General features: G+C 35.9%; 2 protein-coding genes, 1 long non-coding RNA gene and 1 other non-coding gene across 4 annotated transcripts; 3 read left to right on the forward strand and 1 right to left on the reverse strand.

Annotated features, from left to right (window-relative positions):
• The first annotated feature begins 1,499 nt into the window (after nucleotides 1-1,499).
• Nucleotides 1,500-3,028, forward strand: LOC145031212 (putative voltage-gated potassium channel subunit beta). Its single transcript, XM_078979724.1, has 4 exons — nucleotides 1,500-2,145; nucleotides 2,225-2,365; nucleotides 2,451-2,615; nucleotides 2,760-3,028. Exons 1-4 carry the CDS (start codon nucleotides 1,582-1,584, stop codon nucleotides 2,871-2,873), a joined length of 984 nt encoding a protein of 327 aa, XP_078835850.1. The 5' UTR covers nucleotides 1,500-1,581; the 3' UTR covers nucleotides 2,874-3,028.
• Nucleotides 3,029-26,290: 23,262 nt separating this feature from the next.
• LOC145031213 (uncharacterized) lies at nucleotides 26,291-32,037 on the forward strand. Its single transcript, XM_078979725.1, has 9 exons — nucleotides 26,291-26,556; nucleotides 26,868-28,663; nucleotides 29,219-29,305; nucleotides 29,889-30,041; nucleotides 30,490-30,653; nucleotides 30,722-30,869; nucleotides 30,970-31,092; nucleotides 31,171-31,258; nucleotides 31,574-32,037. The coding sequence occupies exons 2-9, from the start codon at nucleotides 27,020-27,022 to the stop codon at nucleotides 31,762-31,764; spliced, it is 2,598 nt and encodes an 865-aa protein (XP_078835851.1). The 5' UTR covers nucleotides 26,291-26,556; nucleotides 26,868-27,019; the 3' UTR covers nucleotides 31,765-32,037.
• Nucleotides 32,038-39,943: 7,906 nt separating this feature from the next.
• Nucleotides 39,944-43,400, forward strand: LOC145031214 (uncharacterized). The gene is made up of 2 exons (XR_013676892.1): nucleotides 39,944-42,184; nucleotides 42,265-43,400. It is a non-coding gene; the product is annotated as an uncharacterized LOC145031214 (long non-coding RNA).
• A 6,864-nt stretch (nucleotides 43,401-50,264) lies between these two features.
• Nucleotides 50,265-50,372, reverse strand: LOC145033093 (U6 spliceosomal RNA). The gene has a single exon (XR_013677335.1). It is a non-coding gene; the product is annotated as a U6 spliceosomal RNA (small nuclear RNA).
• Between the last annotated feature and the right edge of the window lie 21,717 nt (nucleotides 50,373-72,089).

The raw sequence follows: 72,089 nt of genomic DNA on the forward strand, positions 1-72,089 counted from the left end.
TGCACTAACAAACATATAATCAGTTATAAGATATAGATAAGCTATGCAAGATTGATCTAAATAAACACAATTATGGTCATAATATATGTTCTCCAGCACAACTAAATTAGTTACTTTTATCACTTATCTAAGATTGGATCGATCCTAGCTCTAGCAATTTAATAGTCACTAAACTACTATGTAACAAGTTCATATAATTTAATGGTCACTAAGCTACACAGAACCTGATTTCAAGCAATCAAAGTATCAATTATTAACATGCTAGGTAAAGATAATCAAACACAAGCTCAAAACCAAATATTAAAATCCATAGTTTAGTATACTAAACCATAAAGCTAAAGTTTATCTAGCTAAAAGAAAGCAACTAAATTTAGCTACTTATGACTGAAAACACAAACACAAATCCAATTAAAAATGACATGATCAAAGTGTACCAAACCAATGTATGAATGTGTTCTTCAATCTCTTGATCTTCAAGCTTAGAATGCTTTGAATTCGGTTTCTCTGACTAATTCTCCTCCAGAAATCTCTCTAAAAACCCTCTTAGTCTCCTCAAATCGTAAAAATGAAGGATAAATTATATTTTTGAGGAAATACGAGATTCACAACGTGAATAGAGATTTCATGTCGTGACTCGGGTACAGATCCTTATCGGGTAAAGATTCTGACTTCCCGCGCACTTATCTTCTGAAATACTCACTCCATGTCGTGGGCCTAAGCTCACGTCCTGATTTGAATTTTTCTCTTGAATTTTCTCCTTTTAATTTTCTATCCTCCAATGTTCGAACCCTTGTCAATTTTGGTACTTTATTTTCAAGAATGTTCCTTTTGGTTTCAAAATTCAATTTAATCTCATAAGTATCATATATCTTTGCATTTAACTAAAATATTAATAAAAATGTAATAAAATATTGCCTAAAAATACGTATAAATATGACAATATCAGTGTCAGAATGGTCTGATTTTTTTCAGGATCGAGTCTTGGAACAGTCCCATCGTTTTTTGATTGGTCTCAGACAGTTTCAGACCAATCTTTTTTCGAACATGTCCTTTTTAACAGTTTCAGACCAATCTTTTTTCGAACATGTCCTTTTTAGACCGGTTCGTTTTCGGTCTTTTTCTCGAGACTAGTCTTTTTACGCATCCCTAAGTTATGACATTGTTTGAAGTCTAAATTATCATTCTATGTTGTGGCATGCTGTTTGAGTATCATTTCCGTGTCTTTAACATCTATAGATAACTATGACACATTCAACTCAAATTCTTGTTTTTACCTTTTTCTTGTCGATCTCGCTTCCCTTTGTTCGATTCACATTCTCAAGCACCCTCTTTGGAAGTTAAATGAAACACTATATTAAAAAGGCACGTTAGCATAAGCCAAATGACAAATTTGTAAATGATGAGGGATGACATTAAGGATAATATATAGTTGAGGGATGATTTATGTAATACCCTAAAGTTTGATGGACTCGTCGATGTCGAGTCCAAATAGAATCAACTGCGTCACTTCCTCTGAACTCCATTTTCAACGTCACGCACCTGAAACGCGATTTGAAGAAGTGAACGAGATCAACACGAAAAATGCAATACAAGAATTTAGGTCGATCTGGTTTGAAGGTATCACAGTTATCATATGGAGCATGGATCAGTTTTGGCAACCAAATAGATGTGAAAGAAGCCAAAACCCTACTCCAATGTTGCCGTGACAACGGTGTCAACTTCTTTGACAATGCGGAGGTCTACGCTAATGGCCGAGCTGAAGAAATCATGGGCCAAGCCATCCGTGAGCTTGGCTGGAAACGCTCCGACATCGTCGTCTCCACGAAGATCTTCTGGGGTGGACCCGGACCTAACGATAAGGGTTTATCCAGAAAACACATCGTTGAAGGAACGAAAGCGTCATTGAAAAGACTTGATATGGAGTATGTTGATTTGATATACTGTCACAGGCCGGATTTGTGCACACCGATTGAGGAAACAGTTAGGGCTATGAATTTTGTGATTAATCAAGGTTGGGCGTTTTATTGGGGGACAAGTGAGTGGTCTGCTCAACAGATCACAGAAGCTTGTGAGATCGCAAAGCGATTGGATCTTGTTGCACCGATTGTCGAACAGCCTGAGTATAATATGTTTTCTAGACATAAGGTACAGACCCAAATCGTGAATTCGTGATCCGTTTTGGATCGATTCTTTTCTGTATGATTCATAGATGTTCATCTTTTAGGTTGAAAACGAATATCTTCCTCTGTATAACAACTATGGAATTGGGCTTACGACATGGAGTCCTCTCGCATCTGGAGTTTTGACCGGAAAATACAACGCCGGAGTTCCTGCTGATAGTCGCTTTGCATTGGAGAACTACAAGGTGAATCTCTTTTGCACACTTTCGAATTCGTAGTTTTGAAAGAGGGATTAAACTTGTATCAACAAATTCCGATGTTTCTTTGCAGAATCTGGCAAGTAGATCATTAGTGGATGATGTGTTGAAGAAAGTTAAGAACTTGAAGCCAATTGCAGATGAACTAGATGTGCCATTGTCTCAGCTTGCAATTGCGTGGTGTGCTGCAAACCCTAATGTTTCATCTGTTATCACTGGCGCTACAAAGGAGTATCAGGTCAGATCACATTGCTTTCGTTTCTTCAATTAAACTGTTGTATTTTCAGTAATCTAACTGATTATAGATCATTTATTCTGTTACACTGTAATCACGACTTTTATTGAAGTTATTTATGGGTTTGCATCAAAATTTTACATGCAGATTAAAGAGAATATGAAGGCAATTGATGTTATTCCTAAGCTTACACCTGATGTAATGGAGAAGATTGAAGCAATCATTAAGAGCAAACCAAAGAGACCTGAATCATATACGTGAAGAGAGCATATAAATCTGTTATTTGTTGCCAAAACTAAACATTCAAATTCCTTTATATAGTTTCTTTTTAATGTTTCGTTGAGTTGTTTGTTTGAAATAATGTTGTATTTATGTTTTGATCATTATAATTAATGATTATCCATGTGTTGGTTGCATTTTTTTTCCAATAATAGCAATATGTAACCACAACTTATTTATGTTTTCTTTACACATAACATTGTACTTAGGTACTTACAATTCCTTGCTATTTATAGCAACATAATTACATCACTTTATAGATAACTGTAATATGTAACAAATAAAGTATAATAAGATGTTGCTATTATAGATAAACAAATATAGTACATTGCTATATGACCAATAGTGTAACCAAATAGTATTCTATATGTAAAAATTCTGGATTTGCAAATTTGAAGTATATTGATTCGAGTTATTAAGATTTTATTGAGATCCTCATAGGAACAAAACTAAATTTCTAATCGTCAATATATACAACATGTTTGCATCAACTACCATTTAGCTCATGGGATTTGATTGTGAGATTGCAACAAATATATTTCCCATAATCATATGTATCATGAATTGTTTTGCCATATTTTGACAAATTAGATGTAAGGAACCATGAAGTGCCTTAAGTTAATGAATAAATTAATGAAATGCCATCGAAAGATCATGGGTTTGTGATCCCATATAGCACTCAATCTTGCTAATGTAATCCTATAGCATTAGATGTCTTATATATCTATCCAGAATTTTGAATTGTAAACAATCAAATATTAAAAGTAAAATTGAAAGATGTAATTAATGTTTGAATCGGGGAGTAATGAAAAAATAAAGCAAATCATAAAACCATAGAATATTGAATGATTATTTAGATACGTGTTATAATATCTTCAAAAACTTTTATTAAAATGTTGATTTTGGAAAATCATTGAAAATATCATGTCTCATTTTGCAAAGAAAATTTGTTGTAAGATAGTGAGGAATATCCACATAACACTAAATTAGCATGCTACTATACATATCCCTCTCCTATGCACATAAATTGTCAAATCATAGGGGTATAGAAGCACTAATCCAATCACAAAGAGGTACACTAAACACTTTTAGGGGTACCGTATAGAACTTTTCTTAAATTACATTAAATAAAGATATAATTACAAAAATGGTCCATTTGGTTTTTAAAAATATGTGGTTTTGTCCAAAAATATTTGGTGGTGTATAAGTAGTCCCATTTTAGGTACTTTGTGCGGTTTTGGTTCCTATATCATTAACAGCTTGACAATTAACTTCTAAAATGACAAATTTACATTTGGCGGCCATCTATGCAATTGTGTCTTTTTACCAAATCACATGAACCATTTCTACATCTCTTCTTTTTAATTTTATTGAATTATTATATAATAATTCTTTTAATTTCTTTTTATTGGATTAATTCTTTTTATTGTATTATTTGTAACGATCCTAATTTCCCTACTAATAATGAGAATAATATTTTGCCAAGTTTCTTTATTAAACTAACAATTTCCTTGGTTTAAATTTGAAATTTGAGGACGAAAGCTTAATATAATGATTCTTGAACATTTACATGGGCTTAGAAGCCATTTTGTGATACTTTGAGTGCCAACTATGGAAGGTATGGAGGTATTTAAGAGACGCTAACCCTAGAATATGAGTTTATCGTCTATTTGCAGCCATCATATTCTTGTTAAAGTGTGTGGAAGTGAGGGTTTCCATTTGTGAAGTCAGTGTGTGATCTAAGTAAAGGAGAGGCGTACATTTGAATCAAGGGTGAGAAATTGGTATTAGATTTCTCTCATTTGATCTCTCATTGGGAGGTAATGAGGAATTTTTCATTTCATATTTATGTTTTGAATCATTAGAAACATAAATGGTTGAGTTTATGCATAAATGTGGCGATTTTTATAAATGTTGAAATTTTACACAATAATGTCTCCCCGACTTGCAAGGGTTGTAGCGATTAAACGGAGCAGATTTGCATTGTGCATCATTGGAATTGTTAGGGAAAATCGAGTCTAGTTTCCAGGGACTATGATAGCAAATCAATATGAGTTGTAAATCTTGAGATATACTCGAAATACTGAATAATGGTTGGGGTGGGAAATGAAAATTATCATGTACTAAAGTGGTGTATATGGAATATTGTCTTGTTCTTTGGGTTGTTCATGACTTCCAAGAGGTTAGTACTAAATTTATAACCTCGTTTTCTATATTTAGGTCATGATAATTGGTAGTAATAACTATTTGTCGATTAAAGTACAAAAAATAATGTTATATGAGGTATATAATGTAATTGTGCTTCCATCTTATGCTTAATTGGTTTAGACCGTTTAGGACTAATCCCAGAGGCTGAAAGGCATCCCAAAGTGGTTTGGAACTGATCTAAAATGAAGAAGGTTGGAAATACTGAAGGTTTGTAATTGTTAGGTTTCCCACAGCATCACACACAGGTGAACGTGGAGCGGTGACGGGGTTCATGTTTTTTTTTTTTTTTTTTCTAATCGTGACTAGATGACAAAACCCCGAAACAACACTTCTCTTTCGGTGGCTTGTTTTCTGGATAGAGTAGTCATTTTCTATTTTGTAGTCTTTATTTGATAGAGATTTTGTGCAATCTTTTAGGGTACTTGTAACATTCAAGTTTGGGTAAGTTCCTCTTTTAGTCCCTTATGTTAAATTGTTTTCAATATGGTCCTTTGCTAGTACGTGGGGCGTACTAGGCTCCTGATGATCGTGTACTCCATTTACATATGTTGGACGCACGTGGAGTATGCATGGCGTACGTAGGCCTGGGATAAACCCTAATTTTTAGGGTTTGTTCCCTATTTATGCATCTTAAAATCACCTCCTGAACATTTTAGACCAACCTCCATATCTTCTAAACCCTAGTCTCCCCCTAAGCCTTTGTTAAGTGCTTTTTGAGCTTTTTTGAAGAATTTTGGTGTATTCTTGTGTATTTTGAAGTGGTCGAAGGATCCTGAAGACTCATTCCTTGGAGTAGAGTTTAGAGATCCAGAGTTATCATCTTCAATTTGAGCCATTTGAGGTATAAAGATCTTAGCTTGACAAATCCTTGTGTAGATCTTGTTTGGGTTTGTTTATGGCTTATTTTGGTCCCTTTTAGTTGGTCCTTGTGAGTAAAGGTTTTTTAAGAAGCTTAACCCTTAGGTCTGGACGTTTTAAGGGTCCCTTATGCATAAAAATGCAAGCTTTATGGTGTATCTTGACCCATGCATGTGTTAAGACCTTTGTTAAGATCTTTTTGAGCTCTTGAGCCCCATTAAGTCATGCATGCACGTAAAGTTGCCAACTTTACGTGATAAGTCATCTTTAGGGACAAGATTTGAGAGTTTGGATGAAGGACTTTGCGGGTTAAGTTCTTAATGGAGTGAATTGGCACACTGGGGAGTACGTAGGGTGTACCCAGCTGGTACGTTGAGCGTACTAGGCCCAGATGGAGTATGCTAAGCGTACGAGCTGAGTACACCCCGTATACTTAGCAGATAGGCCTTTGGGCTTAGTATCCTCGGTATTGGGCCATAGTGTGGATGTGGAAGTTTGGGCCTAGTTGGACCATTAGACCTCTGTTTTGGGCTTTGGGCTAGCATTTTAGGTTTCCTTGGATTTTAGGCCAATGATAGATTCGTACCCAAATTTGAAGATTGGGCCATATTTATTGGGCTTTAGGATTTGGGCCTTTGTATGATTGAGTTGGGCCTTGGTTTTGGGCCTAGTTAGATAAAGGGTAAATTGGTCTTTTACCCTGGTTATGGGCCAAATAGCTTAGATTTTTGGTTATGAGTTAGAATGAAATTAATAATTGGATGTTATTGATTTTGATAGCATGGGGATTTTCTGGGCTAGCAGTCAGAGAATCATTCTAGTGATTCAGCAGCTTGTTGTGAGTTTCCTCACTATGTTTAGCGGGTCGAAGGCACTAATTTCGGCCCATGGTTTGATATGTTAGTATGCTAGTTGTCTGTGTGACTATTGCATGTGTTATGTGTATATGTTTGCCGAGCAGGGTCGATGGTGGGGGAGGGGGTCAATGACTATTTTGTATGCTATTATCTTTGTGATTATCACATGTGTTGTCTGATTATATGTTATATGTTATATGTATACCGGGTGGGGCCCGATGACTAACAAATTTGTATACTAAGAGGGGCTCGATGTTAGGTGGGACCTGATGTTAGGCGAGGCCCCATGAAGGGCGGGGGGGGGGGGGGGGGGGGATATGTGTTTATCATGTATCAGTAGTGGTAGTTTGGGGAACTCACTAAGCTATATGCTTACAAAGTTTATGTTTTAGGTACTTTTGGTTCGAAAGGGAAGGGTTCGAGATCATTGCAGAGCACACACCACGTTATTCCGCATTTTGTAATATACTCTGATATTTTATGATGTATTGATACACTTTGTTTTACCTTGGTTTCATGATGATGTTTTGGTTTACAATTTTATTAATTTAAAAATGAAATTTTTGGGATGTTATAGTACTTAGTTGTGACATCCCCATTTTCACGCTCAGAAAAGATCTTTTTTATTTATGCTTATTTTAAAACAGAGTTTATTTATAATTTCATAATTTGTCCCAAAAAAGTATTTCCGAAGAAATCTTTTTCATTGATTATAAAAACTTGAGATGTCATAATCGATACAAGAAACATAAGCATAAATGTAATCATTACTAGCCTTACAACATCTATGGCCTATATTTCCTCGAATCTTTCATTGGATCCAAACATCATTATCTTGGTACTGCTACCTGTTATAGAAGAAACTAGGTGGTTCAGGTTGGGAAACCTGGTGAGTACATAGGGTTTTCAATCCACAATATTATAATCTTTAATTATATATATTTCATCAAACAAATAACCTAGTTACCCATTTTCATTATCCTCACCTACTAATCCTTAAATGCTCTTGAGGGATCTTTCCTAAAGGATCTTTATTAGCAACAATTGTCATCTATTCTTCCTTAAACGTCTAGGCACAACAGTACAACAGTACTTTGGGCACAACACAATAGTATGATAGTATTATGGGTAAACACAAAAGTATGATGGTACTTGGTCACAACACATCATGTCACAACTTATAAATTTCGCATGACCTTTTACTAACTAATATTTTCCTAGATGAATAGGCACAACAATACAATAGTACTTTGGGTGAGTAGGCCCGACCCTCCTTTTTGTCAAACTAATCAAGGGCCTAGGGCCCCCAATGCTAAAGGGCCCCAAATTTGAAAGCAATTGTAGTCCGGAAAATTAAGAATCGATCATCAGATTGTCACACACATCGTACACCTGATGCCGCAATAAAAAATCATCGATTCAATTTCCACAAAAACACATCTTTTCTAGTGTGCTTCCTTCTCGCCGACTTCTCCTGTCCTCTGATCTCTACTCTAGTCTAAAACACAGAAACACAGCCAATGACAGCGGCCAGCAACAATTCGATTCCGTGATTTTGGATCAGTCGATTTTAAATGAAGGGCAAGATTGCAAGACCTCAACTGATGAACCAAAAGTTTAAAACGATATGTTTTTCCAATTTCCATGATCTAATAAAGCATATGAAATGCTAGAAATCCTTTTAATGATTTATCAGTTAGTATAATCTTTTTCTTAATTACATCAGTCATAAAGTAGATATTTTTTATGAATTTAACATAATTTTATTAATTTTTCTCAAATAGTTCACATAAGCAAGTTGGCTCCTAGAGATGTTGGCGGTGGGTGCTTTCTCGTGGGTGCGTCTGGTCGTTGGAGGAACATAATAAAGGTTGTAGCTTTGGTAGGAACTTTCAGGCACTTTCTATTTATTATTTCAAGCATTACAATGTCGATGATAAATGGAGGTATCAATGATAAGATATGTTTTCCTTGACAAGGTGATTTGGTGAATTGATTTGCTTTCATTGACAGGCACCTTATCAGAAAAATCGAACACAGTCGTGAGTAACTACAAGTATTGAATGATCCTTTGTACTAACTTTCGAATGGTAGTTTTTATGTTATGACACAACAAAAACATAACGAATGATCATTTATGACTTCATTGAGATCTACTAACGTCTCAATCAATAAATAAAGAAGCATATGTTACTGATCGGATTAAGGTGTGACATAGTAGTATTGTCTTTTATCAGGTAACCAAATAATTATTGCAAAAACTTTATTATTGAACCAAATGATGTGTCTAAAAGACTTGTTTGAAGTGCATAACAGATTCATTTTTATTCCATCTTAAATAGTTCGAATTTTTTTTTTCAATTAATTTTTCTTATTGTAACAAGTGGGAAGAGACATGTTTAACACTACATATGTTGTTATCCCTATCTAAAAGTTATGTTTGACCCTACATAGGTTGTTGGCTTTGGGTTACAACGTTGTAGATCTAATGGAAGTTGTTATTGTTCTTAATTTGTATAGATCAAATCCATGGCTTTGGTTAGTATAAAATTTTGACCAACTTCTTATGAATGTTGTTTATATTCATTCAATAATAAATATATTTTTAGGTTGCTAAACTTTTTCTTTTTTAAATAACAAACAAAAATCCATTATCTATTTATCTCCTTGTTTGTGATTGTAGATTTGTGTTAGATTAAGAATTTGATAAGTGTTACCGACTTATTTTTTGATTCTAGTATTGACTGATCTCATTATCTACTTATTTCAGAGACTCAAGGTAAATTAAGAATCTTAAGTTTTTTGTTATCTTCTATTCTCAAACAAAAGGTATTTCTAATCCATACTCAATTAATTTACTTCAAGTTTATTGTTTGTTCATTTGTAGTTGTCTTGGTGATTGTTATTATTAATCAAATAATCAATAATCATGACTAAGAGGAAACCCCAAGGGGCTCAAAATTTTTGGTTCACTTATAGCCCCTAAAGTGGTTGAGCCGCCCCTGTGGGTGAGCACAACAGTACTTCGGTTATAGAACATCAGTACACAACTTGTTATTTCGCACAACCCTTTACTAACTTACCCCACCTCTAATTTAATATTTTACTCAACCCTTTACTAACCTATCACAACATCTCATTTATTATTTTACACATCCATTTATTATATATATATATATATATATATATATATATATATATATATATATATATATATATATATATATATAGTGTCACACCCCAAAACCTGAATGGCGAAATGTTTCGCGGCGGAGGACGTCATGTACAATATCACAACAAAGCATAATACTAAACAAGCAACAACATCATCCATTGCATTAATAATATAATTTAATACAAGTGTGTTTTGGATAGTTATAAGACACCAAAAATATAAATCAAAATAAGAGATGAGTCTTGAATGTGCTCCATCTTCTCAAAACTTGGCATCAGTACCTGTCTATTGATGACCTGAGAATACAAGTTATTTTGAAAGAGTTTATCAGCTTTAAAGTTGGTAAGTTCATAAGCATTTTAGTGTCATTGTTTGTATGAAATTTTTTGAAAGTGTCTGATGTATAAGTTTGTGAAAGTTTGTAGTAAATGTTTGTATCTCCTAGAAAATCCTATATTTTCTACTAAAAGTAGCCTTCTACCAAGGCATCAAATGTTCTGTATGTTTGTTTCTTGTAAAAGTGTATTTTTCCCAAGTGTGACTATCATTAACAAAATATAGTTTTTACATTACCGTTTATGTGAGAAGATCACAATGTGAATGCAATGGGGAAAATAACAAAGTATTGTAGTGTTGTATTATAGTAACTACTACTATACTAACTACCTTAAGCCAATTGTTAATTAAGGTATAATGTGATATAATTGTAACCATACTTGATCTACTTAGTAAAACATGATGCTTAAAGACGTCGAAATGATATGACATTCATCACCCGTAGACCTGCAGGTCCCACTCTAGCTAGCAACAAGGTGTAGGACGGTCAGTCCCGTATAGATCTATACACAAATTCACACTCTCCCTCCAGGAGACTCTGGTAACAAAACGAGCCATAGCAGTGATGCCATACCCCGAAGTAGTGACTCACATTTATGTTATAGTATTCTCGTATATGTATTGTATGTACTAGTTTAATGTATGTTCTCTCTGTCTAGTATGTAGTGTGTTCTCTTTGTTTCTTATCATAGTATGTTCTCTTGTATAGTGTAGTGTATGTATTGTTTCTAGTTATAGTATTCTCTATATGTGTCTCTTTATAGTAAGTATTGTTTCACATAAAGGTATGTATTGACTCATGTATGAACTGACTCTTTGTATGTTTCATTGTACTAGAAATAGTGAGTAGTGACTTCCTAAACTATACCTATTATAGTTTACTAGTAGAGTTGTTTATATAAATGGACATGTTTGTACACTTTTGCTACCCAAAGGTATTGAACTGAGATAACAGCTTTTATGTCTATACATATATACATAATATATAACTAAGGATCAAACGACACTCAGACAAACAACAGGGTACTCTAAGTCCACAACCAAATAAGGAACATGAAATAAAGTGAGTTATTAGTCCTAAGTCCTTCAAACCCTACTTATATAACTATATGTGCATTAGACATGGTTTTGACAATATATAAGTTTTAAAGGGTTAAAAGGATAGGTTTGGCATATAAGAACAAGTTTGATAAATATTTTAGTATGTAAAAGAATTTGATAAACATGTTGAAGTAGTCTGTGTGATAAAACAGTCAAAAGTATAGTAAATCCATTTGTTTGATAGTTATTAATTACATGTGATTTATATAACAACTATAATGTTTCAACTTGTATTCCCCCCCCCCCCCATCAAAGCATTTAAAATCATTTAAAAGGTATATTAAGGGGTATGAACTCACTTGTAGTGAGTAACTCGAATGAAAGATTGATATAGGATTCTTGGGTGTCAATTGGAGTCTTGAGCACAGATGAATCCTATTTGACATATAATTACACATATATGAATACATTTAATGTATATAACCACTAATGGTGATAGGGGCACGCCTTAGGGACATAAAAACACTTAGAATTAAGAGTTACAACCACATATGGTTGTACATATGGTATATATGGCCCTATATTGGAGTGTAAGGCCACAAAATCATGGGTTTTATGTGTGTGTAGCCAAGTGTGTGTACGGCCACACACTCACAATGAAGTGTGTCAAAAACTTGTTTCCAAGCCTTAGGAATATTCTAGGGAAGGCGTTTTGACCATTGCTTAGCCGGAATGGAATTTTAATGCTAATTTGGGCCTTTAAAAGGGTATTTACGGCTACACATGGTGTGTGCGTCCGTACACACTTGAAGTTCATATGAAATGGTGTTTTTCATGCATAAATTCAATGGATCTTAGCTTATATCAAGCTATTCAAAGTGTATACCCGATTTAGAGGCTTAAAAGTGTAGTTAAAGTCCAAAAAGTAGTGGGTGTTCTTGGTGTTTTTGAAGATCTAACACCAAATAGGTGTTTTCATGGATCAAATCAAGGGTAAAGGCTAGTTAAAGCCTTGCATTAACGATTCAAGGAAGCAACACTTACTTGATTTGAAGATTTGAAGAGAAAGATGGTTGATACTTGAGATAAAACGAGTTTTAGACTTGAAGAAGTGGAACAAATGTTCAAAAATGACAAAGGGCCATATATATACATGGGAGTGTACGGTTGTATTGAGTGTGAGGTTGGGTGTGCGGCTGGGATGGGTGTGTGGCCGCACACACCTTGTGTTGGTGTGTTTGGCTCATTTGCAAGGTGTTACACTCACAAATACCCATCCCAAGACCCATACCTAGACTATACTAGGCTTAGAACACTCAAATAGACCATAAACCACGCTAAAAGATAACAAAACGAGTCTAATTTTGATAGATTTAAATAAGTGTACAAGATAGAAACTTCGGGTTGTCACATATAGTTTATTCGACCATGTTGTGCAAATATAGTAAACATAGCTAAATAGCTCATATATCATTTAAGCATTTAGAATACTTGTATTTATGTGTAAGCAAAAAGTAACTATACGCGCACTTGATACAAGTGGACGACTGGTGATTTCGGCAGCACTTTGCCTAACACCTCAACTTTTCTTTTGACGAGACTTAAGTATGATTAATATTGAGTCTTAATCTTATATTCCCGGAGACTAATGATAGTCTAGATTCCTCACTAATCCTAATATCTATATCAAGATCTATGAAGTAAGAAAAAACCAGGTAGGATCATATTGGATGTAGGGTCCGTTTGGTATACAAAATATAATATTTAGAAATCTCACTTTAAACACCTCACTAAATCCAGTCTAGACATCATTCCCATAAGTAGACAAAATAATGACTTGGAATCATGGATAAATCATATTTATAGGTTCATAATAACGACTATGAACATAAATATAAGTTACACTTGAAATAAAATAAGTCATGCTTAACTTATATGAATTTTAGCGAAAACTGGGAAATTACGTGGGCATAATCTCCACCCGAACACTTCTTTTCGTCGGGCTCCTAAAACTCCTGGGATTTTACTAAAATGTCCTAAAACTAAAATAAACCAGATCTTAAAATATGGAAGTCATTTGAGAGGAAATCGAAGGGTTTTTTAGAAAATAGTGCTGAAAAACGAGGTTTAATTATAGTTTCGGGGGGGGGGGGGGGGGTGTGACGTGGTTGTCCCTCCTTCTGCTACATGTCGCCTTGTGCTTTGTCCACATCTTTAGCTTCTAGAACATGCAATGTGTCACCATTTTGTGGTGCCACATGTCGTGTTTTCCATGGGCCATGTTGGCTTCTCTCTTAGAGGAGTGGGCAACCGACCATCCCACGTGGCGCACTCCGGTGTTGCCACATCATCAGCGCATCTATTTTCTTGCATATATTTGGACGACCATAAATTAATAAATTTTACATACGAGTTTCATTTTCGACATTCTTTATATCACCAAAATTCTCTCGAAGAGCTCTACAACTTTCATTAAGGTCTCAACCACTAATTCTTACTATAACTAAAACTCATATATAGATCGGTTTAGACTGTTAAAGCCTGTGCGAAATTCATATCTCTTTCATACGAACTTCATTCTCAACTGTATTTATATCGATGGGCTCATAATCACAAGATCTTCAATTTGCATTTAGATTATTTCAGCTAACAACCAACCTATTTGAATTTCAATTTATGTGTCCACACTGATGCGATGAAACTTCAAAAAATCATAACTTTCTCAAATAAAGTCAGATTTGGACGTTATACGCACACTATCTTTTTTAAGATTACTACAACTTAATTTATATTTCTTAGGCTAATTAGCAATCTATCTAAAATTCACTTTTTATGGCATGTATAGCCGTGTCAGTTAATCGTGAAACCTAGAAGAATCATAACTTCTTCATACAAAGTCGGATTTCAAAGTTATATATATGTACGGAATCATTGTCATATATTATAACTTTGGTTAAAATTATTTATCCTAAATAACGGTTTATCAAAATGATGTTTTATTGATTTAATTGACTATGTAACATCCCAAAAATTCAAGAAATTTAAGCCTTTCAAAACAACACATTTACTATTAAAACTATTTATAAAATCATTGTTTCCAAAATATTATTTAAAATCAAAATCTCCCAAGATTCAATCAGTCGTAAGATCAATGATGTGTACGGTTACGCCTTCACCTTGCCACGGTCCTCCGAAGAACCTCAAACCATAAACCAAAGCTTTAAGCACGAAGCTTAGTGAGTTCCCCCAAAATACCATCACACAAACAAATCACATGCACAAAAACTCATGCCTAGCCTAATCAGCCTCAGACTGGAATACCATGCATGTCTACGATGGGCCTAGTCATCCTTGTACGAAATACCCTCATATCATAAGCATGTTGGGTCCAATCAACCATCGGGTTGGAATACCAAAACATGTCGGGTCCAATAAACCATCGAGTTGGAATACCCTCGGCATGTTGACTGATGCACAAAGCAGTCCAATTAACTTTTTCTTGTTTTTAGATTAATCTTTAGTAATTAGATTAGTTAACTAAATCCGTTCCCTGTGTTCGATACCCCCAGGCCCAATCAACCTCTGAGTCCAGTCACACTTCAAGATGGATTACCCGAGGTTGGAATACCAATATATAATGGGTCCAATCATCCTCAGGATGGAATACCCTCGAGCCAAATCAACCATCAGGTTGGAATACCCTCGGTTTGTTGGCTCACGCACATAACAGTAAAGCCTCAACCACTAATAAATATGTGCCTATATAACATATAAACATATAAACAATCTACAGACAGTCAGGTATATCACTAAGCATAGAAATATCCTATATACTATGATACCAATCTAGCAAATCACTACAACACTATAGCATACATAACAAGATATCAAATCCAAAGCGCCGAACTTGGTGCCTTCGACCTGCACGTATAGTGAGGAAAACTCACCTTTACATCTGAACAATAGCTAATGAGGCCCTGAATCCAAATCTCAGCTCTAGTCATCTCCTATTCAAACCAAATGACCAATCCTAGTCAAAGTCCCAAAATACCCTTAGGGTCAAACTTAGTCAAACGGTCAGAAAGGTCGAGAAAAGTCAACTCAACTGACCGCCACCTCATGGTACCCTTGTACCACATCGTGGTGTCGAATACGACAAAATAGTCGTGAACCGCCATGGCCTCACCACGTTGTAGTAACTGGATTTCTAGCAACATAATGTATTTAGCCATTTCCTTCGATCCTAAAAGGGTCTCCAACTTAGATCTTGTCCAAAATAAGGTTTAGATGGATAAAATTTCAACTTTAAGATCCAAAACATCACATAACTTAAGCAATATCCACTCAATCCTTAAGATTACTTGCTTAAAAGCACCATAAGAGTTTCCAACACCAAACACATCATTAAAATCAGTGCTTTCCAGACATGCATGTCCAATGCATGTCTTGAACTCTTATTTGGTTAAATTAGGTCAAAAGGCCCAAGATTCCATGCATGGCCTTAAAACTCAAATCTAAATCAGATCCAAAGAGCAAAATGCTACAAATGGCCTGGAGATTCATAATGACTTGGAATCATGGATAAATCATATTTATAGGTTCATAATAACGACTATGAACATAAAAATAAGTTACACTTGAAATAAAATAAGTCATGCTTAACTTATATGAATTTTACCGAAAACTGGGAAATTACGTGGGCATAATCTCCACCCGAACACTTCTTTTCGTCGGGCTCCTAAAACTCCTGGGATTTTACTAAAATGTCCTAAAACTAAAATAAACCAGATCTTAAAATATGGAAGTCATTTGAGAGGAAATCGAAGGGTTTTTTAGAAAATAGTGCTGAAAAACGAGGTTTAATTATAGTTTCGGGGGGGGGGGGGTGTGACGTGGTCGTCCCTCCTTCTGCTACATGTCGCCTTGTGCTTTGTCCACATCATTAGCTTCTAGAACATGCAATGTGTCACCATTTTGTGGTGCCACATGTCGTGTTTTCCATGGGCCATGTTGGCTTCTCTCTTAGAGGAGTGGGCAACCGACCATCCCACGTGGCGCACTCCGGTGTTGCCACATCATCAGCGCATCTATTTTCTTGCATATATTCGGACGACCATAAATTAATAAATTTTACATACGAGTTTCATTTTCGACATTCTTTATATCACCAAAATTCTCTCGAAGAGCTCTACAACTTTCATTAAGGTCTCAACCACTAATTCTTACTATAACTAAAACTCATATATAGATCGGTTTAGACTGTTAAAGCCTGTGCGAAATTCATATCTCTTTCATACGAACTTCATTCTCAACTGTATTTATATCGATGGGCTCATAATCACGAGATCTTCAATTTGCATTTAGATTATTTCAGCTAACAACCAACCTATTTGAATTTCAATTTATGTGTCCACACTGATGCGATGAAACTTCAAAAAATCATAACTTTCTCAAATAAAGTCAGATTTGGACGTTATACGCATACTATCTTTTTTAAGATTACTACAACTTAATTTATATTTCTTAGGCTAATTAGCAATCTATCTAAAATTCACTTTTTATGGCATGTATAGCCGTGTCAGTTAATCGTGAAACCTAGAAGAATCATAACTTCTTCATACAAAGTCGGATTTCAAAGTTATATATATGTACGGAATCATTGTTATATATTATAACTTTGGTTAAAATTATTTATCCTAAATAACGGTTTATCAAAATGATGTTTTATTGATTTAATTGACTATGTAACATCCCAAAAATTCAAGAAATTTAAGCCTTTCAAAACAACACATTTACTATTAAAACTATTTATAAAATCATTGTTTCCAAAATATTATTTAAAATCAAAATCTCCCAAGATTCAATCAGTCGTAAGATCAATGATGTGTACGGTTACGCCTTCACCTTGCCACGGTCCTCCGAAGAACCTCAAACCATAAACCAAAGCTTTAAGCACGAAGCTTAGTGAGTTCCCCCAAAATACCATCACACAAACAAATCACATGCACAAAAACTCATGCCTAGCCTAATCAGCCTCAGACTGGAATACCATGCATGTCTACGATGGGCCTAGTCATCCTTGTACGAAATACCCTCATATCATAAGCATGTTGGGTCCAATCAACCATCGGGTTGGAATACCAAAACATGTCGGGTCCAATAAACCATCGAGTTGGAATACCCTCGGCATGTTGACTGATGCACAAAGCAGTCCAATTAACTTTTTCTTGTTTTTAGATTAATCTTTAGTAGTTAGATTAGTTAACTAAATCCGTTCCCTGTGTTCGATACCCCCAGGCCCAATCAACCTCTGAGTCCAGTCACACTTCAAGATGGATTACCCGAGGTTGGAATACCAATATATAATGGGTCCAATCATCCTCAGGATGGAATACCCTCGAGCCAAATCAACCATCAGGTTGGAATACCCTCGGTTTGTTGGCTCACGCACATAACAGTAAAGCCTCAACCACTAATAAATATGTGCCTATATAACATATAAACATATAAACAATCTACAGACAGTTAGGTATATCACTAAGCATAGAAATATCCTATATACTATGATACCAATCTAGCAAATCACTACAACACTATAGCATACATAACAAGATATCAAATCCAAAGCGCCGACCTTGGTGCCTTCGACCTGCACGTATAGTGAGGAAAACTCACCTTTACATCTGAACAATAGCTAATGAGGCCCTGAATCCAAATCTCAGCTCTAGTCATCTCCTATTCAAACCAAATGACCAATCCTAGTCAAAGTCCCAAAATACCCTTAGGGTCAAACTTAGTCAAACGGTCAGAAAGGTCGAGAAAAGTCAACTCAACTGACCGCCACCTCGTGGTACCCTTGTACCACATCGTGGTGTCGAATACGACAAAATAGTCGTGAACCGCCATGGCCTCACCACGTTGTAGTAACTGGATTTCTAGCAACATAATGTATTTAGCCATTTCCTTCGATCCTAAAAGGGTCTCCAACTCAGATCTTGTCCAAAATAAGGTTTAGATGGATAAAATTTCAACTTTAAGATCCAAAACATCACATAACTTAAGCAATATCCACTCAATCCTTAAGATTACTTGCTTAAAAGCACCATAAGAGTTTCCAACACCAAACACATCATTAAAATCAGTGCTTTCCAGACATGCATGTCCAATGCATGTCTTGAACTCTTATTTGGTTAAATTAGGTCAAAAGGCCCAAGATTCCATGCATGGCCTTAAAACTCAAATCTAAATCAGATCCAAAGAGCAAAATGCTACAAATGGCCTGGAGATTCATAAAGTTGCAACCTTTATGAGATTCAACCTTCCAAAACAACAAGGCATAGAGAAAAGTGGACAAAATCCATAGATCTATCAACTAACACATTAAGGTGAAGACTTTATACCTTCTTGATATGCTTGAGGAAGATAAACTTCTGGACCTAAGTTGCTTTGGAATCTTAATATGATCTTCCACCACCTTCTTCCTTCACAAACACAAAACACACACACACTTAGAGGCAAAAAACTCACACAAGGGATCTAGGGTTTTCAATGGTCGATTTGGAGAGATGGAGGCTGATAAAAGAGAGGCTATGAGAGGTTAAGGAGTTTAATTAGGGATTAGCCCCTAAACTTTAGGGTTTTATCCAACAATCGCCACCACATCGTGGCAAAATCACCACGTCGTGGTGGGTCATTATACTCCTGTGGCCCAAAAGCCTATCGCCAAGTCGTGGTGAGGCTTCACCACGTCGTGGCCGAAAAGAAATCCAAACTTTTGATCCTTTGAAACCCTAATTCGATTCATTCAAGAAAATGGATGTTATAGTCTAGCCTGAATCTAAGGATGTTACATTAGTGGCCTTCCTGGAGAGTGTCTTCCTCATCTCATTACTTCCCCTAACTTGGATTTGAGGTGAGTCACTATTTTTGGCTAATTAATATATAAGATGAAGATTTACATGTAGACCCTTTTCGATCAACCAAGGCCACCAGTGTACCCTTGCTTTCGGCAAAATCATGATACATCGGACACCACCATCGTTGTTGTTTCTGCTGCCGACGAAGGCGAGATCAACAAGCTGACATAGTGTTAGTCGGGGATACTGGGAATACAAATTTGTGGCCGTCACTGTTGCTGTTAAAGAAAGCGAAGATTGACATGTGGATGCCATATCTATGGGCAGTCGGAAGATCATGACTACGACCGTTGTTGTCTCTCTTCGGTAATAGCACAACCCGCTTCCCTTCCTCCCTCTTTGTTTCTGTTGTTGCTACTTCGCACCCGTCGTTGTCGGCACTCCAACGTATGTCCCATCGCCAACATTCTTATGGCAGTCGCATGCCACTGTGAGTGGGTGGTTGCATTGTGTGTGATTCTGCATGTGGGTGTACGTGTTTCTGTATACATCAGCGTGTGTGTTTTGCTTGGTTGGAAAACCAAAGAAAACCCCCACCACCACCGTAAGATGATGGTTGCCACCTCATACTGCCATTTGCCACCATCCCAGTAGATGTATTGGACATTTTGTATTCTTTTGGTTCTAGTGTGTGTGTAAATGATGTAGGAACTTTTATGTGTGCTTGGTTGTTGAATTTATCACTCGAAAACCACCACCATGTATGGGTGGCTACCGCCTTGGACCACCACTTACCACCACTGCTTGGGGTGATAGTGGGTGGTGCCAAAATTATTAAACATTAAATTGCCTAAATATCTAACTTTAGTCCGAGTGGCATGAGTTTGGGGTTGGAAACCCTAATTAGGGTTTAGAAAACCCTAATGTCAAGAATACTTTAGTTTTGGAGTTTTTTCAGGACCTGCGTTAAATTGTTAATTAAACTTGAAATAATACTTAATAATGCCCTACAATTAACTTAATTCAATATTGAACTTAATGAATTAAGTCTTTAAGGGGTTTAGTGTAGAACACTAACCCTAGTTATGATTTCTGGTGTAAAACCGTAGAATTAGGGAGCTCTATTTTGGAAAATGATCGGGCGCGTATTTAGGCTATTGATTGGATTGTTATTTCACCCGATAATAAATAATTCAAATGTTAATCAGTCCTACCCTTAGGTGATTAAGTTTTGGATGGGTTGAGTGTCCTTACTTAACCCTAATCGTCACTTCATGTGAGGTAGTCATTGTTGCAAGTGACTATGACCTGTGATCGGGTATTGACTCGAGTATCTTCTTATAGGTGATTGGAAGTGACTTGAAGCTGGTAGAGTTCTTCATTGCTATAGTGGTTACCTATGCACATATCGAGGTAAGTTTCACCTCATTGTACATGTGGGTCGAAGGCACTAATGTCGGCCCACTAGTTTTAGTTATATGTTAGTAAAGAGATACCTTAGAGACTGTATATATTCATGTAGGATAGACTGAGTGCTCTTGATCCAACCTCTCTTACATGTTCCTTGATTGGTTGTGGTTCTAGAGTATGATCATATGTCCAAGTAACTGTTTGTGGTCAAATATGTCTCCTGGAATTGAGTATGTTGCTTTATGGTAATAATCTATAGAGTGCCCTTAGGGACTATATGTGGTCATGTAGGATTTCCTGAGAAGTCTTAATCTATGATCTCTTGCTTGTTCCTTGTTTGGTTATGGCTTTAGAGCATGATCATCTGTTCAGGTGGCTATCTCACCTCTGATTACACATTTTATAAGGATTAGCTGGTAGCAGGGCTGTATGCTGCGAGAGGACTAGTAGGTGTTAATGAGTTGTATGACTGTTGTTTGCATGTATTATGTGCCTACTTGATCCTGATTGTTTATATGTCGATATGTTGTGTTTGGTTTGGGTTGAGGCAGTCCTGCTTTGTGTTGTAGGCCAAGATACATGTTGCAGGCTAGTTATAAGCCGTAGGCACGGAGGCTCGGGAGGAGCGGTTGGATTGAGGTGGTAGGCCGACGAACCCTAGTATTCCAGCCTGGATAGACTGAAGGCCTGCGAGGGGGTCCAGTTAGGGTGAAGGCCCAAATAACGGTAGTTATGCATGCTTATATGTTTATCATATGGGGTGGTTTGGGGGAAACTCACTAACCTTTGTGCTTACCCAACTGTTTATTATTTCAGTTATCATCGGTGGATATGGGAAGGCGAAGGCGGAATAGTACACACTCATCAACAACATTGAGGATTTAACATTTTCTATGATACTTTGGTTCTTAATAAATGTAATTTAGAATAAATGGTTTTCTTAATTACGGATTTATAAATTGGGAAGTTTTACCTAAATAAAAAAGAAAAAAAGTTGGTTGTGAAAATGGGACATTACAAATACATGTAGCGGGGGTAAAGGGTAGTCACCTAAACTTAGGTTCCTACCCTATCCGGATTTAGCAGTGGCCTATTAGGTTGAAACAATACCGATGAGAAAAGAGCTTAAGTCAGACGGTGTCGAGTTGCTTTCTAGGTAATCATTTCGAAACATGATCCCAACGTGCAGGGGCTGGAGTGATGTTGGCTACACGGAGACGTCGAATCAAGCATCACATTTTGGTGGGGTATATAAGGTGAAAATACCAAGTCGTATCACTCAAGAACGAAAATGAATTGTACTCATGCATGCAACGTCAGGGTAGTGAACGTGGAGAACCAGAGACAATGTTGTGGGTGAGAGTCGAGCCTCACTTTGTGTATTGCTTCGTTAGGTCACATTCCTTGGGGGTTAGAGGTGTTATAGACCCTTATTAGCAGTTAACATTATAAGTAATTATTGCGAAGGTAAGAATTTAATAACTACTTTGGTGAAATGTCAAAATTAATATATAGATTATATATTGATAATAATAGGCAACGTAAGATGAACAGTTTGATGTTACAGATTGAATTGTAAAAAATATACATGTTTCCATACCTACTTAAGATTAACTTATTGTGCTGTGTGATGTTGCTAACACTTGATCTTGTTGCGTTTCATCATGCTTGCCTTGCGATGGTACATGTAGCTAATGAGTAAGGCTTAGTCAGTTTGGGCTGCACTTTTTGGGTAGTTATTACTTTTTGTATCAATACCACTTGGACATTTCATGTTGGTTTTCTTGGATTTTGAACTACTTGTTTCCTAAATGTTTTGGATATGGTTATTTTTAGGTAACTTTGGTGATTATTCAACATTTTAATAAAGTCTTCCGTTGTATTTTAACATTAAATGATGTTTTAAAAAAACAGTAGTAAAAATCACGATATTACATTATTATATATTAATAAATATTATTTTTAGATAATATATATATATATATATATTAATAAATAAATATTGTTTTTTTTGGATTATTAATTTCTTTTAGTTAATTTTAAAATTTTTTTTATTGGATTATTATATTCATAAATATTATTTTTAATATACAATATTTATATATTAATAAATATTAATTTATTGGATTATTAATATTTTTAGTTAATTTTGTTTTTTTAAAGGGTTAGTTCATTTTGATCACTTAACTTTTGGTTTTGTGCTCATTTGATCATTTAATTCATTTTAAGTTTTAAAAGGTCACCAAACTTTTGATTTTGTGCTTATTTAATCACCTAACTTTTGAAGTTGTGCTAATTTTTATAACTTTATTTTAAAAGTATAGTGACCAGATGGGCATGATTTTAAAAGTTAGGTGATTACATGAGCATAAAACCAAAAATTAAGTTACAAAATCAAAAGTTAGGTGACTAAATGAGCACAAAGCCAAAAGTTCGGTGACCTTTTTAAAGCTTAAAATGAGTTAAGTGATCAACTGACCACAAAGCCAAAAGTTAAACCCGTTTTTAAATTTCATTTTACATAAAATAATAAAAAAAAAATGTTTTTTTTTTGTCATTCGAGAAATGAAGAACATGTAGTTTCCGAGGCCATGAACCCTTCTTTATATATAAACCACAAGGCCAAAGGGTATATTTCCCACACCCAGTAGCATGGAGAGCTTCCAGGTGAACAAAAGACACCACCACAAATTACCAATGTGGTCGTTAGTATACTCACAATGTAACCACGAAGAAAGAGAAGGATAAGAGGTATGGCCTCACATGGTGCATACCACACCAACCAACAACCAACGCTCATGCCATTAGGGAAGCACAACGTCACGATAAGGTTGTGTGCACGGTCGTGGTGAGATACCAACATGGCCACGAACGCCTCTCATGACCGGTCACGAACGCTCGTGCTCGTGCCATGTTAGTATCTCACCACGACCGTTCAAGAACGCTCGCCTCACAATACCAACACTAATATTGAACAAAAACACTTTGTTAAGTAATTGATTGTGTAATAGTTTATCTAATTTTGATTATTTTTCAGCTTTTATAAAAGAAATCCAAATTTTATTATTCAGGTACTTTCGCAATATTATCTATGATTGTCTTTTTGTTCTATTATAAAAGGTATTTGTAACCTAAAAAAATAGGTCTAGTGGTCTTAAGGATGACTACAGAAGAAAATATATATATAAAAAAAAGAAGGTATAGTCGGCTAAATCACCATAAATCAAGCTAGGAGATGATTTTCAAGCATGCTTTAGTGGGTTTTTGGAAACAAAAATTAATATTTATATATCTCTCTCCTTTATATTCCCTAACTAGGTATAAGACCTATGTATTATATGACATAATTAATATATATATATATATATATATATATATATATATGTATATATATATATATATATATATATATATATATGTATATAAAGGTCTAAATAATTAAGAATTTTGGATTTATAAGAAAATAAAAAAATATTGAATTATTAAAATTGATTTTTTTATCTTTTAAATTTAAATAAATAAACAAAATAAACTAATGAGCTTTAATTTGGTTATTTGGAAATAATAATGTAAATCCATTAATAAAATTGATATTCATTTATTACTACATTTATTGTAATTATTATATTAAAGTGTTATGTGAAATTTATTAAAATAGAAAACCAATAAAATGACATGTGAAAAAAAAAATTATTCAAATAACCACAAAATGATATTTGACAAATTCAATGAGAGTGTGACATGTGACAAAAAAAACATTCACTTATTAGAGTAGATTAAGCGGGGGTATAATTGTCTGTTACTTGTTTTTTTTAGTGTTATAATCAAAAGCTTTTTTAGAAAAATCATCTCTCATTCAGCATCCCTCCAGTAAAATCGTCATACATACAAAAAAAACCTCAATTTTTTTCCATTCATTTTTCCTTGAGCAAACTTAACTCCTCAATTATTTCCACTTTCTTTTGTGTCTCCCTGTCGGTACAAATTAAACAAATTGATATTGAGAGATCCAAAACTAGTTATAAGAATGTTGCATCAGAGCTTGACTATAATGGTGTTGATATTGTGAGTATTGAAGGTAATTTAGGATTTGGGTTTCAGGAATGGAAAATGAAAAATCTTGCAAATCGCTACCACTTTAAGCTTCCACGTTTTCGTCTTTGGCATGAACCTATTTTTTTGGATTTGCCATGCTTACAGTAACTTTAGGTCATGATGCATAATCTCATGTTCACACAAGATATTAGTTGCAGTGCACGTAAGTTGACCCGAACATCCTTGTTGAAAGAGATCATTCTTTCCAAAAAAAAATGGAATGGAATAAAAATGTTGAATGAAATTATAGAAAGTTAGAATAAAAAGTTGCACCTAAATACATTATGTTCGCAATGTTCACAACATGATGAAGATGTTGAGCATATTATGATTCGACGCCCTTTGGCGATCACAATATGGGAATGGATCTTTAAATGGTGTGATATCCTTCTCCCACAGTTTATCACCATTGGAGATCTTATCAATTTCGCAAAGAACCGGAGAAGGCGTTCAAAAAGGAGAAACAATCTCATGAGTGTCTGCTATGGTCAATGTTTTAAAAACAGGTTTTTTAGTTAAACAGGTACAGTTACCGGTTTCCGGTTCAACCGGTTCGACTGCTGAGTAAACCGATTTCTATAATTTTCATTTTTTTTTTGTATTTTCCTACACATACATACATACACAAATCAATAATTTGATGTCCACAAGTTCAAACATTAAAATACATATGAAAACAATTTGTAGATCAATCTAAATACATTAAAATAACTTATAATCATACGTTTTACATCAATCCACATGCATTAAAAAGAAAATAAAACCTTAGATGGATATAAACGCATCAAAAAACTTCATAACATTTATCATGTGCTTTTATTCAGAAATTTTTTAATAAATGTGAGAAAACTACCAAAGTTTATGATGCAAAATGTTTCAATTTCATGTGTTTTTATTTAATTTAACCGGTTTAGTTGATTTGATTGAACTGGTTCAACCAGATTTTTGTAAAAACCAGCCGGTTCGATCACGTTCAGAAACAGACATAAAACCGGTGATAGTTGAACCACCCACTTCCCCGATTCCCAGTCCAACCGGTGTTCAAAAACATTCACTCGACTCCTAACATAGCCAAATATGGTTGTTATGAAAGTCAAGATGTGATCGGGTGTTCATAAACACTCACTCAAATCCTACTTCGATACTCGACAAAGTCAAGCCCCTGGTATATTCTTGGTTGATACGTAGGAGAACCAAATGTCACTATAAGTGGGCGGAATGGAGTATATGCCCACTTCGATGTCCGTAAAACAAAAAACATGGTATTCTAATCCTTTCTCCTTGTTTCTCTTCTTGTCCCGCTTAACATCTTGCTAGGTAGTCTTTTTCGCTTTTAATAATATTTGCCGGTTCTAAAAAAAATTTATCTTGACTATGAGAACTAACATTTGAGTATATGTCAAGGGACAAAAATGTAAATATGGCTTTGATTTAAAAATTAAAAAAATAAATAAAATAAAAAAATAAAAAATTGGTAAGACACGAAGGGAAGGGTTTGGTAGCGCAAATCGGTTAAAAGTAGGTACCCACGTGCCGTCCCCTCTGGTCAGTTGATGGCGCGTTATTCCGAGAATTTCGAAACATTCAAATCCCTCTGTTTCTCTCTCTCTCTTTCTCATCCACCTCAAGAACGAAGAAACCCCCGGATTCCAGATTGAGGTTCCCCTCTTTTCTTAATCCAAACAACGAACCTCCTACACCTGAAAAATGATGGAAACCCGGCAAACTCTAATCCATTAGGTAAAAAAACGGCAGCTACCCTTCAATTTCGTTGAGAATCATCGCTAGTTAAACTATTACGTCCATGGAAAAAGATTAAAAAATTTCAGGTACCCTTTTCCCTCTGTTCTGTATATGCTTTTGTGAGTTATTCCTGCTTCCCAATTTTTGTTTCTTTTGTCTGCTGTCGGTATTCATATAACGTGATTAATTTCCTCGCCTGTGAATTCATGATATGTGTAAACAAAATATGCAGCTAACGTGTTCGATGAAATGCCTCAACAATGATATATAACTTTTTGATTGCCTGATTCTAAGTTATTGCAGCCAGACATAGAGATACATTAATTCTTTCTACATAATGTTGATAAGTTGAGGGGTCTTCATCAACAAAAGTTAACAAATTACATTTATGATACAGGGAGTGGAGGATTTCTGTTCATAGCCCTATTGGATTAAGTTTTGGCTTTCTTTGGCTGGATTATAATTTATAAATCCCTTGAAGTAAGATAACAATGTCAATACACAGCTAAGAAATCATCATAATTCATCACTACATTCTAATTTGAGACAATGAAAAGTGATGTTTCACGAACTTCAGGAGAACAAATTCTAGAGAATATTACAAGGGATGAAATTGATGTAGACTATTATATACGTAATGTATCTGTACAAACAGGTGAAGAGTTTTCACCACATTTTCTTCAAAACCTCAGTCATAGAAGAAGAATGAACAATGGTGAATCATCTTCCCAAGAGTATCATCGACAAGATAGTATCACATTAGGAAGAACTCAAGATTGTTCTCAAGGATTCCATGGCACAATTACTAGAATACCCTCAGGAAATGTAATAGATCAGAAGAGAGTTGGAGTTGGAATCCAATTCAATCAAAATGAAAGATATGAGTATCAAATGGAAGCAGAAAAAACTACATATTGTGACTCAACAGGAGGATACTATCATAAAGATTATGATATTAGAGGATACAATCAACACCCACAACAACAATCATCAACTTATACGAATGAAATCCGAATTCATAAAGAGAAAATGAAATTTTTGTGTAGTTTTGGTGGAAGAATATTGACAAGGGCAAATGATGGGAAGCTTAGGTATGTAGGAGGAGAGACACGAATTATATCTATTAAAAAAAATCTTAATTATCAAGAACTTGTGAAGAAAACCTACACCATTTGCAAACATCCACATGTGATAAAGTATCAGCTTCCTGGAGAAGATCTTGATGCACTTATATCCGTTTGTTCTGATGAGGATTTTCATCATATGATAGATGAATATCATGAGCTGGAAAAAGGGTCTAAAAGACTCCGAATATTTCTTGAATCTTTAAACTCTGAGAGTCCATATTCTTCTGAGAACTCCTATAAATATGTGGCTTCTATGAATGATGTTACAATTCAAAGTCCTTTAAAGAGTTCAATAGATTCCATCACAAGTCTTGAAAACGAGACTCCAAGTTCTTCAAATGTGGCAAAAATGCTCCTAAATCCCACTCAACTTATGAAATCTCCTTCGTTTCAGTATAGAGATCCAATAAATTCTCAATTGAAAGTCAATAGAGATCAAATCGAACAACCATTATATGAGAACAACCCTTTTCTTATCCAAGAATCTAAAATCCAATCTGAAAAATCTGTTCTATGTCATCAACAAAATCATAATGTGAGAAATAATTCGTCTTCATTACTTAACAAACTTGAAGATTTTGCTTCGTTTGTGCAACAAGAGGATATGATAAAGGAGAAAACACAAATATATAAATGTGAGAATCAAGAAACAATCAAGTGGATGGAGAAGAACAACATAAACTTAGGATATGATATTGAAGAATATCATCACAATTTATCTCCAGCTACTCCTTTAGAAAGACAACTTTCTATGGCTACAACAGTCAGTAGTGATGGATTGCAACATAATACTGAACACCCTCGAATTGGTCACTTGGATTTTAATGAGAATGACCATTTTACCCATGATTTGTTAGTTCCAAATTCAACCGGTTTTGCTTCCATTAGTAGTGATGTTTCTCTTGGTGAGAGCTTTGTAGATAATGTAGGTAACAGTAGTCGATCACAAACCTCAGAAGACATAATCGATAATCTTCCACTTGACATAATTTTATCAACAAAAGAGTTGTTGTGTATGCAAGATATTCACAAAGAAAACGAGAGTGTTTCTCAATTTGAAAAAAAGGTAACGTGTCATGATTACTGATATGCATTTTATCAAGGGTTAATCTCATAAAAGGCCTCATTTATTGTGTTTTTTTCTGGATTAAACTTCAACTTTATTTTATTTTTTTTACTGAAAAAGACCTTGTATTTTTTCATTTTTTCTCAAAAAAACCCCTCAACTTTGTCTTTTTTCCGAAAAAAATCGTCAACCTTCTAACTGCTTCCAAATAAACCCTCAACTATTTTACTTTTTCTCAAAAAAAACCATCACATTTTACAAATTTTGTTGGAAAAAAATGACTAAAAGGGTCAGATTGGAGAAAATGAAAAAAATACAAGGTCTTTTTCAGGCAAAAAATAAATTTGAGGTTTAATCCGGAAAAAACACAGAATATAAGGTCAAGGTTTTTTGTTTCGGAAAAACTGAAAAAATACAAGGTTTTTCTTTTCAGAAAAAAAATATAAGTTGAGGTTTAATCTGGAAAAAAACCTAATATATAAAGTCTTTTATGAGCTTAACCCTTTTATCAAGTAATAAATATTTCATAGTTTTGATTTGTTACCTTTTTTTTAGAGTGTTAAAGATGATAAGAGAATGACAGATCGATCCATTAGTGATGCAACAATGGCTGAAATTCAAGCCGGAATACACGGTTTACAGGTATTGTACATTATTTAACAACTATTCTCAATTTGAGATTTAAAACTGAGGAAATCTTCGATAAAGTCCTAATATTTTTGGTCAGTTTACGGTTTAATCCCAACTTTTATTTTTTGAACAAAAAAGTCCTGATTATTTTATATTTTCCCCAAATTAACGAAACAGTCATTATTTTTTTCAACCGAAAACGATAAATTATCATATAAAATTAGATAATCGGGGGGAAATCTATAGAAAAGTTTCAAAAAAGTCCTAATTTTTTTTAACAGAAAAGTCCCGTTATTTGAGAAAATAGTATAATCTATCATTTGTTATTCAAATATAAAAAAAGACTTTTTCGTTCATTTGGGCAAAATGTTAAATAATCGCGACTTTTCTGCTAAAAAAAAAACTTTTAGGACTTTATTGAAACTTTTCACAAAAGTTTGGGACTTTTTTGTAGATTTCCCATAATCGGGACTTTTCTGTTCAAAAAATAAATATTGGGATTAAATCGTAAACTGATCCAAAATATTGAGACTTTATCAGAGATTTCCCTTTAAAAACTGTGACTCATTTTTTTTTACTCATATGAGTTATGCAGACTATAAAAAATGGTGATCTTGAGGAACTAAGTGAATTAGGACGTGGCACTTTTGGAACTGTTTATCATGGGAAGTGGAGAGGAACAGACGTTGCTATCAAGAGAATTAAAGAAAGTTGTTTCTCAGGCAAACCATCTGAGCGAGATAGATTGGTAGGTCATAAATATATTATTATTATAGCATCCTACTTTCGTTTTCTCTATTGAACATTCTACTTTTATAGCATTCTACTTTGAAAGCTTTCCATATTAGAATATTTCCCAATATGGCAATAGAAATTGCTATAACTAGATAGATTTTTTTGTTTTCAAATGTCTAATTTTGCATTATGAATAATAAACAAATGGGATAATGACATAAAAACCCCTAAGTTTGCAAGTTTTTATTGGTTTTACCCTTTTGAGAATTTTCAAGTTTACCGGATAAATTTGCAAAAAGGGTAAAACTGAAAACAAAAAGTTGAAAATTTGAGGCATTGATGAACCTAAAATACAAGTTTGGGTAAAATTGACAAAAACTTGCAAACTTAAGGGTTTTTATGGCATTTGCCTTAAACAAATTAATGAAAGTACGTTGCTATTTCCTACATATAACTTTCAGACAAAAGACTTCTGGAGAGAAGCTCAGATTTTGTCACAATTACATCATCCAAATGTGGTGGCATTATATGGCGTTGTACGTGATGGACCAGGGGGAACATTATCTACTGTTACTGAATATATGGCTAATGGCTCACTAAGACATGTTCTTTCAAAAAGAAATAGGTAAGAAATTTACAATTTAAAAATAAAATAAAATAAGATGAATATGTAATAAGAAAACGTTATTGTAGGGCACTTGACTATCGGAAAAGAGTTATAATTGCACAAGATGCTGCAATTGGCATGGAGTATTTGCATTTGAAAAACATTGTTCATTTTGATTTGAAATGTGATAACTTGCTTGTCAATTTGGGAGATCCTGATCGACCTATATGTAAGGTAAAATTCCATACTATGTATGTATGTATGTATGTATGTATGTATGTATGTATGTAGTTTGTGATTAAATTTAAGTTATTTTTATTTTTATTTTTTTAAGGTTGGTGACTTTGGTTTATCAAGAATGAAACGTAACTCACTTGTTTCGGGTGGTGCACGAGGAACACTTCCATGGATTGCCCCAGAGCTTCTAGACGGTAGCAGTACTCGGGTTTCTGAGAAAGTAAGGACAATTTGGTCATTTACTATCATTTACTTTGTTTTGTTTTTTTATTTGATTATGGTGTACGGCATTTGTTAGGTGGATGTGTTCTCATTTGGTATTGCAATGTGGGAGATATTGACCGGGGAGGAGCCTTATGCAGATATGCATTGTGGTGCTATCATTGGTAAGACCATGTTGCTATTCTTTATGGTTGTGTTTTTTTTTTTTGGTAAGGGCATTTACGTCTTTTCACAAGGTAAAGATCGAGAAAAACTCCATGTCCCACGTTTTTCTAGTGGGACAAGTTTTTTAACGTCTTTTCGACGTACAAAAGATCAAGAGCGAGTCCACGTTCCACCTTTCCAAGAGGATGAAATTACAATTTTGTCCCATTGACAACATCAGTACGAGTCGAATGCATGTCAAACACAGTACAATACTATTAGCTTTCATATTTTGCGATTAATTTAATCGATGATGTTTTTAAAATGGTATGAAGGTGGGATCGTTACAAATACCCTTCGACCTCCAATCCCAAGACATTGTGATCATGGATGGAGGGCATTAATGGAAAAGTGTTGGTCAAATAATCCGACAGACAGACCATCCTTCACTCAAATAGCAAACCATCTTCAAGCCATGTCCCATGCATTGCAATCGAAAACACAAAAACGGGCAACAAGAAAATGATTACAACAACCACAACCACCAACACCACCACTTTATAGATTGAAATGACATTGAATAGAAAACAAAAAAATAAAAAATAAAAAAGAACAATTGTAGATTTGGTTGTCAATGAAAGTATACTTCCTTATGTAGCATTTCTTGTATGATACTTAAATTGATGCTACTAATTTAATCATACATTAAAAGAAACATAAAAACATATGTCAGGAGGATCATCAAGGTGTCGGAGTTTTAAGGGAAAATTGTGTACTCTATATTTTACATATAATAGTAACATGCTTACATTTCGCTACAAATATGAGCATTGTGCTTTATTTGTTACATGTTGTTATTAGTCATTATAAGGATGTAAGTATGGTGCTTTTATGGGTAAAAAATAAATATATGACTATATTGGTAAAAGAAAGACAAGACAATATATCCATATATGAATCACCTAGGTGTATACTAGAGTTGTTGGAAGGATTATATATACATTTTTTTTAATAGAAAACAGAAAGCAAAGCCATGTGATTGCAAGTTAGAAAAAAATCGATATGCTTAGAAAATGCAAGCAACAAACATTCAATCGTTAATCATAGCGAGCAAACACATAAATACAATATTGTTCTCATCAATCAACTCTTATAAAAGTTGAAGGAAACTATAGAAAAGGAAGGCGAATTTGAATGTTTAGTTTTGAACACAATAACCATCATTTATATGCTTTCTTCACCTAAATGATTATAGTTGCTTTGGTTTCCTCTAAACAACAAATTCAATCTTCTCTATGGTATCATTTGCAAACTTAGAAATAACATCAATAGCCTTTATGTTTTCTTGAATATGCATTTGGCAGATAGAGATTGTAATAACTCGTCTCACATGGATAAAAAATAAGAATTTCAAAACCCTTGTAGCGTTATGTTGGGGGATACCAATGATTTATAAGTGGATAGATTTTTAAAGTACAACAATGAAAGGTCACTGCTTTTTCATGCATTTAACCTGATAAAAAAAAAATTAAGCAATGCGAAGTGTGATGTGATCTAACTATTAACCAAAATATATACCTTCTGTATATTCCCGATCTTATATTTAGTGTGTAATTAATGTAGATTACTTCTTCCTTATTTAGCCTAGATTTTCCCCAATTTCCTCTTGTAATCACTTTGTAGAGTGGGTATTTAATCCCCTCCTTTATCAATTAAAGGCATCGATTCTTTTGTAATTATATACCTTCTGTATATTCCCGATCTTATATTTACTGTGTAATTAATGTAGATTACTTCTTCCTCATTTAGCCTAGATTTTCCCCAATTTCCTCCTATGATCACTTTATACAGTGAGTATTTAATCCCCTTCTTTATCAATGAAAGGCATCGATTCTTTTGTAATTATACCAACATGATACATTATCTGTATGGATCATCAAATGGGTCTTGAGCGTCTTGAAACACGTCATTTTTTTATAGTTCATTTAGAAGGAGAGCCTTCCTAATCTAGGAGGAGATTTGCATATATCTTGTAGTAAATTTTGAATTTTTTCTTGAGACAATCCATCAGCACCAAGGATTCTAGCTACTAAATCAGCTTCTAGAATAAGAATTAATCAACTAATTTATTGTTCAAAAATCAAAACCTAAATAAAACTATCTAATCTAAGAGAAATTGAGAAAATCATCATTTCACTGTGTCTAAAATAAAAACTGTAAAATTCGTATACAATACATTCAAAGTGGAATCCTACAAATCATAAATTGTTAATTATATATATATATATATATATATATATATATATATATATATATATATATATATATATATATATATATATATATATAAACACTATCATTGAATATTGGCTTTTTATTTTTACACTCCATACTACTTGTAATAAATGCTCACTCCAATCTAAAATTAGACTGTTAAAACTATAAAACTGAATATCCAATTAATAGTATCTACGTGTTCTCCTCACCCCACTTTTCACCTATTCCACATGGGGCATTTTTCTTCTAATTAAAGTTGTTCATTTTTTTTTTGTTTCATTTTTATACAAAAACTTATTTGTCACGGATAAAAGTAATTTAATTTTTTTTTTACAATTGTTTTAAAAGTAAGTATCTTACTGTTTAGTTTTATTTAGGTTGAATGTTGATTTTTTTTAATCGGAATAACAAAACTATTTATTAATTTTATTAAATTGTAATATATATTATTAATAAATATGATTTGTTTACTTTTGTTAATTTATATAAAGATATATCATATTTGTTTTTAATTTGGAATAATAGTATAAGATAAATTTCATAAATAATTTTGTTTTTCTTTTTTCTTTTTGGTTTTCCTTTTAGCTTAGCGACTTTTTCTTTTCGTATAAAACTTTGATTATTATAAAATTTATTAGAGTAGGGTGCATGAATAATCGAGACCCAAAAGAAGTTAGGAATTGAGAGAAATCTTCACACCCACTTAAAAAGGAGATCCCGGTATAAAGCAAATAAACTGCTCACACCCAAACTGCCAAGAGACTTGTCAGAAACAACTTTTTTTCAACTAACCAAAGAAAGTTCCCTTTCATCCATCTCAGCCCCTAAGAACAATTTATTATGAAATGCCTCTAGCGTTGATAAAATTCCCATGGGGGATTTATACAAGGACATAAAATAAATCGGAATTGCACCCAAAACTAACTTAATAAAAGTCAGTTTCCCGCCTATGGACAAAGATTTAACTTTCCAATTTGAAAGTTTAGACATAACCTTTTGCACCACTTCCCACCACGACTCCAGTCTATGCATATTACCACCCACAGGAATGTCAAGGTAAGAAAAAGGAGTTTTCATAACCGAACATCCTATATGCTCGGCCACTTCTTCCACCCGCTCCATAGGAACACCAATACCAAGTAACTTGCTTTTATGAAGGTTAATCTTCAAACCAGAAGCAAGATGAAAATAATGCAACATTCTAACAATATTACGGATATTGCCATCAGTCCATTCTCCCATAAAAACCATATCATCCACATAAAATAAATGAGAAACATTAATGTAAGGATCTGAGCCAAGTTCAATACCAGAGAAAAGATACAATCGAGAATTCCGTGGAAAGAAACATGCAATCTTTTCATATACAAGCTTTCCAGCACCAGAATAAATAAAAAAAGAGAAAGAGGATCCCCTTTCCTAAGACCTTAAGAAAGAAAATTCTTTAGTAGCTGACCCATTGACAAGAATGGAACCTCTGGAAGAGCAAAGACAAGCACAAATCCACACCCTCCATTTATCACCAAAACCCATTCTTCTCATGACATCATTGAGGAAGTCCCATCTAACGGAGTCGTCAACCTTTTCAAAATCAACTTTGAAGACCATAATAGCTTTCCTCTTGGATTTCCACCAAACTAAGACTTCATTCATAATAAAAGGACCATCAAGAATCTGCCTGCCTTTGATACAGGCAGTTTGCTCCTTACTAACAAGAGAATCAATCACCAAAGCCAATCTATTAGCTAAAATTTTACCAATAATTTTATATTGGCATCTAATAAGACTTATAGGCAGGTAATCTTTGACAACTAAGGATGGAAAAAAGCCCTATACCTAATGGAGAACCCGAAACACACACCCGATTTGACTGGGAATCCCAGGTTGACCGGGGATGGGGACGGGGAGGGGGAATACCCGAATATAAAAGTGGGGATGGGGATTCCCTTTGGTTGATCTATTTTACCTTAAATATCAATATGATAATTTTTTTCTACTTGATTTTTCATATATGTATTTAAATTTGGTAGAAAATTTATTTATATTTTTTATGCAATTTATGGGTACTTATATATTTTATAAAATCCTTAAACTTATGCTGGTAAAATTGAAATATAGAGTTTTTTCTTACGTAAAAGTTTACATGTTAAAAGAGATAAAGAAATCTCCGTTTCCCCGTTGGGATCCCCGGTCCCCGTTGGGGGTGGGGATGAGGGTTTATTTATATTCCCCGATGGGGATGAGGATGGGGATTGGGGTCCCCTATGTTCCTCGCCCTCGTTGCCATCTCTATTGACAACTTTAGCATCAAGCACCTTTGGAATAAGAGCAATGAAAGATGGATTACAACCAGCCGAAAAGTGACTAGAGTTAAAGAACTTAATAATAGTACCAACCACGTCATCCTCCATCAAATACCAAAATTTTCTAATGAAGTCAAAAGAAAATCCATCCGGACTTGGGGACTTATCAGCACCACAATCCCACACAACCCTTTTAATTTCATCTGGAGTGATCGGGCCCTCTAAAGTCTCAGAGTGCTGGTTCAGAATTTTCTTTTCGGACACCTAAGAAATAAAAGGCTGAGAAGAGGCGAGAAAGGAAAATCGAGACCAGAAGTTATCGACAAAGTCAGCTCTAACATGATTAGGCCCATCAACCCATTCACCATCAATAAGAATACCCCGAATAGCCAAATGTTTACATTTTTTTATTAAGAACTCATGAAAAAACGTTGAATTTTCGTCACCCTCAATATCCCACTTAATTTTATCCTTTTGCGCCAAATCTTCATTCTCAATTCGACGAATATCACGAAGTTTTTTCATAATAGAATCCCTTTCAGCAACCACAAAAGGATTACCTTCAACCCTATCAATAGCCGAATCCAAATTAGCCAAGGAATTAAGCAACTTAGATTTGCTACCATCCCGATTCCCCCTCAAGAGCTTAATGCAACCCTTGATATTAGCTTTAAGACATTGGAGTTTCTTTTTAAGTTTCACCATCATATTAGCCACAACAACCCCATCATTTTTCCAAGAATCTCCCATAGTTTTAGAAAAGCCTTCTAAAGAGAACCAAGAGTGAAACACTCTAAAAAAAGAGAGACAATAATCAACAATCACTTCTTTAAGCAAAATGGGGGGATGATAAGATAAATGCTTGTCAAGAATCAAGCCAGAAAGATGAGGAAATAAATTTAGAAGACCCTCAGAGATTAAAAATTTGTCAAGTTTACTCATCTTAGGAGTCGATTTATGGGTCCAAGTAAAAGAGTAGCCACCAAGAGGAATATCAAAGAGACTCGCACTCACAATAAACTCGTTAAACAAGAAAGCTTGATTATGATAAAAACAAAGCCATATCTTTCATATTCACTTCTCACCTCATTAAAATCGCCCATTAAGATCACTTCACCATGCTAACGATCAATAGAACCACCAAGGCGAGCCCAAAGAGATTTTTTCTCATTCACATCCTGTGGAGCATAGACCGAAGCAACAAGAAGGTTTGTATTCATAGGATAATCTAAGATAGAATTAGATTTACAGGAAAGATTATTATCCCAAACACAAATAATCCCTCCCGAAAGACCTTTTGATAAAGAAATCTGAAAATCAAATTGCAAATTGCCCCAAACCAAAACGAACAAATTTTAAGTCCAATCGCCTCATCTTCGTCTCTTGAAGAGCTAAAAAAGTGGCATGATGTTTAATACACAAATTCTTCACCCAAGATTGTTTCCATTCCTTGAATATTCAAAGAAAGACAGTTCATGAGAACCCAATCATACCTCCATGACTATTAATTATTTCTTGAATATTTTGTGTACATCCCTCCATAGAATACGCCATTGCATTACCAAATTCAATGAAAGTAGTTAATTCCTCAATCAAAGAGAAATCTTGAGTGTTTTTTTTTTTTTTTTTTTTTAATAGCATCAACAAAAGAGGATTGAGATTCACCATACCCTTCTTTAACTTGTTTAGAAAATGAAGAATTTTCATTATTTGCTGCATCTTCCAATGGAGTAGAATGTGGGCTGAAAGAATTCCGGCCTTGTGAAACAACCTCGGACTGCAGATGAGGAGCACCATCTGATTTCCTAGGCTGCAAAAAATCAGCCTCTTGCTATTGGGTGGTCTGCTACCGAGAACAAGAAGGTTGCTGAAAAAACACAGCTTCCTGGTGAGCATCAGGATGGGATAAAAAGGCAGAAGCAATCTGCGAATTTGCAAGTGTAAAACCAGGAGGATGAGAAAGGTCCTCATAACTCGCGTTGTGAGAACCATGCTTCACCTTTTCTAAGAGGTTATAAATATCAAATGGATCTTCTAATTTTTGGTTATTGTCACTTACTTCAAATCTACAACCTCCTTTTTTGTTAACAAAGTCCTTTCCATCTTGAGAACCAACATCTTCATCCCATGATTCCATATTGACCGAATTAACAAACTCTCCATTTTCTTCATTGACGAGTTTAGATTCATCCTCAATAAAAATTGGGGATCCAACTTGTGATTCTTTAGCTCTCACATGATAGACCTTCCCCAGAATGATAATTTTAAAGTTCTCCATAATTATCTCTTAAATGAAGTAGAGATACATAACCTCTTACTATAAAGTTTATCTTGAAAAGATTTCTTCATGTACAAATTAAATAGTTCCCCATTTCATTGCAATCTTGGAATAAGTGTTGTAGTTACATGCAATTACCGAAACACCTTCAACATCAACCCAAACCACCCTCTCACTCAATATGAAATTATTAGACCAATTAAGGCTGTAACTTAGAGAACCACGAATGTGCTCCAACATGATTATGAAATTGCTCCAAGGCTTTGACTGATTTATATTCCAGGGATACCCATTTGCCTCCCACGTAAGCAAATTTGATATCTCTGAAACCTTTATTATTTTAGATAACTTGTCACTTCCACGAAGAAGTGAAGCATAGGAAGAAACCAATGGATCTCTTTGTTTGTGCATGGGAATATAACGTGTATCACTTGATACTCCATCCTTACTAGTTTTATGATTTCGTCTTTGAAACCTTGCAATGTTTGCAACAAGTTTCAATTTACCAATCCAAAACGAGCAGAGATTCTTGACCACTGAATCAACATCAGATGTTCAAGCAAACCTAACAAAGGCAAAGTGTTCACCCATTTTCAACAATATAGAAGCAATAAACACATCCAAAACTGTTCCAAATCATTCACATGTCTTCCAAAGTTCCCGTTTGGGGAAGTTAGATGGGAAGTGTTGAAAGTCAATGTCTCAGTCTACAGAGCAATCTATTTATGCACATTTATTTTACCGTTATTTATCCAATTGAATAAGTCTAGGTATTGATTTGGTCTTCCTAGTTTTCTGGTTTGTTAGCTGGAATCATGGTAGCAATGCATGTGCATGTGGTCTTTGTTTCTCTAGTACTTATGTATGTCATTTTTTCTATTAATGAACCTATCCAGAAAATTTGCTGCAACTTTGTTTTTCCTATCAATTGCTTATTCTTAATCACCTGTTAATTTCAACCTTGTGCCTTACCTGTTCAACAATTGGTATCAGAGCCCACAGGTTGGGTCTAGTTATCTATGGCTAAACTCTAATTAGTCGGTGGTGTGAAGAAGTTGAACAATGGAAACTACAACACCTGGTCTACATGCCTGAAGTCGTATTTGCAGGGCCAAGACCTATGGAAGATTGTAAGTGGTACAGATACCATACCACCGCTACGAGAAGATGCTAATGGAATTATGAGGAAATGGAAGGTGAAGGTTGGTAAAGCTCTTTTTATTATGAAGACCACAGTAGAAGATGAAGTGTTGGAACACATACGGGACTCTGTGACACCCAAGGAGGCGTGGGATACCTTAATTACTTTGTTCTCTAAGAAAAATGATTCGAAGCTACAACTCTTAGAGAATGAACTGTTGTCGGTATCTCAACGGGATTTAACAATCCCTCAATACTTTCATAAGATCAAAACGCTGTGCAGGGAGATACGAGAGCTCGATCCACAATCCATGATTGGTGAGGCACGAATGAAACGAATCATAATACACGGGCTAAAACAAGATTACATAAGTTTTGTAGCAGTTGTTCAAGGATGGCCTACACAGCCAACCCTAGCTGAATTCGAGAATTTATTGGCTTCCCAAGAAACTCTCGCTAAGCAGCTTGGAGATATGTCCATCAATTCAACGCCAAAGACAGATGCGGAAGCCCTTCATGCTAACAATAAGCACAAAAGTAAAAACTGGAATAAAGGCTCGTCTAGTAACTCAAATCGGCCCAACAAATCAGAAGCCCAGCCCAAGAGAGGGAATGAGTCTGAAAAAGGTGAAGCAAGTGGAAATAGAAAACCTAAAAAGTATGGAAAACGTTTTCCATACAATTGCCATTCATGTGGTCCGAGGGGCCATATGGCCAAGGATTGTCGCACACCTCAACCAGAACAAGGAAACGCAACAACTGTAAGAGAAGAGGAAGAGTGGCATGTACAAGCCCTAACAACATATACAGTTGACGAAGTCAAGAAAAAAGAAGACTCCGTGTTGACAGTAACAACTAACCAATCTGAAAATCGTCTCAATGATTGGATTGTTGATTCAGGTTGTTCAAACCATCTCACTGGTGATAAGGAGAAGCTAAGCAATCCAGTCAAGTACAATGGTAGCAGGGTTGTTGTCATAGCTGACAACTCACGTCACACGATTTCTCACATCGGGAATGTTGTCTTTCCCTCTGAAGACCAGCGATATAAACTAAAACTTTCAGATGTCTATCACCTTCCGGGAATGAAGAAAAACCTTCTTTCAGTCCCTCAACTAACTCCAGAAGGGAAGTATGTTCTCTTTGGTCCATAAGAAGTATATGTGTTCAAGGAATTTCAAACCTCTTCAGTTCCAATCCTTAAGGGTCATAAAAATGAATCGGTGTATGTTTTGTCTGCTGAACATGCTTTTCTTGAGAAGACAAAGGACACTCAAAATGCTGATTTGTGGCACCATCGGTTAGGGCACGTGGGATACGACAAGCTGGAATTAATGATGAAACAGAGGTTGGTTACAGGGTTACCAAGACTCGAAGTAAGGAAGGGCATAGTATGTGCTGGCTGTCAGTATGGAAAATCCCACCAACAGTCGTTTCACTCTTCTAGCTATCGAGCTGAAGCACCACTCGTTCTAGTCCATTCAGATGTATGGGGACCTACTAAACATGCATCAATAAAAGGATTACGGTATGCAGTAACGTTTATTGATGACTATTCCCGTTTTACCTGGATTTACTTTATGAATGAAAAATCTAAAGTATTTGCAAAGTTCAAGGAGTTTGAGGCAGAAGCTGAGCATGAACCAGGTCACAAGGTGGGATGTTTAAGGTCAGATAATGGAGGTGAGTATTTATCAGCTGAGATTGATCAATACTTGAAGCAACATCGAATTAGGCGCCAGCTTACTTGCTCAAACACACCCCATAAAAACGGTGTGTCCGAACGTAAGAACATGCATCTAGCTGAAGTTTTGAGAAGTATGATGCATGACAAGAATCTTCCAGGGCGTTTTTGGGCTGAAGCAATGAAAACGGCGTACGGCGTGTTATGTAATCAACTGGACACCTTCACAAAACCTACAATAGACATCTCCATTTGAAAGGTTACTCCAAACCAAACCTAATGTCCATTACTTTCGAGTATTTGGGTGTGTGTGCTATGTGTTTGTACCTAATCATTTGCGCCACAAGCTGGAGAAGAAGGCCACTTGCTGCATCTTCGTAGGTTATGATCCGGAAAGAAAAGGATGGCGGTGCATAGAACCAAGTTCAGGCAAAGTTCACATTTCAAGAAATGTAGTCTTTGATGAGATGTCTTCATGGTGGGGACCTGAGAATGAACCACTACAAGATTCACAAAAGTTGACCAATAATGTTGGTTTATCTTTAGCAAAGCTGAACTTGACAGATGAAGTGACAAATGAGGGTGTCTCAACTGAAGAAGAAGAACAAGTGATCTCTACTCAACCTGAACAACAACCTCCTAATTCAGAACCCACTTTTGAACCAGCGCTAAGGAAGTCACAAAGAGAACGAAAACCCACCTCAAAGTATGCATACATGTATGCTCGGGTTGCTAAAGTTGAAGATGCTTTTCGAGAACCAGAAACATACAATGAAGCAAGTGAACATGAATAGTGGAGAAGAGCGATGAAAGCTGAAATGGATGTTCTTATATCAAACCAAACTTGGGAGTTACTTCCAAAACCTCACGATGTTAAACACATGTGTTGTAAGTGGGTTTACAAGGTGAAGAAGAAAGTTGATGGAACTGTTGACAGGTTCAAAGCTCGTTTGGTGGCTAAAGGTTTCTCTCAACAACCCGGGTTAGATTACGAAGATACATTCAGCCCAGTTGCAAAGATTACAACCATTCGAGTACTTCTATCCCTAGCAGCCTCTAAGGGTTGGAAGTTGTGGCAAATGGATGTTTACAACGCATTTTTATATGGAGAGCTCGATCATGTTAACTACATGATGCAACCAATGGGGTTTGAAAGTCAAGAACATCCGGAATACGTATGTAAACTGAAGAAATCAATTTACGGTTTGAAGCAATCACCAAGGGCTTGGTTTGGTAAAATCGCAGAATTCCTAGAACAAAACAGGTACCAACTCACTTTAGCCGACGCAAGTCTATTTTTCAAGAAACTCAGTGAGAAAAACATGTTTATACTTGTATATGTAGATGATCTAATTATTTCAGGAGATGAAGAAGGAGAAGTTGAGTTGTTAAAGTCTAACTTGTCCACTCGGTTTAAGATGAAAGACCTAGGAAGGCTAAAGCAATTTATGGGTCTAGAAATAGATTACACTGAAGATGGGATGGTATTACATCAAAGGAAGTACACCAATGATCTGTTGCCTCATGCAAGTCGGCAACAACTCCTATGGACTGGAACGCTAAGCTATATGCCACTGAAGGGAAGAAATTGGATGACCCAACAAGATACAGGAAGATGGTTGGAAGCTTGATTTATCTCACACTAACCCGACCTGACATTGCATTTGTAGTTGGAGTACTTAGTCGGTTCATGCAAGACCCAATAAAACCACACATGGTAGCTATGAAAGAAGTTCTTAAGTACATTAAAGCTACGGTAGGAAAGGGTATACAATTTAAGAGGGAAATCGAGCCTAAGTTGTTCGGTTATTGTGATGCCGACTATGCTGGTGATGTCAATAAAAGAAGATCTACAACCGGGTATGTTTTTATGTTTGGATTAAGTCACGTTTCCTGGTGTAGCAAGCGACAACCAACTGTTCCTTATCTACAACGGAAGCCGAGTATCGGGCTGCTGCTATGGCAGCCCAAGAGTGTGTATGTCTTGTTGAATTGTTGAGAAACCTGAATAAGAGGGTGGAGTATCCGGTGCAACTATGGTGTGATAACATTTCAGCAATTAAACTAGCTCAAAATCCGGTGTTTAATCAGATTGAAGTTCATTACCACTTTATTAGAGAACAGGTATTAAGTGGTGAAATCAATTTGGAAGTGATCAGCTCCGAAGAGCAAGTAGCAGATGCTTTAACAAAAAGTTTAACCGGAGTAAAATTGAAGTAGCACAGTACAAGCATGGGAATGGTGGACTATGACATTGAGAGGGTGTGTTGAAAGTCAATGTCTCAGACTACAATGCAATCTATTTTTGCACATTTATTTTATCGTTATTTATCCAATTAAATAAGTCTAGGTATTGATTTGGTCTTCCTAGTTTTCTGGTTTGTTAGTTGGTATCATGGTAGCAGTGCATGTGCACGTGGTCTTTGTTTCTCTAGTACTTATGTATGTCATTTTTTCTGTTAATGACCCTATCCTGAAAATTTGTTGCAACTTTGTTTTTCCTATCAATTTCTTATTCTTAATCACCTGTTAGTTTCAACCTTGTGCCTTACCTGTTCAATAGTTTGTTACATAGATTTAGTAAGAAATCCTAGCAAGGTTTCGTTGGAGTGTTGCTTAGTATTGTCAACCCTAGTTGAGAATACCATCTTGATAGAAAATGGTAGAAAGACTTACCAAAAGGTAACGTTTTCCACCCTGCCGGTGTCTGATCCCACCAGAGAAGAAGGGGGGAAAAGACGTCATAGACCCAATAATTCTATTTAATGGGGGTCTCGACCATTTGGGTAATAAACCAAATGTGTTGAGTTTATGGATTCCTTTGGTCAAGCTCTATCGATTGATGCATGATAGGAACATTGTTTCTCTTTTCTTTCCTAAGGAAGCCATTGGAAATGGTACATGGACTCGTTTTTTGGGATAATAATTGGTTGGGAGATGGCCTTATTAAAGATTACATTTCCTCATGTTTTAATCATTCAAATTATTAAGAAAAAAAGAGCAAATAGAATTTTTTTTTCTCCGATGATTTCGGGAATTCCAAACCATTGAATATTCTAATAACTTTTGCGCACACCGAATTCAGATAGTTATGTAATCTCCATCTCCATTTAAGTTTTTTGGAAACTGCAAATATATTAAAAGAGGGTACCCCCAACTAGCAAGGAACTAGAAGAGGGAACGGAAAAACAACCATCTCCATTTAAGTAACAAAGCAATATTAAAAGCTTTCAGAATTCCAATTCGAAAAACATCATAAATAGTCCCTGTAGTTACCCAAAATCTTAAGTTTAATCCCCATGATTTAAAAACCTCATAGATGGTCCCTGTGTTTTCAAAACTTTTGACAATTGGTCCTTATTGCTAACTCCGTTAACTTTTGTCCGTTAATTGAGGGGTATTTTCGTCATTTCACACCACAGGGACCGTTTATGATCTTTTCAGTTATTTAAAAAAAAAAAACTAAATATAATTATTTAATATATAAAATCTCTCTCTCTCTCTCTCTTTGGAAAACACACTTGAATCTTCATCAGATGGTGGTGTTACCGGTGTTAACGGGTGGTGGTGGTATAAAGATTCAAACAAAATTCAGTACAAGTGCACCTCCTATCTCTTTTCCAGATTCATACACATCCATACAAAGATAATTTTTTTTTTATAAAGATTCAAACCAAATTCAAAACAAATGCACACCCTCTCTCTTACGGATTCAAAAGCCAGAAATCAGGCGAAAGAAATCTCAGCACAAATCAACATATTTGCGTTAAGCAGATTAGGAGTAGAAACAAATGAATCAAAAATCAATTGGTTATCATATCTTTTGGAAGGCCTCATCGTAGTTATTCGAGAAAGGGATGATCTTAGAAAGGTTTAACCCCACATCAACCCTCACTACCATTTTCTCTCTGTTCATCTCGTATCTTTCTCGTCTTGCAGGTCCAAATCTAGGTAAATAGCCCTCTCCACCCCTACTCCCCTCTTTGCTTCGGTAATCCCCATCTCCATTTTGATTTGCCCCCATTATGAACAACCCTTTTCAAACCTCAAAAATGTATGGAACCTGGATGGGGAGACAGACACGAGGTTGTAAGAAGAAACCACAAAACGGGCCAGAGCATCTTCATATTTAATAATAAAAAATGAACCTGATCGTTATTGATCGAGATCAGACTCGAAAGGGGGTGATGGACTTATGCAACAGACGAGATTTCTATTTCGATCTTCAATGGTTGAGTTCCTTCGATGGCAGAAATGATCTTCGATAAATGAGAATTAGGGGCGATCTATCGACTATCATTCTTCAGATTTAGATGAGATCCATTGTTTTTATGCATCGCCTGAAGTTGTCAGAACCCTAGCCTTCATCCTCACCGTCACTACTGACATCGTTTTCAACTAAAATCCCTAACAAGCGCTTAACACCTACAACAATACAAGCTCCTAGAAGGCAAAGGGATGGAATTCAAGTTTGACAATAGAGGAGTGAAGCATAAGATTGGAAATAAGGATGAACGATGGAATTAGCTGAAACTGATTGAACCAGTGGAGAGAGAGAGAGAGAGAGCGAGAGAGATTATATATTAAATAATTATATTTAGTTTTTTCTTTTTTAAAAAAATAACTGAAAAGATCATAAATGGTCCCTATGGTGTGAAATGACAAAAATGCCCCTCAATTAATGGAGTTAGTAATAAGGACCAATCATCAAAAGTTTTGAAAACACAGGGACCATCTATGAGGTTTTTAAACCACGAGGACTAAACTTCAGATTTTGGGTGACCACGGGGACCATATATGATTTTTCTTCCAATTCCAAGACCACCTTTTTCTTTAGAGTTAAACACCTTATCACACTTGACCCAAGCAATCTTTCGATCATTGTCTTTAGCACCCAAAAAAAAAAAAAACTGAGCCCTTAATCTCTCGTTAATCACAGTCAAAGGCAACTTGAAAACCGAAAAGAAATAAATACCCAAACTGAGCCCTTACGCCTCGTTCCCGAGTTTAACAAAAGAAAAGAAGATAAGAGAAAAGAAAGTCATGAAAGAAAAGAAGAGAACGGAAAGGAAAACAAAATTTTCTTTTGTGTTCCCGAGTTAGAGAGAAGCGGAAGGAAAATCAGTCATTTTGTTATTTCTTTCCAAATCCTTCCAATTCGGAGGGAAAGTGATCCTCCAATTTCCCTCAACTTCCTTCCAATTCTCTCCTTTAATGAAAATCGGGAACACCAGTTTCTTTTATTTTCTTCTTATTTACACCCATTTTCTTTCCTTTCTCTCGTTAAGTTGAAGTCGGGAAAGGGCTGTTAATCTCTGGTTTTCCTTGAAGGAGGGCTTCAGGTTCTATTCCAGGATTCAAGTTATTTTTATAAATAAACTTCATACTAGTAAATTTCCAGCATTGCAGTTAATTTTCCCTTATAAATTAATGTTATTAGCCAAAAAAAGAGGCCATGCCGCCATGGCCCTCCAGCCCTACTAGTGTTCCGCCACTATTTGAGGCGTACCGTTGAGGTTAATGGAGTTATTGTTAGGGACCATATTTATTTACTAAGTGATATGATATAAAACTAAGATCTAATGTGATATTTATTATTATTATTATTTACAGTTGAGGGCACCTCCCTCCCCCTTAAACTGATGATATCAAAAATAGTATGCATATTGTTTCAAGTTTGTATTTTAAAATTAACCATAATTTAAAATTTTAAATAATAATCATAAGTGTTGATAAATGATCTGATCGTATGAATTGAATTCTTAGATGATATTTTTAGGGATAATGACTTAAAAGAGTAATATATTTTTCGATTTGTACACATTTGGTCATTGAGTTTTTTTTCGTCCACATTTACCCCTCCAACTTGTTAAACTATACACATTCAATCCTTATGATCGGTTACTCCAGGTTAGTTGGTAAAAATGACTTAATAGGGTAATACAATTCTCATTTTGTACACATTTAGACCTTAATAGTTTTGTACACATTTAGTCCTTAATATATTTGTACACATTTAGTCCTTAATATTTTTTTTGTTTCAAAATAAGTTATTTTTGTTTTTATACTCATTCAGTACTTATGAATGATTTCTTTAGGTTTTTTTCACGACATCTTATGTGGGACAATCATTGATGAAGTGTGTGGGGTTGTTAATGTTTATGTGTATCGTCTCATTTTCACAACAAAATTTTTTCATTTTTTAAATAAGGCAAAACTCCCTAGTTATAAATCCATTATTAAGAAAAAACATTTATTCCAAAATACATTTATCGAAAATCAGAGTAATATATGAAACGTGGAATCTTCAATATTGTTTATGAGTGTGTACTTTCATATCTTCGCCTTCCCACGATCAACGATAGAATCTAAAAACATAAACAACTGAGTAAACATAAAGTTTAGTGAGTTTCCCCCAAAATACGTGATACAACAAACGTATTATCATGTATAACGACCCCACATCCATCAGACTGGAAAACCTTGGCCCAAGCAGTCATTGAATTGGAATGCCAATATGCAACAGGTCTAATTAGTCATCGGACTAGAATACCCAGGGTTGCCGGCATACCGCCTTAACCCAACCGCTCTTCTTGAGCATCCGTGCCTATGGCTTACATCTGGCCCGCACTACAACATATAGCAGGTCCACCTCAACCTATCCCACCACCATATGGCTATCTACGTAAGATGTTGTGAGAAAAACCTAAAGAAATTATTTATAACTACTGAGTGAGTACAAAAACAAAAATGACTTATTTTGAAAAAAAAATATATTAAGGACTAAATGTGTACAAACATATTAAGGACTAAATCTATATATAGTGAGAAATATATTACCATATTAAGTCCTTTTTACCGGCTAACTTGGAGTAGCCGGTCATAAGGACTAAATGTGTACAGTTTAACAAGTTGAAGGAGTAAATGTGGACGAAAAAAAATCAGTGACTAAATATGTACAAATCAGAAAATATATTATCTTTTTAAATCATTATCTCATATTTTTAAGATATATAATCTACTATTCAGAAATTAAAAACTTCAAGAGATAAATTTGAGAGTAATTGATTTCACAAATTTTCATTATGCTTTATTTCATGGAATCAATGATCCATATATAGATAGTATTTTACAAACAACAATCTTACAAACGACAACATAATGGACTAACTATAGTTAGTCATAAGATATAAAGTAACTATTGTTAATCATAAGCAAGGTTCTAAAAGGCGTAAGGCGTGGTGTAGCGGTAAGGTCAAACCTCAAGCTTAACGAGTTATGGCGAGCTATGACGTTTTTCAAGGCGTGATGTAAGGCGACGATTTTGTATTAATTTATAATTATATTACCTCATAAATATAAATTTATATCAAATATACCTAGTTTTTAGAAGTGTTATATCAACAACTAATAACAAAAAGTTAATAAAAAACATAATATTTGTATGTCCGATTAGAAAATGTATAAAAAAAGAGAAAAAAACGTGTCTCAAACGAAAAAACACGTGCCATAATGCGCCATGGCACACCATATCACACCTTGCCACGCGTCACGCCTAACAGTAACGTTATGAAGCTTTTCGTAACGGCAACGCCGCGCCTCACGCCATGGCGCGCCTTGAGGCCCGCCATGGCGCGCCTTTTAAAACACTGATCATAAGAGATATCTATGCTAGACATATACATACTTTGACATTATTACATATAGGATGGGACACATTTATTAAATGCTACTATACACATAATACATTAGTATTATATATTTATGAATTGATATATCATTATTGTTATAGGTATTGTGCTTGTTCTTCTCTCTTCCCCTAAATTTGTGTATTTCATCTATATATATATATATATATATATATATATATATATATATATATATATATATATATATATATATATATATATATATATATATATATTTCATCTTTTACATATTCTTTCGACATCTGTTCCCAAAATTTTAATGTTAAGTTTGATGTTCATATATATATATATATATATATATATATATATATATATATATATATATATATATATATATATATATATATATATTTTGTCTATCGTAACATATATCAATCAATAAAATTTATTTAAATGATATGAACCTATCATACATAGGTGGTATGGTATCTACGGGGTTCTTTTTTCATTTTCTTCAGTAAGTTTTATGTATGTAAAATGGTTTAATGAATAAGAATGTTAGTCTTTATAAAATGATTTATACGTAAAATCTGTTTTTTTTTTTCCATCTAAAATTAAATAAACTGTTTAAATGAAACCAAAAACGACATTATTGTCGGAAAAAAAAAAAAGCAAACTATTCAACAATTTTAACAATATTGATGTAGGCATAACATTTTTTTTTTTTTTTCTAGATGAGACTAAAATATCATTTCACTTTGCATTCCAAAAATGGATAATGACTTAGGAGGGTAATAAGGTTTTTAGTTTATCCGTATTAGGTCACTAAGGTTTTTTTTGTGCGTATTAGATCGATATGGTTGTTATTACCGTTTAAAAATAGCCCTTTTACCGGTTTTAACAGGCAAAAATGACTATTTCTAAACGGTAATAACAACCATATTAGTCTAATACGCACAAAAAAAAAAACCTTAGTGATCTAATACGGACAAACTGGAAACCTTATTACCCTCCTAAGTCATTAACTCTAATTATTTAGAAAACATGCTTACTAATCAATGTGACTGATTTGTTTGATAGTTGTTTCCATTTTAACTTAATTCACAACCCTGCAGAATTTCTAAGTCCAGAAACTCGTATGATTGATGATCTTCATTACATAAATATTCAACCTTTTATCAATAACTTCTTTTTTGTCATTTAAATGTTTACATGAACACATCCATATGTACAAAAACAAAATCTCACTTTGATACCTCCCATCAATGTCTACATTTGATAACGAATGGAAATGTAAGACCAACAGGGACTTGTAGAGGATGTCTATTATCAATTATTTTATAAAAAGCAAAACCGTAACCTGAACTAAGAAACTGAAGTTGCAAAATGAATAAAAAAATCAGCACATAAACAAATACATACATACTATATATAACACCTAAACGGAAGTTTATAAAACATGAAACTTAATGACAGAAAAAGTAAAAAACTTAAAGGAGACTTTATAGAAAGAAAGATCACCCTTACTTGCCACAAATGGTTGAAGATATCAACAAGAAGATCAATCTGACCATAGAATCCACATGTTGTCTGATCATGACTTTAGTAGGTGAACTACTGAAACGTAAGAATTGCAATTGAACTTTATTAACATTTGAAAAGGGAATTAGGGTTCCAGAGAAGACGACGAAGGGTTAAAATTTTTTTTGGACCATTTCTCGATTTGTGTGTGTCATCCTTGCGCAGGGGCCATGCTAATCTTCTCTGTATTGTTCCAATTTTATCGGATATCCCCAAAGGGACGGCTATAGATGAAGTGCTTCGCCATATAGAGGAGTAGCATGTTATATGGGACGACGCGAGTTCTAAACGAAGTAGTTTACTGTTGATGGTCATATATTCTCAATGTCTTTAAAATTAGGGTTAACGACTTAGGAGGATAATAAGGTTTCTAGTTTGTCCGTATTAGGTCACTAAGGTTTTTTTTGTGCGTATTAGACCAATATGGTTGTTATTATCGTTTAGAAATAGTCTTTTTTACCCGTTAAAACCGGTAAAAGGATTATTTCTAAACGGTAATAACAACCATATTGGTCTAATACGTCCAAAAAAAATCTTAGTGATCTAATACGGATAAACTGAAAACTTTATTACCCTCCTAAATCATTATCCCTTCCAAAAAAAATCACAATAGCTTTTTATCAAAGTTTAAGGAACTAGAAGAGGGAAAATGGCAAAAAGTAAATAGTAAATTATCAAATGTATTGATATATTAAAGTATCTATTCAGCTTTAACCTATCATGTCATTCTATCCCCACACACATACATTAAAAAAAAAAAAAACCATATCTAGTCGTTCCAAAATAACTATATATACTATATATAACTATTAAATGCTTAATTCACTAAGCCGATTAAATAAAAAGAAAACCCCTAAATAAAATATTTAGAAACACCAACACATCAATTAGCAACTGTTGCCATCTTGCTGAATATATATATATATATATATATATATATATATATATATATATATATATATATATATATATATATATATATATATATATATATATATATATATAGGTTCAGGTTCATTTGAGACATTCTAATTTTGTGAGACCGTGAGACTAAATCTAAAAATAATTTTAAAATGCAAAATAAATAGAAAAATCCAAAAATTATTTTTTTAAATATTATTTTCGGAACTTGAATTAACTAAAAAAAAATTTTTAAAAAATAAAAAAAATTAAAAAAAAATCCCGATTTTTTTTTTGAAAAATACGTGAAATATTCTAAATAGAATATTCCACTGACATATTCTAAAAAATAATTTTAAAATGCAAAATAAATGGAAAAATCTAAAAATTCTTTTTTTAAATATTATTTTCGGAATTTGAATTAACTAAAAAAATAAAAATAAAATCTATTTTTTTGAAAAATACGTTAAATATTCTAAATAGAATATTACACTGTACATATTCTAAAAATAATTTTAAAATGTAAAATAAATGGAAAAATCAAAAAATTCTTTTTTTAAATATTATTTTCGGAACTTGAATTAACTAAAAAAAATTTTAAAAAAAATAAAAAATGCGTCTCACGGTCTCACAAAATTAGGCCGTCTCACATGAACCTAACCCTATATATATATATATATATATATATATATATATATATATATATATATATATATATATATATATATATATATATATAAGTAGGTTCAATTGAGAAAATAAAAAAGGTTGAGAATTTGAAAATTATTCTTAGCCACTCATTTAATTAGCATATATATATATATATATATATATATATATATATATATATATATATATATATATATATATATATATATATATATATATATATATATATATATAGGTGGGTTCAATTGAGAAAATAAAAAAAGGTTGAGAATGGGGGAATTATTCTTAGTCACTCATTTAATTAGCCTCTAAACATAAAGGACACGGTAACAAACTTGTAAATATGATATAATAGCCTTCAATCACAAATACGTAAGTGTAGAGAATTAGATAATAGTTGAAATTCATTCGTTTTTTGCTCTTTCAATCCAACCTTCAGTTCTGCTTGAACACGAACATATCTTCAACATCTACGATTAATTATACTTCCAACATCATTAGAACAACATCATCGATAATCAACAAAAAATTCAATTCATATCATTCATTCAACATCGTTCATCAAATAAAACATCAAAAATTAAGGTTAGAAAAAGATCAAATCATTTTTTGTTTGAAATTTTTATATATTTATCTACCAATCTACTATTTTGTAAGATTTGAATAGTCAAAGTATCATATCTATCACATTTTTAAAAAAGTTAACTTGTATGCACTCCAACTGTTTGATGAAATGCATAAACTAAATTACCACATTATATTCACATATGAATATGTTTTCTCACCTGAATCAATATGTGATTATTAAAAAACAAAACAAATATGCAAGCCTGTATGTTATTCATATGTGAATAACATATAAAAATTATATATATTTCTGAAAACACATTGTAATATTCATATATGAATATATTGTGCAATATTCACATATGAATATACCAACTATTATTCATAAGTGAATATACGATCTAATATTCACAAGTGAATATATTATGTACTATTCTCATGTGATATATCATGTAATACTATATAATATTCACATATGAAAATATCATCTAATATTCATAAGTGAATATACCATCTAACATTCACTAGTGAATATACTATATAATATTCACAAGTGAATGCATCGTCTAATATTTAAGTATGAATATATACTATGTTTAGTATATGCTATATTCATATATAAATGATACTTAAATTGTAAAAAACATTAATCATAGTTTTTATTCATAAGTGAATAACGAATGTACTGTAGTAAAAACCTGATTAATTTTTATTCACTTATGAATAACGATAGCTCAAAATATAACTTTTTTTTTTTTTTTTTTTTTTTTTTTTAATCTTAAAACTATATCAATATGGATGTCTATTTGTAGAGAATAAAAAAACATGAACTTTGGTATATTTAAAACCATTTTTCGATTAAAATAACTTCTTAAAAATTAAAAAAAAAACCAAAAAAACTATATTTTTGTATATATTAATGTAATGTTTAACATAGTTTAAGGAAACATGTTTTGTTGGAAAACACATGTGCATTCCTTTCCCATTTCTGCTGGTACGTTGAAGGTGTTTGCGAGAAAAATAAATGATTGGCTGAGAATGATTCCCCAATTCTTAACCTTTTTTTTCTCAATTGAACTCTCCTCTCTCTCTCTCTCTCTCTATATATATATATATATATATATATATATATATATATATATATATATATATATATATATATATATATATTGCAAAAATAAAATAATAAATAAATATAAAAAGGGTATTTTGATAATCTTAACACATCTAATTATGGTAAAAGAAATCATTCAATAAATATCCCCTAAAATAAAGATATCAATTAAACCTCACAAAACCATCGTTTTCATCACCATCACCACAGAAGGCCTTGAAATCGCCAACCACAATCAGGTTTTTAAAACCTTCATTCCACACTTCCATCATTGCCAACAACAACCATCATCGATACTGTAACATCCCAAAATTCAAGCCCGAAAATTTCATTTTTGAATTAATAATTTAGTAAACATTTTACCAAAATATGGTCAAATAACAACATGTTTCAAAATCATAATGTTGTGTCCCAAACTATGACATCAAAAGTAATAAAAATCAAAGTATAATCCCAGAAACTCAATGCAGAAACCCTGTGTGTGTGTGTGTGATGTGCTGCTACACCGTCGACTTTTTCCCCTTCAACGAAGAGGTACCTGAAACCAAAACCAAAAATGTAAGCACAAAGCTTTGTGAGTTCCCCCATCATACCACATACCATAGAAAATCATCGGTATCTTTCAACCGGTAACCTTCATCGGTATCATTCATCGGTATTTTTTAACCGGTAACCATCATCGGTATCTTTCAACCGGTAACCATCATCGATATCTTTCAACCGGTAACTGGGGACTATTTCACCCCCTACTACTAGCATACAACAATAGATAGAAGCATATAGTTAGGCATATACGGGTACTGACTTACCCTTTGGTCCTAAGGACCACTGTTAGGGAAACTAATCCCTACTATACACATAACATATCATACAGATAAATCTCATGACCAAAGCACATAACTAGACGAAGATTATTATCACAAAGACAATCATCTTCTAAATACTCCTCTTTGGTGGTCCGACATTGTGGCCTTAGACCCACCCCTATTGGAAGGTAACTCACCTCAATGTCGTGCAGTATTTGAATTATCCTCGGCGCACAAGTCGACTCCCTTCGACTCCTCGATCCCTACATGACAACCTTCAAGTCAACACACAACATGTGCAACCCTAAACAGGGTTAGTCCAAGTCCAGTCAAAGTCAACTTCAAGTTGACCCGACTCACCGAGTTGGGCCGTCAACTCGTCGAGTCCCTAACCCTTTACTCGCCCTTATTCATGACTCGACTCGTCGAGTTTGGCATCGACTCGATGAGTTCCTCTCTCATATGAACATCGTATGAACCTCATCCGACTCACCGAGTTATATGAACACTCATCGAGTCCACCTTCATCTAAAGAACAAGTCCTGTCCTCGACTCGCCGAGTTGTATGAACAACTCGTCGAGTTCATCTCTAATATTAAGGAGATTGCCTTGGACTCGCCGAGTCTGTTCTAGCACACGTCGATTCCCATGAACTCTAGGTCTAAAATTACGCCCAATGCGTTGGGTCACTCTTTCTGTCTGACTACAACCCTTCTAACACTCAACTGAGTACTTTGACCCTCAACAAATTTGGGACTCAAGGCCTTGGACTCGTCGAGTCCCAGGACGGACTCGCTGAGTCGGTCACATCCACACTCTAAATCCTCGATTTATGATGTACAACCTTTGATCAAAAGATAGATCCAAGCTTCTACAATCGATCTAGCACGTAAAGTTACAAACTTTACGTGCTTGCATGGGACTTTGAGCTCAAAAAGACATAAAACAAGCTCTTAAGATGCACGGGACCCTTCATGGGTGCAAAAGCAACCCCCAACTGCCTTGTGACTCCCTTAATGACTTGATTTAGAAGCCCCAACCCCCAACCATGTTTGCAATCATGGTTGGTCATCAAAAATGGCTTATAAAAGCCCTAAATCTCCCAAAAGAAGGATCTAACAAATGAAAGAGCAAGGTTACAGCTTTTTACCTTCAATGAACTGTAGAAGGTGCACAAAATCGGGTTCCCTTGGTCTCTACTTGCTTCCTCAAGCTTTTCTACTTCCTTCTTAAGATCACAAGCACCAAAATCCACCAACAAGGCTTAGATTGCTTCAATAACGGCTAGGGTTTCAATGATATGTGTTCTGGGAGCATAAGGGACGTTGTGGTCGACATAACATTGTTTAAATAGGGTGCAAACCCTCGGATTAGGGTTTTTTCCAAACAGGATCTACTTGTTGAGTCCAGGACCCGACTCGTCGAGTCCACTGCTTAAACCCCGTATCCCATCCTGCTTCTACTCGACGAGTTGGTCCTTCAACTCGCCGAGTCCAAGGCCAAAAATGCAAAATACTTAGATAAAAATAAAAGAAATACGTACCAAGAACCAGGTGCTACAGATACCGTCTTCCACTGCAAAAATCCAGGTTTGTTCGTCATAAGAAGCTGGGTAGACAGAACGGAGACACAGTAAAAAGCAAAGCTTGTCCTTCCAGCAGCAGGCAATTAGAAACTTGACTCTCTTTCCTTCACAAGAAGATACACGCACAAGCTGCTATCATCAGGTGCTACAACTGTTGGATTTAGGGGTTACATCGGAAACTCACGAATTGATACTTCTACACCGATAACCCAAGACACTGATTCTTTTTCCTGGTATTTCAAGTTTCTTTTCCTTCTTTTTCTGATGTAGACCAGTATATAAGTTTCAAAACTTCATAATTTTAGATACAAATGAATTTATTGCAGAAAAGACCTAAGAAATAATCTACAGCTTAACTATGGATGTCAGTTGCATTTTCGTTTACAAACAATAACATTCTTTTATGGCCTCCATGTGTTCGATAAAATGCTTCAATGAAAAAATAGTTAATAATCTTTAATGTTTTTACTTTGCTTTGTTCCTTATTCTTTTCAGAACTATATAGCTTAATTTAGATTGGGTTGGATGTCCTTTTCATAACAAATAGGTTGATGCTAGTTCCTTATTCTGTCAAAATTTGCAGTTAAATACATTGAGGATATCGAGAAGAAACATAGGTAACCCGAAGAAGCAAAACAATTTTTCGAATTGGTATGTGATGAATCGAAAATTTAAAGACCCCTGGTAAACCTCATGATCCTCGATATTATGCAAGACCAGTTCATGAAGCAGCACGTCAAGATGCTTATGACGTTGTTGATGAGATTTTAATGAAAAACTATCAGATTCGTCTTCTTTGTTTTTATTTAGTATTGAAAAACTTAAACTTTGATGTTCCCTTACTGTGTTCCATGTGGTTTGGATATTTGGTTTCTCTTTTTTTCTTGTAACATGATTTTTATACATAAAGAGAAACTGAATATCCAAAATCATTCTGCAAGAATAGTGTATTCCATAGGAATATTATTGTTGTATTCTGATAGAATTGTAGTTAAATATTTATATGTTTAATGCGCAGTTGTTACAATGTATCACTACAAAATATTTGGCAATGAATTTGTGATAAAAATGGCTTGAAGACCTGGTGGGAAAGGCTTGAAGAATGAATCAAAGAATGATCACACTCACTGTTTAAGAATGTAGTAATTTTTTAAGAATTACACTTGTTATTCTTTCAGAATGTTGTTATTATTCAATGAATCACAATGATACAATGTAATTATTTTGTATATTATTAGTTCAAGAATCGATTTTGTGTATTCTTTTCAGAATGTATTTACTAGTTTCTGGTTGGCATTATGTCATTCTGACATAATATATTTACTAGTTTATGGTTGGCATTATGTCATTCAGACAGAATAAAATCGAAAAATATATTTACTAGTTTATGGTTGACATTTTGTCATTCTGACAGAATAAATTCGGATTTTTAAATTTTAATTAAATTAAAATATTCAGATTTTTTAAAATAAAGGAATTAATTATCTTTAAAAATCCGAAAATTTCCTTTTTTTTTAATATAGGTTAATTGACTAAAATGCCCTTATGCTGAAATTTGTGTGATTATATGGTACATGTTATCATATTCTAATATTATAAACCTCAGATCATGACATTTGATTCTATTCTATCTGGTGGTCCAAATCTATACATTCTGGCACACAATACTTAGTAAAAACAAAATAACCTAAGTGTGTGTATATATATATATATATATATATATATATATATATATATATATATGTAAAACAGGAGAACAAAAAACCTTCCACAGTCAGTGGCATACAAAAGTCTAGCATAAGCAAAAGAAAACAATGAAACTAAGAAACTAAAGCCCCGTTTGATAGTTGTTGACTGAGAAAGTGTTGACTGGAAAATGTTTGTTTGGGTAAGAAATCATGTTGTTTGATTATACATCTGACTAAATGTGCTGAGTGATGAAAAATGACCATTTTACCCTGCTGTTATATATAATGATGGATGAAGTTGCCGAATAATTATAAAAACATATATATTGTCATACAAAATGTAAATTACACACAAATAAAAAATGTCATACAAATTGTAAATTAAACATAAATCATTTAATATCCAAATAAAAACATAATGAATTTTAAATTAACATAATAATTTAATGTAAAGTAAGTGAAAGTAGTTGTTGCAATCTGATCATGTAAAACACACATATATTCAACGACTTCTGGACCCCATTCTATGCCTTGTATGTTTTCTCAATCAATTCCCCCATCTCAGACGTCAGGAGTAACCATAGTGTCCTCCTCAAAATTTGTAAACAAGTCATTTTCTATATTGTATTTCTATATAAAATTATGGACCGCGACACAAGCAATGACTATGTTTCTTTGCATTGTAAAAGGATAAGGAGTCATTTGTTTTAATATTGGGAATCTCACCTTCAATACACCATAAGCACGCTCAATAGCGTTTCTAAGTTGTGCATGAGCATAATTAAACCTTTCTTCTCTAGTTAAAGGTATGCCTCTTTGAAATTCGGCTAACTAATACCTAGTATTGCGGTGTGGAGCCATAAGCCCATGTGTGTTTGTATATGCGACATCACAAAGGTAATATTTATTTGCAAATGATTGTGACACATATTATATAAAGAATAGAGATAATAAAACTTCTATAAAGATTACAAACCTGGTGGAGGAGATGGAACTGGCATCTTTGAGATATTTATAAGCATTTCGGGTTCTAGATCATAATAAAGGGTAAATGCTTCAGATCTTGGGCCTTAAAGGATCCTCATGGCCTAAAGGGGCCAACTTTATGGCCATGAGAGCCCCATGCACCTTGTAGACCTCATTTTTTTGGGTCTTTTGAGCTTAAAGACCCATGCATGGACATCAAGTTTTTAGCTTTACATGAAAAATGGGCCCTAGGAGGCCAGATATGTAGTTTTGATGCGTTAACACCCATTACAATCGACTGTAAGGTTTTGGACAAAGAGGTACTAGGCGAGTCGGGACGCTTTTTCCCCAAAATCATCTTCCGGAAATGGTTTTGTTTGAGTGGAAGGAACACTCGGCCTGCTAAGGACTTGTTTTGGACCTAGAAATCTCCCAACCCATAAGGATGGACTCTATGAGTTGTTCATACAACTCGGAGAGTCACAGACTAGACAAGCTCATATGAGGAAACTGACTTGACGAGTTCAAGGAAGAACTCGGTGAGTTAGTTGAAGATTGTCCCGATGTTATAATTAAAGGAAAACTCATCGAGTTCTTGCTAGACTCGACGGGTAAAGTTTGGTTGGGGGCAGATAACAGAATAGGGACTCGACGAGTTGACGGGTCAACTCGGCGAGTCAAGCCATCTGGAGGTTGACTTTGACCTTGACTTTGGGTTTGGGTTGGCTCTCTAAAGGTTATTGGTATGCGTAGTAATTGAGAAAGATATTTGTGTAGGGATTGAGGAGTCGAGACGAATTGACACCCGTGCCGAGGACTGTGCGGATACTACACACATCGAGGTGAGTTACCTTCCAGTAGAAATGGATCTAAGGCACCAAGGCCGACCCACTGGTAGTTGATTATAGTGTGATAATTGTCTTTGTGATAATTGTCTAGTTTGCTACTACCTGATATGCCTGAAAATATGATTATGATATGTTATATGTGATAGTGGTAGTAGTAGGGGTGAAATAGTCCTTGGAATTCGGTTGTTAGGACCGAAGGGTAAGTCAGCACCCCAGAATGGCTTGACATGGGTAAGTCAGTACTCCAGAATGTCTTGACATGGGCAGGTCAGCACCCCAGAATGGCTTGACACAGGTAGGTCAGCATCCCAGTATGGCCGGAACGGGTAGGTCGGACACCCGAGAATTGCCCGACAATATGTATGTTACGTGATTGTATGGTATGTGGTATGATGGGGGAACTCACTAAGCTTCGTGCTTACAGTTTTCATTTTTGGTTTCAGGTACCTCTTCAGTGAAGGGTGAAAGAGTCAGCACGGTAGCTGCACATCACACGCACATCAATTTTTCGCACTATGTGATTCATGGGTTTGTAATATGATTTTATTATTGTTTGATGATTTGATATGTGAGACATATTTATTATGGTTATCGGATTGATATGATATCTACGATGTTTTTAGTAAACAACTCTATAAATTATTTAATTTAAAAACGAAATTTTTGGACTCGAAATTTGGGATGTTAGAAGTTGGTATCAGAGCATTGGTTTGAGGGATTCGGACACACCTTCGGGGGTGCCTGGACTCAAACAGATGGTTTAAAAGATTTTAAAAAGAAAATGTTTTCTAAAAGTTTAAGTAAGAAAGTTTTGATAAAGAACAAGGTGTGTGATGTGCGCGACTGGCCGATCTCAAGTAAGTCTTCCCCAAGATACCCATACATGTTATGTTATGATATGATATGATAATGAGAACTGCATGCTAGAATAGGGCTAAGAATCTAGGGAGATGCCTGCTATGCCTTTTGTATATGCTTATTGCGTTACATGATAGCCGGATAGGTTATGTTTGGGACAAACTACTCGATTCCCGAATGCTGCTTGCTTTGAGCTAACAGAATTTCTAGTTATTTCCAGCTAACTAGTAAACGGATGCATTATATTAAATATTGCAAGGACTAAATAATTTCAGAAGGTTAGGTCTATCCCCATTTCTCAACTCTTGTTTGAGTCCAACTGTTGTAGGGCAGGACCTCTCATTCAAAAAATTATATGGTCTTAGTGGTATGTAATGGTATCCGTGAACTAGTTAGGTGAAGGTGGTAGGAACTTCTTATGCAGCTGATGGTGGAGAGTAGGTTGGTGGAGTTACCCTAGAGAGAGAGCCTAGGAAGAGATTATGTCACACCCCAAAAACCAAGAACGACGGAAACGTTCAGGGGTGTAGGACGTCATGTACAGTATCACAACAATGCAAAGTAGTAAACAAGAAACAACATCATCCATTGCATTAAAAGTGAATATTTAATACATGTGTGTTCTTTGATAGTAATAAGACACCAAAATATGAAATCAAAATAAAAGACGACTCTTGTCTGTGCTCCGTCTTCGAACTTGGCCATCGTACCTGTGTACTGTTGACCTGAGAATACAAGTTATTTTGAAAGCGAGTATCAACATAAAGCTGGTGAATACATAAGTATTTAAGTGTCATTGTCTTGTTTTGGAAAGCTGTTATGAATGCCATGTAAATCTTTTAATGAAACAATTGATATAAGTATGAAAAACCCTAGAAAATCCCATATTTCCTATCAGTATAAGAGAAGTCTTCTACCAAGACCCGAATGCTTTGAAAGTAGTCTTCTACCAAGACCTGTATGTTTTGAAAGTAGTGTTCCACCAAGACCCGTATGATTTTAAAGTAGTCTTCTACCAAGACCTGTATGTTTTGCTGTAACAAAGATGGGTTTCCCCTTTATGACTACTATTAACAGTATATAGTCTACCTCCTCGTTTATGTGAATGTAACACAAAATAAAAGTAATAGGGAAAATATAACCATAAAAGTATTACACTTTTTGCATTAGGATAAACACAACATCGCGACTGCCGAAATGTATAACCTTGAACATCCATAGATTGTTCATTTTCCTCTGTAGCTAGCAGCAGGTTTAAGGAATGGTTAGTCCCGTAAAGGTACTCCTAATGTAAGTATTAACCGTAGGCATCCGTAGATGTTCATTACCTGTGTTGCTAACAGGTGGGTTCCGGAATGGTTAGTCCCGTCAAGTTATCATTTTGAACTAGGGTAGGCAGAACAATTTACAAATAATGTACTAGTAACTCATCATAGTGACTCTAGGTACAAGTATCCATGTAAGTGTATACAAATAAATGTATAAATGTAAATGTATTTGTGTAAGCGTATCGATGAAGACGTATCCATGTAACATGTAATGTATAGTATAGACTCATGAATGAACTGACTCTTGTGTAATTCCTTGTAATCGGAATAATGTTTTGTATCACCTAACTATCCCTATAATAGTTAACTGGAAGCTAATTGATTGTCCAAGCAGGTTTATACACCCTTGTTACACAAGAGTGTGGGAAAATGAATGAAGGGTGAAAGCTATCATATCAATACATATATAATAACATAAGTGTATAGATATAGTTTTGTTCAAGAAGATAAAAATGATTTTATAAGACATTTAATAGTTTTGAACGATAATCGACAATGAATTGATGTTATTTTAATAATCATTTCAAAAGTAATACATTTGATAAAAAGTATTTTTAAGATAGAAAACCATTTCATACATTACATTTTGAAGCATGTGAATCAGTTGGACGAAAACACAGTTATAAATCACGTGTGATTGATTCTATAGCATGCTATTTTCTACTTGTATTCCCCCCCCCCATTAAAGCATTTAAAATCATTTAAAACATTGATTAAGGGGTATGAACTCACCTGTAAATGGTGGTTTGAATGAACTGAACGGTGTAGGATTGCTAAGTGTCAAGTGAAAACTTGTACACACCCAAGGATCCTAGTTAACATATAATCACACATATATGTACCCAATTAGTCTTAAATTACTAATTGAAAATGTTAAGACATACTAGAACATGATAAACACATTATATAAGTGTTATAAGCCCTAAGGATTTCATCTAAGTTGTTGTAGGACAAGGCTAGTGGGTTTAGGGTTCCAAAGGACCCCATTCTTGAGTTTACTCTCCAATACCATAACAATAAGGAGTTTACAGTCGTAAAACCTTGAGTTTATGGTCGTAAGCTCCTAAGCTTAGGTTTATTCGGTGTTTTGAAGTCTTACATGTCCTTTAGAGGCATTGCTACTTGATGGTTTAGTCCTTGGAAGAGATTGGGGAACGTTTCAACCCCTTTGAGGAGTTCACGGCCCCGGGACCAATTCCCTTAGAGATTACGGCTGTAATCTCTCATGGGTATGGTGTTTTTGGTGATTTCTACTCCCTAACTTAACTAGGAATGCATCTAGGCTAGTGTCCAAGGCTTATGGAGAGTTTAAAGCACACTTTGGCCCTTTTGTTTGGAGTTCACGGTCCAAGAACTTCTTGGGCTGTGAGCACCTTACTCTTGGTGTTCTTGAGTGTTTCTAGTCCTACATACATTAGGATATGAGTCTAGGCTAGTTTCATTGCAAAAGGAAGGGACTAAGGCATCATTTGTCCCTTAAAGAAGGGTTTACGGTCCAAGATGTTCTTGGGCCGTAAACTCTTTGATCTTGTGGTTTTGATACGATTTCTAGTGTATTAGACACATAACAAGCTCTATTAGACTCTTAGATAGAAGTACTCACGATTTGGGGCGAAAAGCCGAAGATCCGAGAGAGAGAATTTGGCTTTTCTCTAGCTGGAAATGGAACAAATGAATAATTTTGGCTAAGGATCATATATATACCCCTAGGGTTTCGGACCGCAAATTCCATGTTTGGGTCGTACAATTCCAATTTCTTGGAGTATGAAATGTCATTGTTACACAATAACCCTAATCGCATCCCCCCTCCTGACATCTCCTAAAGTGTAAATCATGAAATGTTCAAACTTATCCCAAATCATTTGAAAATTAACAGTAATTGTTCTGACTTCTATTGACTTGACATGTAGTACATAATGGAAATTTTGGGTTGTCACATCATCCCCCCGTTAGAAGAAATTTTGTCCCAAAATTAGAATTTAAGCAAATAAGTAGTTACAAATAACTAAGAAAAATATGAGGATATTTCATTTTCATCTGATCCTCTCGTTCCCAAGTGAATCCAAGTCCTCATTTGACGTTCCTACGAACCTTCACTATCGGTATACGACTCTGCTTTGTTTGGTTGACCTCTCGATCCATGATCTCTACTGGTTCCTCCACGAAGTGGAGGCTCTTGTTGATCTCGATCTCGGCGAGTGGAATAACAAGAGTCTCGTCGGACAGACACTTTTTCAAGTTCGAGACGTGGAAGGTAGAATGTACGTTACTGAATTCGTGCGGGAGATTGAGTTTGTAAGCTACTGGGCCGATTCGGGCAAGAATACCGAAAGGCCCTATGTATCTGGGATTGATCTTCCCACACTTTCCGAAGCATATCAAGCCCTTCCAGGGCGAGACCTTTAGTAGAACACGGTCACCTACCTGGAATTCCAAAGGTTTCCTTCGCTTGTCAGCGTAACTTTTCTATTGGTCTCTAGAGGCTTTCAATCGTTCACGAATTTGAACGATCTTCTCTGTTATTTCCCGAATGATCTTCGGACCCGTGAGAGTGCTTTTGGGAACTCATCCCTTAGCTAACTGGGTATCACCCACCTCAGCCCAACATAGAGGGGATCTGCACTTTCGGCCATAGAGGGCTTCGAAAGGAGCTGCCTTTATGCTCGTGTGATAATTGTTGTTGTAGGAAAATTCTACAAGGGGTAAATGAGTATCCCAAGATTTCCCCAAAGTCAATCACACAGGCTCGCAACATATCTTCTAAGGTTTGGATAGTTCTCTCACTTTGTCCGTCGGTCTGTGGATGGTAGGTTGTACTCATGTCCAACCTAGTTCCTAGGGAACTTTGTAACGACTGCCAGAACCTAGAAGTGAATCTACTATCTCTATCTGAGTTAATGGATATGGGAACACCGTGCAGTCGTACAATCTCCCAAATGTAGGTTCTCGTATGTTTCTCCATTTTGTCGGTTTCTTTGATGGGTAGGAAGTGTGGAGGCTTGGTCAATCTGTCGACGATGACCCATATGGTATCAAGTCCACCCGTTGTCTTTGGTAACTTGGTTATGAAGTCCATAGTGATCCGCTCCCACTTCCATTCTGGTATCTCCGGTTGCTGTAGAAGACCGGAGGGTTTCTAGTATTCGACCTTTACCTTCGTGCAAGTAAGGCATTTACTGACGAAGGTAGCAATTTCTACTTTCATGTTAGGCCACCAGTATAACCTTTTAAGATCCAGGTACATCTTATCTGAAACTGGGTGGACGGAATAATGAGTGGTGTGTGCCTCGGTCATTACCAAGTCTCTGAAGCCACTGTGTTTCGGTATCCAGATCCGATCCATGAGGTATAAGGCTCCGCCACCCTTGACTTCCAAGTTCTTATCCATCCCTCTTACGGATTCACCTGCCACATTTTCAGGTTTCAAATCATCGAGCTGAGCCTCCTTAATTTGAATGGACAAGTGTGAATGGATAGTTAGAGTCAAAAATTTGACTCTACGACCAGAATATTCTTTCCGACTTAGGGCGTTGGCTACTACATTGGCTTTACCCGGAAGATAATGAAATTTGCATTCGTAATCACTGAGTAGCTCGACCCAACGTCGTTGTCTCATGTTGAGCTCCTTCTAGTCAAAAATGTATTGTAGACTCTTGTGGTCTCTAAAGATCATGCTTTTTGTACCGTACAGGTAGTGTCTCTAGATCTTCAGAGCAAACACAACTGCTCCAAGTTCAAGATCGTGGGTGGTGTAGTTAACCTCATGTGTCTTCAGCTGTTTCAAGGCATAGACTATGACTTTACCTCGCTGCATTAGAACACATTCGAGTCCTTGATTTGATGCATCACAATAGACAACGAAGTCTTCTATCCCTTTGGGGAGGGATAGTATTGGTGCGGTGCACAAGGCTCGCTTGAGCATTTGGAATGCTTTCTCCTATCTCGCTTCCCAGTCAAAGGCCACGGCTTTTTGGGTCAGGGTTGTAAGAGGTTTTTCTATGCGGGAGAAGTTCTGAATGAACCTGCAATAGTAGCCAGTGAGACCTACGAAACTTTATTAGACTCTTAGATAGAAGTACTCACAATTTGTGGCGAAAAGCCGAAGATCCGAGAGAGAGAATTTGGCTTTTCTCTAGTTGGAAATGGAACAAATGAATAATTTTGGCTAAGAATCATATATATACCCTTAGGGTTTCGGACCGCAAATTCCATGTTCGGGTCGTACAATTCCAATTTCTTGGAGTATGAAATGTCATTGTTACACAATAACCCTAATCGCATCCCCTCTCATGGCATCTCCTAAAGTGTAAATCATGAAATGTTCAAACTTATCCCAAATCATTTGAAAATTAACAGTAACTGTTCTGAATTCTATTGACTTGACATGTAGTATAGAATGGAAATTTCGGGTTGTCACTGATTAGCATTCAGTACAGTAGTGGCAGAAGGGACTTGGTGAAGTCGAAGCAATCCTTGAGGAAGGTACAGATAGATGTGGAAGCTAGTATGGGCCCATACTACTGAAAGAAGATGATCCATACCCGAGACAAGGAGGCTTAGAAGGAATCAGGAAACTTCTACAGTGTGTAAGATCTCTTAAGTTGTTATATAACCCTGAAATTTATGTGTATTGTTTCAGAATGGTGTGTATTACGCATCATAGAGCGGGAGGATCAGGGTCAGGATCAAGATCAGGATTGGGTTCGGGTTCAGGTTCCGAGCCAGTGAACGAAAGGCTACGCGAGTTCATCGCATCAGAGATCATGAGGGGCATCCTTGCGGCAACCCCGATTATCTTTTGGTCGGTCAAGGAAGGGATTGTAAAATTGACGGAGGATCGCGTTAGGGTGTTCAGGAGCGACATGGTATCCAGCCAATCAGGATCGTACATACTGTCCTTCAAGGACTTCAGTGGTAGTTGTGCGCCGGATTTCCATGGGGCGAAGGACCCCATCGTGGCCAGGAGATGGATTGCAGAAATCGAGTCTGCATAGCTGACTATCTTCTGCCCCGAGGGGTCGAAGGTTCGGTATGTTGCAAGTTGCTAGAGGGACAAGGCTAGAGATTGGTGGGAGTCAGTTGGTGGCTCTCTGGGGGCCTCGACTATTGTGGCTATGACTTGGTCAGACTTTGTAGCCCGGTTCAGGGCTGAGTTCGCGCCAGCTGTTGAGCTTCAGCAGTTGGCCAGGGAGTTTCTCGATATCAGGCAGACGACTGAGACAGTGGCGGAGATCACCGTTAAATTCTGAGAGAGGGCTTTATTGGTGCCCCAGTACGCAGGAGATGTGGATATGAGGAGGACCCACAGTCATGACACGTTGAGAGCTAACATCCGAGAGCACGTCAGCTTCTCAGCATGCTCGACCCTGGACTCTATGATTTCCAGGGAAAGGAAGAGGGAGATTGATTTGGAGCACCTTAGGAAGAGGAAGGTGGAGGAGGAACAGGTGACTGGGACTACGGGGAAGAAGCCCAAGGGATCAGACGCTAGGCCGAAGGGCCAGTCGGGTCAGAGCCACTGTAGGAAATGCGGCAGGCCGCATAAGGGGGCTTGTAGAGTGGGATAGTCTGGCTGCTACAAGTGTGGAAAGATGGGGCATTTCAGTCGGGACTGTACCACCCCTGCGCCCACTGTTTAGACATCAAATTTGCTATGTTTCCACTACAAGGAGCGAGGCCATAAGAAGGCCAATTGTCCGAGATTGACAGCAGCAGCAGCAACAGCGCCAGCTCCAGCGACCCTGCGTGTCACTGATGGTCGGCAGGGCAAGGTAGAGGCTCTAGTGGTGAGGATTCGAGACTTCTAATTAACTACCGAGGAGGCACACTCCGCACCCAATGTGGTGACGGGTATGGTTTCTTCTTTCTAACTCTTATATTATGTCGCTGTGATTTGATATGTTATGTTATGTTATGTGCTTTGTTCAAGATCGTTCCATGTGAATGGTATTCCAGTTCAGGTGTTGTTTGATTTGGGTGCTTCCCGATCATTTGTTTCTCTTGCGCATAGCAAGAGGTTTCCTTAGTCTTTAGGCATGCTAGAGTAACCCCTAGAGGTTGAGATTGCAGACGACCGATTAGTGCGAGCATCGGAGATTTTTGGAAAATTTTTTCTGAGGTTGTAAGAAGAGCGATACTTGGTAGATTTTGTTCCCATACCTTTGCTGGGGAACAAGGTTATCATAGGAATGGATTGGTTAAGCCCCAATGGAGCAGTGACCGACTGCACGAAGCAGTTGGTGCAGATCAGGACCCCAAGTGGGGGAGAGCTGGTAATTCAGGGCGAGAGGACACAAAAAGGGCAAACTTTATGTTCAATAATGAGAGCTAGGCACTACCTCCATCAGGGTTATGCATGATATGTCGCCTATGTTATGGATACCCGGGATGCGGGTAAGGTGACATTGGGCGATGTACCAGTGGTATGAGAGTTAGCGGATGTATTCCCCGAGGAGTTGCTTGGGGTACCTCCGGAGAGGCAGGTAGAGTTTAGGATCAATCTGGTTCCTGGTGCGGCTCCAATAGCCAAGACACCGTATTGGTTGAATCTTCCTGAGATGTAGGAGTTGTCTACACAGATGTAGGCGTCGTTACACAATGAATTCATTAGACCGAGCAGTTTACCCTGGGGTGCCCCGATTTTATTTGTGAAGAAGAAGGACGGGTCACATTGGATGTTTATAGATTATTGGGAGCTGAATAAGGTAAAGATGAAGACCCATTACCCACTCTAGAGGATTGATGACTTCTTTGACCAGGTATAGGGAGCATCTTGGTTCTCGAAGATTGACTTGCGTTCGGGTGATCATCAAATGAGGGTCAGAGAGGAGGATGTGTATAAGACTGTGTTTCATAACGTTATTGTCACTATGAGTTTGTGGTGATGCCTTTCGGGCTCACCAATGCTCCTGTCGTGTTCATGGATCTCATGAACTGCATGTGCAGACTGGTGTTGGATAAGACTGTGATAGTTTTCATCGATGACATCTTGGTTTATTCCAAGACGCGGGAGTAACATGAGGAGCACTTGTAGGAGGTTATGGATACCTTGAGGAGGGAGAGCTTGTATGCTAAGTTCTCTATGTGCGAGTTCTGGTTGTGCGAGGTGCAGTTTCTTGGGCACCTTGTCAACCAGAACGGGATTTCAGTTGACCTGGCCAATATGGAGGCCGTGATGAGGTGAGAGGTTCTGAGGTCTCCATCCGATATTCGGAGCTTTCTGGGACTGGCAGGTTATTATCATAGATTCATTCAGTACTTCTCGAAGATAGTCGTGCCCCTGATCCGGTTGATGAGGAAAGTCGTGGTCTTCCGTTGGAGGCCTGAGCAGCATGCCGCATTTGAGACGTTGAGAAAGAGATTGTTCGAGGCGCTATTCTTAGCCCTACTAGAGGGCATGGTTGATTTTGTAGTATATTGTGATGCGTCCACCCCGGTTTTGGATGCGGTATTAATGTAGAGAGGGCATGTTATCTCTTACGCTTCGAGGCAGCTGAAGCCTCACGAGGCAAACTATCCGACACATGACCTTGAGCTGGGGGGGCTGTTGTTTTTGCCCTCAGGATTTGGCGTCATTATGTCTATGCGGTTCGTTGTACGATTTACACAGACCAAAAGAGCCTGAGGTATCTCATGGATCAACCAAATCCTAATATGAGGTAGTGTCGGTGGCTTTATGTGGTAAAGGATTGTGATTGAGAGATCCTCTACCACCCAGGGAAGGCTAATGTCATGGCCGGCATGCTTAGCCGCAACGCAGCACCGATTAGGGATATCTTTATGAGGATGATGGTTGTGACTCCACTGTTGGAGCAGATTCGGGAGGCCCAGTAGGATGCCATGAAGGAGGAACACCACAAGAGCAAGCATATTATGGGTCAGGTTTCCTCCTTCGACTATGACAACAGTGGATTGTTAACTCTTCACTGGAGGGTGTGGATCCCATATCACAGAGGTGTGTGCTAGGTATTAATGGAAGAGGCGCACAAATCTACGTTTTCTATCCACCCTGGGGCGACGAAGATGTACATGGATCTTCGTCTAGACTATTCGTGGCCCTACATGAAGTGGGATGTAGCATGGTATGCAGCCACTAGATATTCCTATGTGGAAATGGGAAGATATTACCATGGACATCATCACCAAACTTCTTAGGACCGCGCGGGGAGTGGATTCCATATGGGTCATCAAGGATCGATTGACCAAGAGTGCCCATTTCATACTGATCCAGGAGAGCATATCGGCCAAGAAGTTGGCCGACATCTACATACGAGAGGTTGTGTCCCATCATGGAGTGTCAGTCTCCGTGATTTCTGACAGATATGTGCGGTTTACTTCCAGATTCTGGAAGAAATTCCACAACAAGTTGCGTACTCGTCTACACTTTAGCACCACTTTTGACTCGTACGTGGATGGTCAGAGCGAGCGAACCATCCAAACTTTGGAGGACATGCTGTGGGCGTGCGTATTAGACTTCGGGGGTAGCTAGGATACCTACCTCCCATTAACTGAGTTCTCCTACAACAATAACTATCACGCGAGTATCGATCGTCCTCCCTTTGAGATGTTGTACGGGAGGACTTGTAGGACCTCGATATGTTGGGATTTGGTGGGCCAAAGGGTCATGGGGAGCACCGAAGTGGTTCTCAAGACGACGAAGAAGATTCAGCAGGTTAGGAGCAAGCTTTAGACTGCTCAGATTCGGTAGAAGAGTTATGCCGACAAGCGACGGTCGGATCAGGAATTCCAGGTCGGGGACATGGTACTTCTGAAGGTGTCGCCTTGGAAAGGCATCATCCAGTTTAGGAAGCGGGGCAAGTTAGGCCCTAGATATATTGGACCTTTCAGGGTTATAGCTCGGGTGGGCAAGGTGGCATATCGACTGGACCTATCGGCCGAACTCAGTCAGATTCACAGTATGTTCCACGTTTCCCAGTTGCGGAAGTGCTTAGTGGATAACTCGGTTGTGGTGCCCTTGGAAGATATTCAGGTAGATGAAAGCCTGAACTATATTGAGCGACTTGTAGTGATCCTCGACCATAAGTCAAAGGATTTGAGGAACAAGAGGGTCGAGGTGGTGAAGGTGCAATGGCAGCACCGAAAGGGCTCGGAATGGACGTGGGAGCCAGAGGACGAAATGAGGGGGCACTACCCCGAGCTGTTCCCGGATCCAGCAACAGACTTCGAGGATGAAGTCTAAAATAAGTGGGGGATATTGTAGCACCCGGTTCCTGTTATGTATTTTATTTCAAGTAATTATCACATTTTGGCCTGGGACTCGGCGAGTTGGAGGCCCAACTCATCGAGTAGAATCGACTTTGGACACGGGGGTTTAGTGACCTACTCGACGAGTTGGAAGACCAACTCGATGAGTAGAAGCTGTCTGGATAAAACCCTAATATTTAGGGTTTGCACCCTATTTAAACAATTTACCTTCTCCCCAACCAGCCCCTCTTACTTCCAGAAGGCCCTAAATCGAAACTCTAGCTGTGTTTGAGCATTATTAAGTCATTTTGTTGTGCATTTGGTGGTTTTGAAGCTTGAGAAGAAGGAAGGATCTTGAGAGATCAAGTTGAGGCTAGTGGATCCAAAGGTTGTGTTCCATCTATGGTTCATATAAGGTAAAACGCTCCAGCCTTGGTCTTCCATTTGATAGATCCATTTTAGGGCTTGGAACTTGGCATCTTTGAGATATTTCTTAGCCATTTCGGGTTCCAGAGCATAGTGAACGGTAAAGGCTTTAGATCTTGGGCCTTTTAGGATCCTCAAGTTGGATTTGTGTCTAAGTCCATAACTATTTTGGTGTGTACTTGACCCGATTATGAGCATGGTCCTTTTGGTTTGCCTTCATCATAGCAATATGTAGGATGAATTAAGGAGAGAAAGGTTTAATTATGATTTATTAATATATTATAAGAATAATATATTAAATGATAAATCATAATGTTTAATTAATATTAGTCAATAATTAATTAAGAATTAATTTTGTGGCTAAAAGAGATTAATTAAACTTAAGGGACTTATTATGTGATTATAAGATAATTACATAGATGGGCTTATGGACTCCATAGAAGGTGGAGTGGACGGATTCTATGGGGGAAACCCATTAAAAGTCGTCTAAGGCTTCTAAAGAAGGAGTCCATGGGCTGCTTAGGGCTTAAGCAGTCAAATTAGGGTTTCCTTGTTAGATAACCCTAATTGCCTAAGTATATAAGGAGCCCTTAGGCACCAAAAACGTGGCTAACACTAGGATTAGGGTTTCCAGCCGTTTTTGGTCTCTCCCCTCTCTTTTCTTCTTCATCTTGTTGCTTAGTGGTGTTTGTGACTCCATTAGAGGTGCAACACTTGGGGCACAAAGCTTTCTGAAGCCAAGGATTAGATTGTTATTGCTATATAACAATCAAAGGTTAGATCTAAACCCTATTTTATGTTAATATGATTAATTGTATGCCAGATCTAGGGTTTATAGCTTTGGATATTCAATTTCATGTTCATTAGACAAACTAGATCCAAAAGCTATTAGGGTTTGCATGTACACCATAGGAATGATGTTTTGCTCAAAACCCATCAGTCATATCAGAGCCTAGGGCTGTTTGTTAGTGAATTTGATG

Source organism: Lactuca saligna, chromosome 2, assembly GCF_052625555.1.
Source record: "Lactuca saligna cultivar CGN05327 chromosome 2, ASM5262555v1, whole genome shotgun sequence".
Lineage (NCBI taxonomy): Eukaryota > Viridiplantae > Streptophyta > Magnoliopsida > Asterales > Asteraceae > Lactuca > Lactuca saligna.

What these genes read in the sequence shown, in the direction of transcription:
- LOC145031213 (XM_078979725.1), top strand. Translation starts at nt 27,020, where the DNA reads ATGAAAAGTGATGTTTCACGAACTTCAGGAGAACAAATTCTAGAGAAT. An exon ending in GTTCTTTCAAAAAGAAATAG is followed by an intron (nt 30,654 to 30,721) that starts GTAAGAAATTTA and finishes ACGTTATTGTAG; the next exon opens with GGCACTTGACTATCGGAAAA. An exon ending in CTGATCGACCTATATGTAAG is followed by an intron (nt 30,870 to 30,969) that starts GTAAAATTCCAT and finishes TATTTTTTTAAG; the next exon opens with GTTGGTGACTTTGGTTTATC.
- LOC145031212 (XM_078979724.1), top strand. Translation starts at nt 1,582, where the DNA reads ATGCAATACAAGAATTTAGGTCGATCTGGTTTGAAGGTATCACAGTTA. An exon ending in TTGCATTGGAGAACTACAAG is followed by an intron (nt 2,366 to 2,450) that starts GTGAATCTCTTT and finishes GTTTCTTTGCAG; the next exon opens with AATCTGGCAAGTAGATCATT. An exon ending in GCGCTACAAAGGAGTATCAG is followed by an intron (nt 2,616 to 2,759) that starts GTCAGATCACAT and finishes TTTTACATGCAG; the next exon opens with ATTAAAGAGAATATGAAGGC.